General features: G+C 43.7%; 1 protein-coding gene and 1 pseudogene across 1 annotated transcript; both read right to left on the reverse strand.

The window, feature by feature from the left end:
- Window positions 1-2,871: 2,871 nt before the first annotated feature.
- On the reverse strand, window positions 2,872-12,497 carry LOC124966667 (cytochrome P450 2B4-like). The gene is made up of 9 exons (XM_047528202.1): window positions 12,298-12,497; window positions 11,599-11,761; window positions 11,366-11,515; window positions 10,614-10,774; window positions 9,569-9,745; window positions 8,624-8,765; window positions 7,555-7,742; window positions 6,339-6,480; window positions 2,872-3,368 (listed from the first exon to the last, which is right to left on the reverse strand). The coding sequence occupies exons 1-9, from the start codon at window positions 12,466-12,468 to the stop codon at window positions 3,109-3,111; spliced, it is 1,554 nt and encodes a 517-aa protein (XP_047384158.1). The 5' UTR covers window positions 12,469-12,497; the 3' UTR covers window positions 2,872-3,108.
- A 1,463-nt stretch (window positions 12,498-13,960) lies between these two features.
- LOC124966694 (cytochrome P450 2B4-like) lies at window positions 13,961-39,910 on the reverse strand (annotated as a pseudogene).
- Window positions 39,911-60,374: the final 20,464 nt, after the last annotated feature.

Below are 60,374 nucleotides of genomic sequence, written 5' to 3' on the forward strand. Positions count from 1 at the left end.
CCTCACCTCCTCCTCCTTTCTTCTTTTCTTCTTTTCTCTCTCTTCCCTCTTCTCTCTCTTCTCTCTCTCCTTCTCCATATGCCTCTCCTTCCCCTTCTTCTTATCCTTCATCTTCATCTTTTCTCCTCCTCCTCTCTCCTCCTCCTCCTGTCATCCTCCTCCTCCTGTCATCCTCCTCCTGTCCTCCTCCTCCTCCTCTCCTCCTTTCCTCCTTCTCCTCCTACTACTACTCCTCTCCTCCGCCCCTCCTCCTCCTCTCCTCCTCCTTCTTCTCTCCTCCTCCCCTCCTCCTCCTCCTCTCCTCCTACTACTACTCCTCTTCTCCTAGTACTCCTCCTGTCCTCCTCCCCTCCTCCTGTCCTCCTCCCCTCCTCCTCCTCTCTTCTTCCTCCTCCCTTCTTCTTTTCTTTTCTCCCTCTTCCCTCTCCTCCTCTCTCTCTCTCTCTCCTTCTCCATATGCCTTTCCTTCCCCTTCTCCTTCTTCATCTTTTCTCCTCCTCCTCTCTTCTTCCACCTCCCTTCTTCTTTTCTTTTTTCCCTCTTCCCTCTCCTCTCTCTCTCTCTCTCTCTCTCTCTCTCTCTCTCTCTCTCTCTCTCTCTCTCTCTCTTTCTCTCTCTCTCTCTCTCTCCCCCTCGCTGCTTACCTACTTCTTGTAACCCTGACACCAGGTGGATGGGTGCACTATTGCTCTCTCCTCTGCTATCCCAGGCTGGAGGAGAAGTAGTAGAGGTCATCAATCCCCCAGTTAAACATTCCCAGGGGCCCAGGTACTGGCCTGGAGGTAAGAGTCATGGGGCTGTGCCCTACATGGTGTTCCACTCTACTAAGCCTGATACTGAGTGTCAAGTGTAAGGCTTCATCTTAATGCCATCTCCCCCCTAAGCAGATGAACCTGCCTCCACATTGCATTGCTTGGAGATGGGGGAGGGGTGACCCAGGCAGATTTTTCCTTCATGCCTTCTTCAGTTCCTCTTTTCATTATACTAAGGCCAGTCACTATGGTCTCTAACCACCTGGTTTCCTTAGTGCTTGTGAAGTTTGGTTTATGAATAGAGGTTCACATTGGTGTGTCTGGGAAGAGAGGATGGCTAAACGATTTGACTGTGCTGCCATCTTGCTCTGTCACCTCCCTGTCATTGTACCTTAAAATCCAAAATCTAAGACACTTCATATTTTTAAATATTTGGCACACAAAAAGAATGTGGAAAAGAAACAACTTTGTAACAAAACTCTTTCTAAATTATACAATATTTTGTACATGGGGAAAAATGTGATTTGTAAGTAGCCAAGTATTTGGAAACCCATGAGGTAGTAAACCAAGGCATTTGTAAACCAAAAAGTGGTTTTGCAGGTGGCCAAATGTTTTCTCCTGTGACAGTCACTGCAGGAGACTTTAACTATTGTTATGGCCAATTAAAATAGCACTCCCTTCCACCTCACCTCAAATCCTAAAATGACCACCAAGGTCACAGAGAAATCCTGGTTCCCAACAGCCACAGCTGCCTCTGAAAGAGGGGTCATTAAACAAAGGGGACTGACACTGGTCCCTGACTTTACCCACAGAAAGAGTAGAGAAAGTGTGGCTCTCGGGCTGACTCTTGCTTTCTGAGGTGAACTTCCAGAGACTGTGCAGAGCACCAATATTCCCATCTTCCCCCCTCCAGACACCTGTCAAAATTACATCTCCCCTCTCACTATGAAGTCACACAGCTATGTGCTATGGTTTAGATATTGGTTCAGGTGTTTCCCAAAGGCCTAAGTGTGCAAGCCTTGGTCCACAGGCTGGCACTAGAAGGAGGTGGCAAAACCTTTAGGAGATGGAGCCTCAATGTGGAAGATCCTTAGGTCACTGGAGGCCTGCACTTGTAGGGGGCTGTACACCCACCTTCCTTCTGTCATCTCCTTCTCTCTCTCTCTCTTCACCCCCTCTCTCTCTGCTTCCTGGCTCAAGATGTGATCTCATACATTCCTGCAGCAATGTGCCACCATCCTCTATCCTCCCTGGAAGTGAGCCAATGCAGTCTACATGATGTTAAATCTCCAAAGCAGGAGATTTTTAAAACTTTTTATGTTTATAACTGGGTTGCCTGAGAATCTGGGTTGTAGCAGCATGAAACTAATATGGGGTTTGCTTTTGTCAACAGAATATGAATCAAAATGATCATTACCCTTTTAACAGAAATAAACGCATATTAGTAGTAGTTTCAAACAGAGATAAACAAAAGAGAAAAAGGTCAGTGTTGGCCTTAAAATTGCAATAAAAAAAGCCACAAATATTTGTATTCACAGAAAGAAAAGTAAAGAAATAATACAAGATTAATCTTTTTCTCTGTCATTTCTTGGTTTTTCTCTCCTGCTTTGTAAAGTATTTATTATCAAATACCATAAAAACCATTCTGCATTTTGTTCTTATACTTCTAAAATTTTGTTTTTAAATGTGTAGACTTTGAACCCACTTGCACCTAGTTGCATTCATATTGTAAAATGGGGTGGGTTTATTTATTTTTAGAATTTTGTAAATTTTTAAACATATATGGGTCTGTTTTCATATTCTCCATTATTTTCCAGGAACATCTTTCTTTCCTCATGTAATAATAAAATACAATTATTGTGTTTAAAAAAAGAACTGGTGGGGAGGCACATGGAAAATACAAAGAGAGATAAGAATTGAGACTTATTCCCAAGAGATGACAGCTGCCACAGGTTCTTCTTTCTTCTTTCTCTGTCACCTGCAGCAATATTCTATCAGTGAGTTTTTGCCAAGTTATGCTGAAGTAACAAGGAATCCCAGAATCTCCAATGCTTACAACAGCTAATGTGTACTTCTTACTTATACTTATTTTTATAAAAAGTCAGCTCAAGATGGAGTTGCAAGTTTTCTTTATTTGGGGATTCAGACTGAGGAAGCAGATCTATCAAGTACTGAATTAGTTTTGTGGCAGAAGAAAAAGAGGGGCGGTGGCACTAAGCTCTTGAGGGTATTTCTTGATCCTTTTCTCTTGGTCAACTTTCAAGGCTATTTGGAGGTAAATGGAGACCACAGCATGCTGGATGGAGGACAGACTACAGAACTCACTTTCCACAGCAGAGAGGGAACAAAGAGAAGCTCAAGTGGCCTCATTCTTTTCAGGGGTGGGGGCCACATGGAAGGATCCTGAGGAAATTTGCATCTCTTCTTTCTCTCTATGGCGGGGCAGGAAGCAGAGTTGGAACACAGGGGGCGACTTGCCCAGCCCATTCACCTGTGGAGTGAGGTCGATGTCTTCTGGGGCCTTGGGACAGCCCAAGGAGAAGCTCTGCAGCATGGAGGTCAAAAAGAGGAAGAGCTCGGAGCGGGCCAGGCTCTCGCCCAGACAGATGCGTTTTCCTGGGGGCATAAGAGAAGGAAAGCACCCAGTTCCCGCGCCCATTCCTCCTGGACATTTGCATGCTCATTTGTATAGATTTACACGTGAAGCACTTCTGCTCATATTCTTGTCCTCCATGCAAATAATCTGAGTACACGAATCCCTCTCTGTTCCACCTCATTACAACTGCCCTGTACCATCTCCTCTGTATTTCCTGGTCCCTTGTCATTGCCTCTTTCACATTCCCTTTCTCTGTATGTCTCTGATTAAATATATTATCAACTAAGTTTTATGAAGATCATGGAAGAACCTCTCTAATGTATCCTATGCAAAGCAGCAAGAGAGGCATAGGTGAGCTGAGACCTGCAAGGTTCCCTCCTAGGCTGATGTTCATTGGGTTGGCTGCAGATCTGTACTGGCTGTTGGAATACCGAACTACTTCTAAAGGAGTTGATATACAGTTACTGCTCCAAGCTTCGGGTCTGGCTCACCATGGCCCCTCCCCCGGGTCCTAAGGCCCACCCCCAGTCAGCAGCAAACCCAGTAAGCCTCCCAGATCCAGCACACCAGTGGTAACAGTTCTGATTGGCGGACAGCCATGTCATGCTTATTAAGCATCTCAGTTGGCACTTCTGTGCACCCTCGCCCCACCACCCTCACTCTCAGATCCTGCACTCATATCCCAAGGTGGAATTAAACACTGCAGAAGTGTCCTGTGGATGGAGCCCTCATTATCTCCTAGTGTACAACCCAGACTTGGGTCCACGTGGTATACCCACGGGTGAGCAGCAATTGTTTCGCTGTACTGGACACAGGGAGGGAACCTGGAGAGCTGCCTCTCAGAGCACCATAAACTGTATAATCCTTCAGGAATCTGACCATTTCTGTCACGGTGAACTTGCATGGACTTGCTTTGGCCAGTAAAGTGTGGGATAAATTGATGTGTTTTGTGATTTCTTCCTTGCTTCTGCACTCGGCAGGATACAGTCCCCATCGGCCCCAGTCTCTAGGTTATCTTGAGTCCAGGCCCCCTGGTTGGGATGTTGGTACAACAGTAAGCCTGAAATTAACTTTTGGCCTTGAGCTGCGGAGCCATTGGGGTTGTTGATTACAGTAGCTCCTCTGACTGACACAGGCCCTGGCCTCCCAAGGGGCCTTGGACAAGCCCCCGTTCTCCTGAGCCTCTCTGATTCCAGCTTTACAGAGGAACATATGATTCAACTCTAACACATCTATTTTTATAATCGATCAAAGAAAAAATAGTTTGATCATCTTGACAGGAGCTGAGAATAGACTTGAGAATACTCAAGACCAAATCCTCATTCAAAGCTTAAAAAAAGAAAAAAAAAACTTTTGTTAAACTGGAACAGAGGGAGACTTTTCCTTAATTTGATTTAAAACTGAGATAAATATGTGCTAGACTAGCCATAAAATATCTGAAAAAGACCATGGTCAGCAGTAGCTTAATAGAGAAAACTGATTTATTTATTTATTTATTTATTTCTTAAAGTTAGGAATCAGACAAGTGCAAGTCCATGATGTGAGGGAAAAAACAAAATATAGATTTAATGTAAGAAAGGATTAGGTCAAAATATCAGTTGCAGATGCTATCTATGATCAATTATCTGGAAAGTCCAAGAGAACCTATGAAAAACTGTTAGTGATAAACGTATCAGGAAACTGCCTCATTATAGCAGAAATACATAAAAATCAGTGGCTTTCAGATATTATAATTAAAGCATTTTAAAATACCATGAGAAGAGGCTCTATGAACAGTAGCAAAAACCTCCCCTAGAGGTTGAAATGCAGGAATAAATTTAGAAAGAAATGTGAAAAACTCAGATTTAAAACACAGAAAAAGTACAAGTGATATACTAAGTGACATAAGAACTGACTGAATGGGGACTCACACTATTTCATCTAGTATACTTTATAATGTGACGTTTCCAAACTCCAAAGGCTTCCCGATTCATCTACAAATTTATGTTAATTCTAACAAAATCACTATGGGTTTTGGCGGAGTGGGGTGGAGGACCTTGACAAAATAATACCAGACTGTAATTGAAAGAAAAAAAATAAGTTAGAAGAGCCATAGGAGTCTGAAAAATCAGAGTGATGGAGGAGGATTAACTCCTGTGAAATAGTAAAACATATTATAAAGCCTGATGATTGACATGGTATGGACAGATGGTATAGCTAGAAAAGACAGACAGGGCAGTGGATTGGCATGGATATGGACTAACATCCATAAAGCAGAAGTAAACTTAAGGGAATTTAAAGTTTTAGTATATGATAAATTTCAAATCAGTTGCTAAAAGTTAAATTACTAGATAAGTCATTGAAAAGGGACCTTCACATGACTAAACATGAGTACTTCTTAAATTTTGTGGCCTAAATTCCTGGGGCCCTCACTTTGGTTTTGGTGTAGATTTCAACAACTGACTAACAAAAAAAACTTGATATATTTTCTGTCTCTTTACATCTTTTCCACCTCTTTTCTTTTCTTCTCTTTAAATCTTTCTTTCACTTTCCTACCTATTATCTAGCTAGCTAGCTATTAGCTATCCATCAGCTAACTTCGTATGTGTGAATACATATAATTAAAAATTTGGAAGTACACCCTCTGTAATACCAACAAATATGTTTTTGTTGGTGAATCACAGGTGGTCTTCATCTTCAACTTGACTACTTTCTGGAAAAAATAATAGTTAATAATAGTTGTTTTTTGTAACAAAAAAATGAAAATGTCTTTCCCAATTCTTGGCACACAAAAGGTGCTCAATCACAGGTCATTCATTTGTTTGGTTTTCCTGTGCTTATACATGTGCATGTGCCTTGGTTTTTTTACTTTTATCTCCACCACCAACTTAGTCTCAATCTTTCTCTTCCATCTCACTTCAGAATCCTCATCTTTTCCACCCAGTGTTTGATGTGGACAAAGGGAGAAAATCACACAGAACTGTCTCAAAAGTGAGAAGGGAGCAACTCACCCATGGAGAAAGGAATAAAGGCTTCCCGTTTCCTAAAGTTGCCCTTGGCATCCAAAAAGTGTCCAGGATAGAAGGTGTCTGGCTTCTCAAAGTGGCGTGGGTCATGGAGGACAGAGTTCATGACAGGGTACACAGTAGTGTTCTGAGAGGGTATCAAATTCAAGAGACCCAGATGGCCATCAGTAAGGTGTGACTGAATCAATTCCAGTATATCCACAGTTGACAACAAACTTTACCCATGATAAGGCTCTGCAGTTGAAGGCTAAATTACGGAAATAATTCTGCCCTGTTTCATTAATAGTTGTGTCCTGGGCCTTCTGGATACCCCTACCAACCACCCTGATCCCTCTTCCCCTAAGACCCTTTGGACTTCCCTATGATCCATCAACCGCATGTTCCCATCTGGCTCAGCAGAGACCTCCATGCCATCACTAGGGCCAGAATCAATGAGTTGGTGATTAGGGTGGTTTGATATTGTGAACATCATCTCTAAATACATTCAACTTGGGCTGGGGCTGTAGCTCAGTGGCAGAGCACTTGCCTAGCATGTGTGAGGCACTGGGTTTGAGTCTCAGCATTGCATGAAAATAAATAAATACATCCAACTCAGGAATGACTCAGGACACCATGGTAGAATAGAAAGAGTTAGAACCACAGGCACTGATCTAAAGATGTGCAACTATTAAATTATAAAAAGGAAATCACACAGACCCATAAAATATAAAAAACAAGCAAGATGTGTTTGCATGAACATAAGTATAAGCATGAAAGGAGATATACCACACTGTCCACACAGCTGCAAAATAAGATATAGCATGATATGAACTTCATATACATGTCTATCAGGTATATGATTATATGAGCTTAAAGGAAATATGGAAGCAAAAATGTCAAACTGTCAGCACCTTCTCATGAAAAAGGAAGTTGAGGAAGATGAGGAAAGGAAAAGACAGCTCCACCATAGAACAAGTTTAATAAGTATATGCCACTTTCTTCAGCAAAAGTAACTCTAACATCTAATAAAAGTAAAAATAAAGAAAGAAAGAACAGAAAGGGGAGGACTTTTCTATTTCCAAAATCCCCTTCACCCCATAAAAAATAAGAAAATAAAAATCTTCCATATAGCCCAGTGACCAGAGACATGAACTATCATGGTTGCACAAGGATCATAAGCTGGCACCCTCCATCCATGATTCTGTGGCCCTGAAGATCTCACCTTAGGGAGATGATACCCTCGGAAGTTGGTGTCCTGAATGACGGAGTGTGGGATACCAATTGGGACTAGGTCACTGTATCTCTGAATCTCATGGATGACCGCATCCGTGTAAGGCATTTTTGCTCTATCTTCAAGGGCTGGGAGACGCTTGCTGCCAACGACCCTGTCAATCTCTGCCTGGACTTCCTCTGAGATGGAGAGGATGTGGGAGGAGTCACAATAGTGAAAACCTATAACAAGGGGGCTCAACAAAGGCATCTGAAGAGTGGCCTGCAGGCTGGGGGAAGAGGCTTAAGAACTCTTCATTAAGGTATTATCACTCCTTCTCAATGAAAGCATCAGGAAAGAAAGTCAATGCCTTCCTCAGGGAGAAGTCCTGTCTAATTCTTCCATTCTAATTATGAGACATGTTCACTTGGTAAATATGGGTGAGTGGAAATTAATTCAACACTTAAGGTCAAACCCTCCTTTTTTTTCCCTTCTTTTACTGAGAATGAGTTGTGGCTGGAACTAACGCCATGTCCTTTTCTCTCATTGGCTTGCTATGCAATCTTAGATGGGTCACTTTCCCTTTCTGTGGAAGCAGTTTTGATGAGATGAGAGTTTCTCCAAGTTTGCTCTACAGACCATCAGCACAAGCATCAAAAACTTTTAAATCCATCACAAATCAACAATATACTCCAAATTGTTAAGCTGCTTGTGAACCTCAAGTTTTTCTATCAAGAGTCATGTGATTTTGCAGACTGCAAAATGCTTTGTAAAAAGGTAATGCTTTGTGACCTGTGATGCTTTGTAAACCTCATTTACAAATTGAAAACATGCCATAAAGCTCAAAAGTAACTTCTGAACTACATTTGAATGAAAATATTTTGTCAACTGTAAAGTACCTCGTCAAACTCAAATTGCTTTCGGTGGCTACAATTTATTATAATTAGTACATCCGTGCTGGGGTGGATTTTTTCTTTTTCCTGACCCATCAGAACCAAAGTCTGTTTTTACCCATTAACCAACCACCTTCCATCATAGTAAAGCCGCCCCTGCCCCCAACACACATACAGGACCTGCTCACCCAAGACATCCGGGTGCTTCAGCAGCAATAAGAGCGCATATCGGAGGGTGGTGCTGGAGGTCTCTGTTCCAGCAAAGAAGAGTGAAAGCACGGTGTGGACGAGGTTTTTATAGTGGAACTCACTCTCGGGAACAAATCGTTCCTCTGGGTGAAGGTTGACAGTCCTTAACATCTCTCTTTGCAAAAATTTCCAGTTTCAGAGTCTTCTTTTCTACACACCTACCCCCAGATTACCCTATACCAGTTTTTCCACTTCCTTTTTTCCTCTTTCCTCTATTCAAGGTCTACAGAGTAGCAATAGCATAGGTTCTGGAGCCAGAATTCCTGGATTCAAATTCAGGTCCTGCCATTTCCCAACGTTGTGTTATGAGGCAAGAACATAACCTCTCTCTGCCAATGTTGTGTTGTGAGGCAAGCACATAACCTCTCTGTGCCTCAGTTAAATATTAAACAACCTCACATGGGGTTGTTTAATATTATGATTTTAAACACTCAATAAACACTATTGCTTAATTATTGTCCCGGCTTTGTGATCGCCATCTTGGTTCTTGGTTATCTTTGTTTCCTGATTGGCCACTGCAGCTGCGTATTCAGACATGATAAGGAAACTCTTTAACACTTTGTATGGCATTTTCCAGACCAGTCAGAACAGACATAAACCCAGACCAATAAGAACACGGAAGGGGGGCCTCTGATCAATCAGAATGAGGGGAAGTGGGAGGGAGCAGGGTATTGAGCCCAGTGATAACTCTTCAGTTACTGAGTCCTAGAAGGCATTGTTGGTGAGGCTGAGGAAGAGCCAGGTGGAGGCCTGGAGGTTGTGCCAGTGGCTGGATCACCAACAGTAAAAAGTGTCCCGTACTTAACACACCGACTACCAGCTCAGTGTCAGTAGGATGGCCCACACTCTCACTCCCACCCAACCCCAATCCCGGCTGGCCTTGCCTTGTCCATGCGGAGAAGGAAGGAATCAATGAAGTCCCGGGGAGCACTGGGGTCCAAGGTTTCTTGGTGCCTCTCAATGTTCTCAGTGATAAAATCTTTTAGTTCTTGAATGATTCTGCACAGATGAGTATGGGGGCCAGGAAAATGTTTCAGGATTCCCGAGAGGAGTTCAAACACCTAAGGACAAGACAGGAAGATCCCAGAATCTGGTGCTGGGGCCCTGGGCTTGCACTGGCAGCCTTGAAGTTGTGCCCTGCACAACACTGTGACATGTAAAGCCAAGCTGGTAGAGAGGGTGACCGTGCTTCCCAGGTGAGCACATGCGGGCACATCATACACACGTACATGCATGTGGGCAGGCACACAGTGCCACAAGCACGGCTGCTGGCTGTCCAAACCACTGTGTGTGTGTGTGTGTGTGTGTGTGTGTATGTTGGGGGGATTTATACTGGAGGTTGAACCCAGAAGCACTTTACCATTGAGCTACAACCCCAGCTCTTTTTATTTTTTATTTTGAGACAGAGTGTCCCTCAATTACTGAGACTGAGCTCAAACTTATAATCCTCCTGCCTCAGCTTCCCATGTAGTTGGGATCTTCTCTCACCATCCATAATTTTTGCAGGCCTAATTCCTATTCCCAACCTAACTCTTGCCTCACCTGGAGAGTGTAGGAGATGAAGTGTGTGCAGGGCTGGTGTCATGTGTACCTCAAAGTTCAGGAACAGGAGTGTGTGTGAGCAGGTAAAGGGAACCTGCATGTGAACCCATAGCCAGGATTTGGAAAGCCACTAGGGCACAGCTTCCTGGGTTGTGGAATAGGGAATGAACTTAAAGAGTATTTTTCCTAGAGGAAGGGATGCCATTTTCTAATTTTCAATACAAAGTCACCATGGATGCTAACAGGTGCCTTGTGGGCCTGTTACTCAGAAGAAGGGAGAGATTAAAATAAGCTCCTCCCCTTCCAAAATCCAAACCCACCTCACTTTCTTGCTCCTGAGCTCTGGACAGGGAGAACCTGGTCCCATCCTGGAATCTTTGGCCTCACCTGACTGTAGAAGGAGCTGAGGATGGTGAAGGCTTGGTTCAGTAAACTTAGCAGACGTAGGAATTTGGGGTCCTGGTAATTAAAGCGTTCATCAAAGATAATGGAGCAGATGATGTTGGCTGTGACGGAGTGAAAGAGGAGGGTGGGGTCCAGATAGGTCCCTGGAGATGAGAGGTTTATCATGGAGGTCTGGATGTCCCCTGCATTGCACTGTCCTCCTGGGTGACTCTGACCTATCTGGCGCTATATTCACTCTGAGGTTGGTTTCTCTGTCTCCTGGATGGTCCATCTATTCCTTGGCCTTTGAGTCTAAGCTTTTCTTTCTGCACATCTCTCTGTGTCTTTTATTTATTTTATTTATTTATTTATTTATTTTTGGTGTCTCTCTTGATCTGAGTTTCTTTCTACATCTGTGTCTCTCTGTCTTTCTTCTCTCTGATTTGATGTCTGAAACTGTGTCAGTTCTCTTTCTGTCCCTACCTTTCATATCCTTCTCTCCATTGCCCACTAATATTTTATGTCTCTTCCAGCTCTACTTATAGCCTTGACTCCTTCATTTGTAATCTTTTCCTTGAAATTTCTATGACTAGATCTTGGTTTGTATCCTGAACTTTTCTCTCTTGCCGTCTCTCTCCCTTCCTCCTCCGTCTCTTTCTCTGTGTACCTCAATCTCCCACTCTTTCCCTCCCTGAATCTGTCTCTGCATTTCCCTGCCCCTGTCTCTGAGTCTTGTGGAGCCCCCTCGTGCTCACCCTGGGATTTCCACAGCTCCTCCACCAAATTCTGAGCCTCCTCCTTGATTCTCTCCTCAATACTTCGCTTTCCCATCCCAAAGTCCTTCATGGTGGTCAGACAGAACCGCTGGAGGACTTTCCAAGACTTTCCATTGGCAAAACTCACACCTGATTGGTGGGGCACAGAAGTAATGTTAGGAGGACTCATGCATTCCCAGGTCCCTCTAGTCCCCATCATGTCCCCCACTCACCAGTTCCCTGGAAGATGGAGTCAGTGATGGCAATGAGCCCTCGGCCAGAAAAGGTCTCAGCTTGATGCACCAGAGCCTCTCTTATGGCCTCATATCCACACAGGATGATGACTGGTCGGGGTCCCAGGTGCACTGTAAAGACGTCCCCATACTTCTCCCGCAGCTGTGGACACAGGGTCCAGATCTCACTATTGTGCCCAAGAGAAGGGCCTTCTGGTCTGACACCTGGACCACTCCTTCCAATGGAGCCTGAGCCCTGCTTTATGAAAGCCCATCAAGGAAGAAGCCAAACTTGAACTCTGTAGCTTCATTCAAGTCTCACACCATGTCATTCCCCAGGCTGTCCTTCTCCAGCTTTCTCAATAATTTCCCCTGTTCTGAATTTTATGAATCGTAATCTCCACACTAAATCTCCAGGACTTCTCCTGTCTCCACTATAGGACCACAACTCAAAGTCCCAAAACTATCAGAAAGTCCCCCTCCAGTCTATCACCTACATGCATTCTCATAGGAACTCCAGAAGCTTCTCTGCCTGCCTTGTGGGGACAAATCATGACTGAAAGAGAATTCCTAAGCTGGTCTAGAGAATTCCACCCCAAGACTTCCACCCCAAGTTAGACCCTTGACAGTCTTGCTGCCTTGAGCTGTTTCCACTCAACCCATTCCATCCCTTCCTCCTCTTTCCCCCTCCAATCTCACCTCCTTGAAGGTCTTGAGAAAGCCTTTAGAGTCTATTTGCAAAATGTTCCCCAGGAAGGGAAGAGGCCAGGGTCCAGGAGGTAGGCGACCCTTGGAGTTGGGGCGGCCCCAGATCCAGAGAAGAAAGAGGCTAATGAGGACAATGAAGAGTGGGAAGCTGGACAGAACCATAGTCCCCTCTATGCCAGCTGTCTGTTCTTCTGCTCCTCTTGCAAGACAGACTATTTTGTTTGTTTGATTTCTGTGGTTAGGGGAGGAGGTTGTGCCAGGAATCTACTTGGCAGAGCTCCTACTAACTCTGCAGGGAGCCCAAGGGAGGCAGGCACTGTTGGGTCACATGATTAGTTCTCAGTGTTGAGTCCCAGAACCAGCTTCCCATTGGCCACTAGCTGCCCGAGCCATCTCCATGAGGAAAGCCCTGGAATGTGCAACATGTCCCTCAAGGACATACCGACGGGGATGTGTCCAGGCTGGTTTCAAGTGGCTCCCCTGCTAAGTGGCTCTCAGCCGTTTTCATCAGGGGTGGCCTTCCAGCATGAGGGAGGAAGAGGGGGCCTCCCTGTGCACTTTGGGGCAGGAAGGCATTCTGGGTATTAAAAGAAAGTGACCTATGGAGAAGGTGGCATGGGCTGGTGCAAGAGGTCTGGTTCCGTTTGTGGCGGGGGGACTGATTTTGTCTTTGATTAATTTATTCACCCACACCTCACCAAATAGTTTGAACGCCTCTCAGAGGCCTCACACGACTGTAGGTGCTCTCACTGCAGCAGTGAAGGAGAGAGCAGGCTGCCCTTCACAGAGTTGGCAGTCCCTCTGAAAAGGCACCTGGGGACCTGAGAACCAGTAAGCCACAGGCAAAATGGTGGGGTCCCCTCCTGATGCAGGAGGTCGGACTTTGGATGTTGGTTTGATTTCAGAAGATTTTGAAAAAATTTATCTAGAGACCCAAGGTGCCACTGTGGAACCATGATGCTCACAGCACATGGGTGAGGAGGCGCTTCCCTGGAGAGAATCCACAGGGAGAGGTAACAGGGAACAGGAGCAGGGAGGACCACAGCAGGCGTGACCGAGTCTGCAGTGTGGGGACCTCGAGGTGCTGTGTGAAGAAAAGAGTCAGACACACGCAATCAGAATCAGATAATTCCTTAATGTGAGAGGGCCAGACCAGGCAGGTCCATGGAGACAAGGAGGTTGGTGTTTGCAGGGCCTGGGCGAAAGGGACTGAGGAGAGACTGTTCAATGGGTACCGGGGTATTGGGGGCAGTGACATGAACATCAGGAACAAGATGGTAATACTCATACACCTTTGGGAATGAACTAAATTCTACACTCCATAATGGCCAAGTTTGGGTTATGTTGATTTATCTCTCTCTCTCTCTCTCTCTCTCTCTCTCTCTCTCTCTCTCTCTCTCTATATATATATATATATATATATATATATATATATATATATATATAAAGAAACTGTGGGAGAATTTGGGTTCTGTGACCTCAGAGAGGACACTCCCACCCGCCCTCTCTCACTGTTCTGTAAAATGGGTGTGGTGACCTCACCCACCACAGGGTGCTGCTGGGGGAGCAGTCAAGAGCAGTCTTAGGCAAAGCCCTTCAGCACAGATGATGGAGCACATGGAGTGGACAAATGGAGCCATACTTATTCTGAACAAGGGAGAATTTATTCGGCATGAGCTGTGCCTGGGAGGCAGAAGTTCAGAAGGACCTAGAGCCCAATTTCCCCGTTTGCCCCCAGTGTCTATATACACACCTAGGAAGGGGCTTGATTATCTTCAAGCTTGCTTCTGACTTCTGCAATTCTATTAATACAGGAAAGGAGAACGTCTAAGAGCCTTGGAAGAACTACAGCGTGAGGGAAGGAAGTAGGACTACACAGGGGACTTTCCCTCGTTGATGCAAACGAGGACAGGGAGGATGCTGGTTCTCAGGCAGGAAGATGTGGAGGCCAGGGGGGTCGTTCTCTACAGAGGTAGAAACAATGACCCTGGAATCCTTTGGCCCTCTTCCCTCAGTCCATTCAGTGAGGAAGGAAGCGGATCTGGTATGTTGGGGGTACTCTGCCCACACCACTCTCCCTGGGAGTAAGGTCGATGTCCTCGGGAGCCACAGGGCTGGCCACAGAGAAGTTCTGGAGGATGGTGGTGAAGAAGAGGAATAGTTCGTTGCGAGCGATGCCTTCACCAAGACAAATGCGCTTCCCTGTGGGCACAGAGGGTCACCATGTGGGCACGGGGCCAGTGCACGTGCTTGCCCACCACACCCCAAAGCCCAGGCACCTGTGCACTGCAGTGGATTGTCACAGGCTTGACCTTGAACCTGATATTCAGCATGGACTCCCAGGGAGTCCCAAATCTGACACCAGGTGCACACCTTGTTCCATGTTCATTTGTTTGGAAAGAAAATGTAGTTTTTGTTTGATCACCAAAGGTTCAGTGGCTCCATAGGAGATAAGGATGCAGCTGTGCGTGGGTGTGTCAGAGTGTGTAGGTCAAGTGAGCACAAGTTTCTGAACATTTTATAGTGTTTTCGTTTTTCATATGAGAATAGTACCATCATACAGGCTACTATGAGGGTAAAGTTAATCAGTGTAGACACTCTTTAACACTTGGCTCCTGTTCAGAATCCTAGAGTACTAGCTATGGTTTTGTGTTTGCTCCTGAGAACATGGCTCTGTGTGTTTCTGGCACTATGTGTTATGTCTGTCTCTGAGTTGTCTTCTGGTTTCGACCTGAAAACCACCAGCTTTGAGAATCTTCAAAAAAATTATTCATAAAAGTTGTGAGTGGGACCAGGGCCCATGAGCAGGTTTTCTATGCTTCCCCTGGATTCATGGAGGTGTGTGAAAAACCCATGTTGTTTACAGACCACAGGTTTATAGGGGAAGGAGGAGAGAGACTGCCTGAAGTCAGGCAGGGACGCAGCGCTTCCGGGTGCTTCAATGCTTCCTCATCTGCAAACTGACAGTCCCAGGAAGGCCAGTGGAGGGTGGGATTCCAGGCATCCCCTGCACCTTTCCAGCCACTGCAAAGATGTGCCTGCAGGGATGTATCTGGCAAAGGGGTCCATGTCCTCTTGGCATTTCCTGATGGCAGGAGACGGGACCACAGAGGTACTCAGGGCAGGTGTCTTGGCTGGTTCTTCTGGAACTGGTTCTGTGACCCACATTTTTCCAGGACTGGCTAATGCTTTTTATCTTCCTCTCACACACCCTCCCCATTCCTAGGACTCTCCTTCTCTTTGGGCACCTTCTGACATCTCCTTGACTCTCACATTCTCTTGGCTCATTTCCTCTTTCTGTCCAGGCAAAGTCTATCCTGTGCATTAAACATACAGAACAGGCACTGTTTCATGTTCATTTTTATATTTTCTTCTCTTTTTACTTTCTTCCATCTAAATTCCTTCTCTATTCTACCTCTCTCTCATCTATTTATACCTCTATGACCCTATCATATTTTTCATCTCCCTCTGAAGAACTCTAACCTCCTTCTCCTCCTCCTCCTCCTCCTCCTGCTCCTCCTCCTCCTCCTTCTTCTTCTTCTTCTTCTTCTTCTTCTCTCTCTCTCTCTCTCTCTCTCTCTCTCTCTCTCTCACACACACACACACACACACACACACACACACACACACCCCTCTTCTCTGCTCTGCTCTTTTCTTTTCTCTCCCCCTCACTCTCCCTCTCCCTTCCTCTGTGGTCTCAGGTTCACCCTCTGTCTCTCACAGACTGTCTCCTCTGTGCCATGATCTCCTTGTGTCTATGGGTGACTCTGTCCCCTCTCTCTGTCTCATCCCCATAATGTCTCTGTTGCTTAGCTGTTTCAGTCCTTACTTCCCTACAACTCTCTCATTAAACCTAGGACAGGACTATTGGGCGGGGAGCTGACTTTCACCCAATACCCCAGGTGTTCCCAGCTCTCACTGAAGACAGAATGAAGACACTGCAGTTCACATCCACAAAGCTGGGCACCACTGGAGTCACTGATGAGATTTATATTTGGGAACTTGTTCCTGGGGCCATCCTACCTCCCCCCCAAAAATGAGGAGCCTGGACCTTGTGGTTTCCTCGAGTGACCTTCAAGTTAAATTTGGCCAAAACTCCAAGGAGTAACCTGCACCCTATGTAAATATTTAAAAAAATGGCAACCGAATCTGAGCAGATTCCTAGAAAAGAAAACCGAGGCTCAGTCACTCCCAGCCCTTTACTTCAGCCAATCCCAGCCCTGCATTTCAACCAATCCCAGCCCTGCATTTCAACCAATCCCAGCACTGTGCTTCAGCCAATCCATGCCTTGCACTTCAGCCAATCCCAGCACTGTGCTTCAACCAATCCCAGTCCTGCACTTCAGCCAATCCCAGCACTGTGCTTCAGCCAATTGCACGCTACACTCTGCTCAGATCTGTCCAAAGGCAGCCACGTGGAACTGGACCAACCCAGCTGTTTCTGCTTGTAGGTTCCTTTCTGTCTGTAACACCATGTGCCCTGCTACTGGGTGGAACTCTTTCAAACTTCTCGCTTCAGGATATGAGGTCCAGCCAGCTGAGCTCCTGGCCCTCAGCCACTTTCTAATCCACACCTGAGTTTCCTACACTTACTCTAATGGACCACCTGGCTCTTCCCTGCTGTTGCCTCCACCTGGAACCTTCTTTCCTGGAGCTGATCAACACTCGCCCACCAGGCCTCTGCTTGGAAACCAGTTTCTCAGCTGAGCTGTTTCTCACCTACCCACCAATATTACTCAGTATATCCTTTTTGGTGCTCCCAATGCTTGATTAATGATAATACATAGCCCTGTTGGTGTGTCCTTTGTGCCAGGCACTGGTTAGCTCAGGACAGGCATTAACTCTTTTAATTGGATTATTATTTGGGACACTTTGATGAATGTCTATCTCATCTGCAGGACTATAAATTTCCTGGGGCAGGATCTGTGTCTTTATGTGATTTGTCGGATGCATTCTCTTTAGTCCCCTGGACTCAGTGCTGCATTAATTTTTACTTGTTGTTTTTCCCCTCTGCTTTTTTTTTTTTTCCCCTGTGCTCGGAATTGAATACATGGCCTTGTTTTTGACAGGCTGCACTCTGAACTGAGCTTTATCTCCAGCTCTGCACCAGTTTTTAGTTATTGCTTTTTTAATGGTTACTTTGCTCAGGTCTAGAGATTTTCCACCACTTGTCCAATGTCCTGTTATCAAGATGTGCCTTAGGTCATCATCTCACTTCTCAAGTAGCCTCGTGGGGTTGTAGTGAAGACTGAATGGGACAGTGCAGGTAAACCAACTGGAATGTGCTAAGGGCTGGACAAACAAACACCTATCGTTGTCTGCAGGAGAGGATAGGACCTACCCCTGGGGTCTGTGAAGGGATCCCAGGTCCAGCTTACCCATGGAGAAGGGAATAAAAGCTTCATTCTTCTTCAGTGCCCCATTGGCATCCAGAAAGTGGTCGGGGTTGAAGGTGTCTGGTTTTTCAAAGTAACAGGGGTCATGGAGAGCAGAGCTCAGGATGGGGTATACTTCAGTGTTCTGAGGAAAGATTGAAACATCAGAGGACATTGCCATTTCATCAAGAACACAAGTAATAATAAGTGCTGGCCTGCATGTGTGGGGGAAGTATACTCATACAATGTGGTGGGACTGAAAATTACTGCAACCATTTTGGAAAGCAATATGGAGATTCCTCAAAAGACTGGGAATGGAATCACCATGTGACCAAGTAATTCCACTCTCTGTTATTTATCCAACAGAACTAAAATCAGCATACTATAGCAATGCAGGCACATCTGTGCTTAGAGCTGAGCAGTTCACAATAGCCATACTATGGAACCAACCCAGATACCCATCAACAGATGAACAGATGAACAAAATGTGGTATATATACACAATGGAGTTTTACTGAGATATAAAGAAGAATGAAATAGTGTAATTTGATAATAAATGAATGGGACTGCAGAACATCATACTAAGTAAAATAAGACAGACACAGAGTCAAGGGTTGAATGTCCTCTTATATGCAGAAACTAGAGCAGAGTAAGGAAAATAAGTGGCGGGGGGCAGGTCCAATGAAAACAGAGAGGACATCAGTGGAGTGGAGGAAGGAGATTGAGGGGGAGGGAGGAGGAACTGGAAAAGGGAGGAACGCAGAATCAAATTGACAAAATTATGCTCTGCACATATGTGAATATACCAAACTATTTGCACCTTTATGTGTATTTATAAAGCACCAATTAAAAAAAAACAAATAAATTAAAGCAAGACCACTAGAATATAGGAATGGAAACTGGGGAGGAAGGAGAAGAGGGTAAGGGGAAGCACAGGGGACTGGAATGGAGCAATTATTACTCAGTGCGTGAGTGATTATCTCATCCTGAATCCCTCTGTTATCTACAGCTCTAATGCACTAATAAAAATATTTTTTTAATGTTGTCATTCCCTGGGTCTCACATACAAACAATAAACAAATAGGTAAAACAAACTAAAAGTTAGAACACGGAGACCCTATGGAAAAGCCCACAAGAGGTTGAGATGGTGTGCTGGGAGGACAGAGGGCGCCCACACAGAGATGGGCAGCCTGCAGGACTCACCTTGGGGATGATGAACCCTCAGAAATAAGTGTCCTTGGTGACCACATGAGGCACACCAATGGGGAGGAGGTCAGCGAATCTCTGAATCTCGTGGATGACCGCCTCTGTGTATGGCATCCTGGAGTGGTCATCTAGGGCTGGTGGGCGGTGTGAGCCAATCACCTGCTCAATCTCCTTTTGGACCCTTTCTGCACCAAAAAGGGGAACTGTGAGCCTCGTTTCCCATAGATTTCCCCAGAGTCACTGTTTTCAGGAGTCAGTGAGCTGGGAAAATCCTATGGGAAAAGCTGAGACCATTGATATACTTTAGAGCAGACAGCTGGGGTGATGTGAGGAGAGAGAGCAAGAGCATTAGATTTCCAACCCTTTCACATTCAAGTAATTTAATGAATTGTCTCCTACCTGTACAGAAACCCTTCAGGAATTGTGTGCACAAACACACACACACACACACACACACACACACACACTCAGATCTCCACATCCACCACAACCCTACAAGGAATTTTTTATTAAAAACTCCAAAATAAGAACTTGTCAAAATTTCACCCTCAAGGATGAATAGAAAATGATCCAGTGTGTGTGTGTGTGTTCATTACAGGAAAACACTGTGCCAAGTTCTCACAAATATCACAGTGGACTAAGTCAATGGATTAATCCAAGAGCAACTGGATGAAGACATGAATGCGTAATAAACCAACAGATCAATTCCTGAGTGAAAAAACTGACAATTAATGAATTGAACAAACCAATGAGTGAATGTGTTTGTTCAGCTTATCAATCAATAGATGGATCAAATAAGCAATCAATTAAGAAACAATTCCTTGATAAATAAAACAATGAACCCAATGAATCAATAATCAGATGCAAGTTTCATTTATGGGCACTGTGTGAATGGATCAATTCGTGAATGAGTAAACAAAGGAATAAATGCATTGGTGGGTAGAGGGATAAATGAGGGATGAATAAATGAAGGAATCATTAAGTGGTTAAATGTGGGAATGGATGGATGGATACATGTAGGAAGAATTAGAAGATGGTTGATTGAAGGATTAAGGAAAAAAACCCAGTTCATTAAAAAAATGGCTGGAGGCCTGCACGAAGGAAAGAATGAGCCAAGTCATCAGTGACCAATAGAGCACTCAACTATCCTTGTACATAGCATCAACTCATGAATGAAATTATATGTCCATGGATGCATTGCAGATGAAGCAATCAGTGAAAGTACAAGTGGATTAATCAATAAAAGATGGACAGATGGATGGTGGATGGGAGAAAGCACTGGGAGAACAGGTTGACAGACTTGTCATTCACCCATCACCAACAGGACCAGCTTAGCGGGAGACCATCCAGAGCCTGCAGAGCTCCTGAAAAGGAGGTCAGGTTGCCTCTCATCCATGAAGGACCCCAGCCCCCGCTCTGCAGCCCTAGAGGAGATCCCAGGACCCTCCCCACACGCCCGTCCCTGGCCCACCTGCAATGTGGGGGTACTTGAGCATGAGCAGGAAGCCATAGCGCAGAGTGGTGCTGGTGGTCTCAGTGCCAGCGAAGAAGAGGGACAGCAAGGTCAAGGTGAGATTCTTGTGGTGGAACTCGCTGTGCACGTTAGACTTCTCCTGGGTCCAGAAGTGGAGAGGGAGGGGCAGGTCAGGGCCAGAGCCCACTGAGGACTCATCCCGCCTGCCAGGCCTCCCTCTGTCTCTGGGTCTCGCCCCTGGGGCCCCTCCTTCTCAGCATGGACTCTGTCTCCCTCAGCCTCCTCACTCTGTCTGGCCTGGTGTCTCTCTCCATCTCCTTGGTTTGTGTCTTGGTTTTCATCCCCCAGTCTCCTCTGCCTCTGAGGGTCTTTTCCCCTCTTTCTTGTTGTCCCTTGCCCTGTATTTCTCCATCCACCTGCGCCCTGTCCCCTCTCCCTCTCATTTCAGTTCCTCCTTCCTTTCCCTTCATCTTCCCTTCGCTCCCCGCTCCCTCCCCAGGCCTCACTTTGTCCATGCGGAGCAGGTAGGTGTCGATGAAGTCTCTGGGGTTGCTGGGGTCCAGGGTTGCGCGGTGCTTCTCCACACTGTGGCCGATGAAGGTGATGACTTCCTGCAGGTTTTTGTAGACTTGCCTGTGTGTGCCAGGAAAGTGCTTCAGGACGTCAGAGAATAATTCAAACACCTGCAAGAAGGAAGGGGTGGTGAGGGCGCCCAGGGGCTGAGCCAGCAGGTCACGGGAGGGGGAGCCATCCAGGGCCCCAACTCCACTGTGGGGAATCCCCATCTCTCTCTGCCTTCTTTCTCTCTTCCTCTCTCCTTCTCGCCCTCCCTCCTTCCCTCCTCCACTCCTCATCAGAATCAACCTCTCTCCCCTGTCTCTCTGTCCTCTCTTCCTTTATTCTTTCTCCCAAGTTCTTGTTCGCTTTTTTCTTTTCTTTTTGTTTGATTTTTTTTTAAACATTTTTGGTGCCTTGAATTCATGCCTACCCTGTGCTTCCCTATGCCATTTTCAAACATGCACAAACCGTGATTGGATCAATTTCATTCCCAGTACCCTCCCTTTCCTTCACCCTCCCTCCACACCCACTACCTCTACTCTACCCTTCCCCTTTCTATTGGTGCTACCATTATCTTAATCAGTACATGATATAAATTAGTGTGTATTTGTACACAGACATAGTAGAATTTGGTAGATTTCACCTCCAGTACTCCCCACATCCTCCCCTTCTCTGTCTTTCTCAATCCCTTTACTCTACAGGTCTTTCCTTTTGTTTTTTGTCCTTGGGAATTGAACCCAGGAGCACTTAACCACAGATCCCCATCCTCAGCCCTATATTTTATTTTATTTAGAGACAGGATCTCACTGACTTGCTAAGTATCTCACTAAGTTGCTAAGGTTGGTTTTGAACTTGCAATCCTCCTGCCTCAGCCTCTGGAGCCAATAAGATTACAGGTGTGCACCACCTGTAGTCCAGTTCTTCCTTCTGTTTTTGACAGACACCCCATGTTTAATATCTATTCTCCCCCGCCCTTTGGTTTCTACATACTAGGGAAAAAGAATTCAACCCTTAACTTTCTGAATCTGCCTTATTTCACTTAACATGATGTTCTCCAATTCCATTCATTTACTTGCAAATGATATGCTTACATTCTCTTTCGTGACTGAGTAGAACTCCATTGTGTATAGATACCTCATTTTCTTCATCTTAGCCTGTTGATTAGCATCTAGGTTAGTTTCATAGTATAACTATTGTGAATTGTACTTCTACAAACGTTAAAGTTCATGTATCACTATAGTATGCCGATTTTATATCTTTTGGATAAATGCCAAAGACTGGGATATCTGGGTCATGTGATGCTTCCATTTCTAATCTTTTGAGGAATTTCTATGATACTTTCCAAAGTGGTCCTTCTAATTTGCCTTGCCACTAAAATTACATGAGTTGACTTTTTCCCCACATCTTCACCAGCACTTTCCATTATTTGTATTCTTGATGTCTGCCATTCTGAAAAGAGTGAGAGGAAATCTCAGTGCAGTTTTCATTTTCATTTCCTGATTACTACAGAAGTTAAACATTTTTTCATGTGTTTGTTGCCGATTTTTATTTGTCCTCATGAGAGATGTTTATTTAGCTCTTTTGCTCATTTATCAATTGGGTTATTTTATGTTGTTGCTTTTTGAAGACTTTTCTTATTGTGGGTATTAATGTCCTCTCAGAGGAGTAACTGGCAAGGATTTCAACCCATTCTGCAGGGTCTCTCTCTCATGCTCTTAATAGTTTTCTTTGCTGTGCAGAAAAGTGGATCCCACTTTTTCCTTTTCTATATCTTGAGTTTTAGAACTCTTGTTAAGGAAGGCGATGCCTGAGTCAGTGTTGGATTCTGTCCCTACATTTTCTTCTAGCACTTGCAAAGTTTCTGCTCTAATTCCTATAAGTCTTTGATCCATGTTGAGTTGATTTTTCTGTGGGGTGAGAAATAAGAATCTAGTTTGAATGTTCTGCAAACAGACACCCAGTTTTCTCAGTACCATTTTTTAGATGTCTCCAACCTACATTTTTGTCACCTTTGTGAAGTGTCAGGGGACTGAGTTTCTGTAGAGTTGTCTCCTGTCTTTCATTCCTTTCCACAGGTCTTGGTGAGTGTTCTAACGCCAACACCATGCTGCTCCTTACTGTCACTCTGCAGTGTGATTCGACACCAGGTATCCTAAAGCCTCCACTGCTGCTCTTCTAACTCATTATTGCTTTGGATATTCTGGGTCTTTTATCTTCCAAATGAATTTGAGAATTGTTTTCCCTAGTTGAGTAAAAATACCACCTGCCATGTTGGTGGGGATTGCACTGGCTCTGTAGAGAGCAATGACCATTTGGACCCTATCAATTCTGCCTATCCTGGAACAGCCAAGCCCTCCTTTTCTGAGATTTTCTGACCCCGTGTTTCAGCCTACCCTTCTCTCCCATTTCTCTCTCTCCATCTCCCTTTTCCCTCCCCCAGCTCTCCCTCCAGGTCTCAAATTCCCTCTCTCCATGTGCTCCTATTGCATTTCTGTGCCCATAGAGCAGACCATCCTTTCACACCTCCCCGCTCCTCCTCCTTGCCTCCTGCCACTCACCTGGCTGGAGAAGGAGCTGATCAGTGCAAATGACTGATAGATCATGTCCAGCAACCACAAGAACTCTTGATCTTTGTAGTCGAAGCATTCTCCAAAGACAATGGAGCAGATGATATTGGCGGTAATGAACTGGAAGAGGAAGGTGGGGTCCTGGAGGGCTCCTAGGAGGACAAGGCAGCAGGTCCCAGGTCAGAGACTCCAGAGCCTGGGGACATTCTATGTGGTGCCCCGTCTTCTATTGCTCTGAAGTAGAACAATCCTAACAGCTCACACTGGCACAGAATCTGTGTCAGGCCCTATGCTTTCATTCAGTTTGCACAAAACGTTGTAAGGGAGATGCTCTTCTATGACTACCTCCACTTTACAGGTGGACAGAAGATTGAGTAATGGAAGGTTGCACAGCTTCTCATTACCAAGGGCAGGAGTCACACCCAAGCATCCAGAGACAGAGCCAGCGCTGCAGGGCCCTAACTGCCTCTCCTCTGGGCCCATCTCTGACTGTGTGAGCTCAGAGAGTAAAGGCCTCCGGGCAGGGTGCAGGGCCTTGTTCACTCCATGCCTTGTGCAGATTTAAAGCCCCATGGTTGCATCCCTCCCTCTCACACCCATGTCCTCCCTTCTCTCCACCCCAGGGGCTCTCTGACCCTGCATGAATCATTCTTCACTTCCCATATCTCAATCAAGCCTCACTCTGATGCCTGTACTTGGCAGGCACAGTCCTGGTTTCTGAGGCTGAGAGGGAGGGGGCTGGGAACCCAGGAACCTCGGGTGGGTGTGACCCTCTTTCTGGGTCTCACCTCTCATTCCTCTGTGAACCTTTCTCTGAGCCTTGTCTGTCTGTCCCTCTAATTGTCTGTCTCAGATTCTCTTCCTCTGTTTCTTTTGATCTCTCTCATTCTCTTCCTCCCTCTCTTCTTTGTCTTTCTTTTCTTCCCTCCATCCCTCTCCTTTCCTGTCTCTCTGTCACTCTGTCCTCTGTCCTTATCAATCTCTGTCCCTTTCACTCCCTCCAGTTTCTACATGGATGTCTCAGAGTCTCCTGAGAAGTGTTGATAAGAGATGATGAAGACCTGGTGCAAATGAGATGGACAGCTGACAATGGACCTGCCAACTATGCACCCTTTTATGAAGAATCTAGAATCCCCAGCAGTGCCCTTGGGCTTCCCTGAGCAGAGCACAGCTCCTGACTCCTTGCTCATCAGCACTTCACCCAAGGGAACGGAAACACAGTTCATAACTTGGAAATGTCTGTACTTGCTCTTTGCTTTCTTTCATATAGGTCCTATTTTTGACTTTGACACATATGAGCAATCCAAAAATTGATTTCTCTGCATGGAAGGTAATAGCATACTAATCATTCATCTGTCTTGGACACTAAAAGCCTCACATCTCTTCCCCTAACTCTCTTGGTTTCCCACATCCCTTCTCTATTCATCTCTATTCCCATCTCTCGCTGCTTCTCCATCTCTGTCTCTGTCCTTCTTTTCTGCCCATGCGTACCTCTCTGTGTTTCCATTGCTGTGCACCCCACATCCCTCTCGGTTCCATGTCTTCTTTTCTGTTCATCCCTGGGCCTCACCCTTGGATTTCCGCAGCTCCTCCACCAGACACTGAGCCTCCTCCTGAATCCGTCCCTCAATGCTCCGCTTTCCCATCCCAAAGTCCCTCATGGTGGCCAGAGAGAATCTCCAAAGGGTTTTCCAGCATTCTCCATTGGCAAAGACCACACCTGGGGATGTAAGTGAGGCAGAGTTTGCAGAGGAAGTTAAAGGAGACTGGGTCAGGCCCCACCCCTTGTCCTCCCTTCTCATACCCCCCTTTCCCACGTCCCATCGACCATCCCTCCCCATCCTACTGACTTCAAGGTCCTCACCATATCCCTGGACGATAGGCTCAATGATGGCCAGTGTTCCCCGGCCAGAGAAATCCTCAGCTTGGTCCACCAGGGCCTCCCGTATGGCCTCTGTCCCACACAGCATGACCACAGGCCTTGGTCCCAGGTACACCGTGAACACATCCCCGTATTTCTCTCGAAGCTGCCAAGCACATCCACACCAGGGTTGACATTAGTCACCAGACACCTCAGTTGTTACACCATGAGGTGCTGAGATGCAGATTGGTACGTAGGTGTCTCCCACAAGACCCTCCTCCCTCAGCTGCCATCGCCCTTCCCAGGACCCAGCCACTCAAGGGTCAGTGCACAGTCTAGCCAGGTCTGCTCTGATTGGTTGGATTCCTAAGCATACGAATGCTTAAATATCTCTAGTATCATCCTGCCTGTACCCTTGAATTTGGTGAGATTGGGCCTCTCAATCGAAGAATTCCTCCTGTGACCCAACGTCAATCTGCTTTCTGCCTCCTGACCATGTCCTGAGTTGACAACTCTGACCCACCCACTTGGTGGATGTGAAGGGACAGTGATGGTCCTATAGCTGTGCTCACAAAATGGTAAAAGCCATCATATCAGCCATTGGAAACTTCTGGGCAGTAGAGTCACCCCTTGGCAGCTCCAGGAATCTGGTCCCAAGATGCCCCTGGAAACCCAAAAACCCTCAAATGCTAATCTAAAGGACTTAAAATGGCGTAGTGTTTGCATATAATGAATGTGCATCCTTGTGTGAACTTTACGTTATCTCTAGATTACTGATAAACCTGATGGAATGTAATGCTGTGTAAATATTTGTTGTACTGTATTATATAGAGAATGTTGTCAAGAAAGAAAGTTATTATATGTTCAATAATTTTTTCTACACAAATCAATCCACAACTGGTTGAATTCGCAGATGTAGAATCATCAACCATGGAGGCCAACTGTCCTTGTTGAAGCCAAATATGCACATTCTCAGCAACTTCTCCCCCAAATACCTGCCCCCAAACATGTGTACATGTTCACCAGAAAGTCTCTCTGAACATTCATAGGAGTCTTCTCATTGTAAATACACAGTGAGAGATGCCAGCAATGGAATATTATGCAGTCCAGAGAACGAACAATCTAAAACTATAACCAATGACTTCTGTGAAAATCACAGAAAGGATGCTCAGTGGCAGCCATTAGACACAAAAGCACACTTGGTTTACATTCACTTCTATTTACATGGAGTTCATACACAGAACACCAGGCCACCATGGTCTCTGGAGAGTGGGGGAATATTTATAATAAGGGGACCAGAGGGGTGTCCTGGGGGACAAAAAGCCTGATGCTATTTGATCTGCATGTCAGTGACATGAGTGCATTCAGCTGATGAAAACTCATTAAACTGTGCACATCCTGTCTGGGGCAGAGGTATTGGGGATGGAACCCAGGACCCACACGTGCTAGGCGAGCACTCAACCATTGAGCTATATCCCCAGGCCCTTTTTATTTTTCATTTTGTGACAAGTCTCACTGCATTGCCAAAGTGGGCCTAGAGCTTTCAATCCTCCTGCCTCAGCCTCCTGAAGTGTTGGGATTAGAGGTGTGCACCTCTGCACCCAGCAGGCTGTGCACATGTTACGGTGATGTTCAACTGCAATAAAAACTTGAGTCATAAATCACGGAAATGGCTGAGACCTGTCTTGCACTGGGGTCTGCAATGTGTCCTCACTGGCTTGCCTGCATCCACTCTTATACTCCTGAAAATGGATTCACATCTCTCCAGATCAGAGCAAGTGCACCAAAGGTAAGTTGGTTAATACCCCTGACCCTCCTCAAGCCCTCCAATGTCCTCATGTCACTGAGAATGACACCACTGTCTCCATCCAGGTCCACACAGCCACAAACCACGTGGTCCCTCACTTCTCTGGCTTCTTTCTGTCGCCCCTTATGCCTTGGCCACGCTGATCAACCTCCATGCTGTTCCCTGAGCTCCTTCCTGTTCAGGCTCTTCCAACAACACCTGCTGCACCTGCTGCCACACATCTGCTCCCTTCAGGGTCTGTCCAGAAATATAGCAAGACCATGGGCTGGGGCTCAGGGGAAAAGGGCTTGCCTAGCATGTGTGAGGCCCTAGGTTCAATCCTCAGCACCACATAAAAATAAACAAATAAAATAAAGGCATCTGTAGAACCACAAAAAATTTTTTAAGGAAATAAAGTGAGACCATGTCAATCCCTGGCCATGCAATCTGACATATCTCCCAATACTTTCTAAAATATCATTCCATTTTATTCTAATCATAGCTGCTTCCTATCTAATATGGCTTTGTTTTTTTTGTTGTTGTTGTTGTTTTGTTGTTTTGTTTAGTTTTTCTTTTTCTTTTATATCAAGAATGGCTGAGACTAGATAATTTATAAAAACAGAGAGAACAGAGAGAGCTGTACTTTTGGGAGGGTGGGTACTAGGGTTTAAACCCAGGAGCGTGTAAACACTGAGTGACATTCACAGCCTTTTTAAACTTTTATTTTGAGACAGGGTCTTGCCAAGTTGCTTAGGGCCTTGCTAAATTGCTGAGGCTGGCTTTGAACTTGCAGTCCTCCTGCCTCAGCTTTCTGAGCTGCTGGGTTACAGAAGTGCACCACTGTGACTGGCAAGATGTACCTCTTACAGTTCTTGAGTCTAGGAAGTTTAAGACCAAGGGGATGTCTGTATACAGCAGGGATTAATTCTTGCCTCATCCCTTGTAATACATGCAAAACAACTAGAATGAAATAATATGAACTCAAAGCCCCTTCCTACGTGAAAAAACTCAGGACAGCCCTGGGTCTGTTTCCCCCAGGAATACCTGAGAACATAAAGCCAGGGCCACATCTGGGGATCAGGAAGATCTTCCCAGGGTAAATCTTGCTTGACTGGAAATATAAGAATCCCCAAATATGAGGCAGGAAGTCTATTCCTGTATCAACCATAGCCAAAGGATAATCCACACAGAATCCTGAAAAGATCTCATATGATATTACCCAAGTTCTTCCTGCAAGAAAACTGAAAAGTTTGCTACAATGAAGAATGGGGATCAGACAAGTCTCTTGGAAGCTGTGTGTGAATGATGGATTTTGTTTGAGCCATTAAGGCAGGGAGGCTACTTTTCTAGGAACTCCTCTGTGAAATTCCCTGGCATGAAAGCCCAGATCATGCTGCCACCCTGCCTTAGCTCACAGCCATCAAACACAGCCAACAGGAGATGGGCATAAACTGCCAAGCCCTAAACACCTGTTTTCCCCACATTTATCCTCTTTCTCCTGAAGGAGCTATTTACTGATCCCTTTGGTCTGTGCTGCTATAAATAAAGCAAGCGTGGGCTTTACTCTTTGTTAGGGTCAGACCCATCTGGTCTGTTCCACCCATCATGCCCCTGCTTTGAAAATATATATAACTCTCACCGCTTGTCTTTATTTTATTAATATTACTCCTAGCTTTCATTGTGGCTGACCCACACCTCCAATGGTTACCCACTCCCTCCACAAGCAGGATGTGGGCAGAACACATCCAAATCCCGCAACCCTGAACACACAGGAAGGAAGACATGAGAGAATGGAGGGAACGGATTGGACTCAAGAAAAGCAAAAGAAGGGGGGAGGCATAAGGGCAAGTCAATCAAGATTCAGACTTAAAATAGCTTCTTTCATCATCAAAAGGAGACTACATGAGACCACTTTACTGATAACTGATCTGTGTCAAAAATTGTTTTTTGTTTTCTATTTGTTCCTCAATGCCAGGTATGGTGACCCATGCCTGTTAATCCGAGCAACTCAGGTGGTTGTGGAAAGAGGATTGCAAATTCAAGACCAACATCAGCACATTAACACAGGCCTAAACAACTTAGCACAACCTAGTCTTGAAATAAATAAATACATAAATAAATGAAGGAACACATAAATTTTTAAAAGGGCTGAGGATGTGGCTCAGTGGTAGAGCACCCCTAGGTGCAATCCACTATAGCAAACAAAGGGCATCATTTGACAATACTGAAATAATCCCCAAAGGAACAGCATATGTTATGGTTTAGATATGAAATGTCCCTCAATATCTCCTGGTAATGCAGGAATATTCAGAGGTGAAATGATTCAGTTATGAAAGCTGTAACCTATTCACTGATCCTGGCTTGAATGGACTCACTGGCTGGTAACTGTAGGTAGGTGGGCTGTGGTTAGAGCAGATGGGTCACTAGGGGCATGTCCTGGAAAGGTGCATCAGACCTGCAGTCCCTTCCCCCTGTCCTCTTCCCTCTCCTCTACATCCTGACCCCACCACGTCCTGGGCAGGTTTGCTCCTCCAGACCCTTCCACCATGATCAGCTGCCCCACGTTGTGCCCACAGCAATGGAGTCAGTCATCTGTGGACTGAGACCTCTGGAACTGTGAGCCACAAATACACTTTTCCTCCTCTAAGTTGTTCTCATCAGATGTTTTGGTCACCACCACACAAAATCTAACTGGACAAATTCACACATAACCTTGCTAATCATAGTAGAAATATTGAAGCATCATTATGAAATTGAAACCGAAAGCTAGAAAGTGGATAGTAAAAGGAAAATGGCAACACTCGTTGGAGACTGCAGTGTGTCTTAGTGCCTCTCCCTCTGACCAGCTGAATTTTATTGTCCTTAGGATGTTGATCTTGGTAACACTCCCATGCAGAGAAAGCCCACACAACCATCTTCCACACACCAGTTACCTTGGGGACCAGCCATGGGCTTCCCGAGCCACAAACAGAAGGATCGGAAGACTATTCCAAGGGCGTGTCAACAAGCCCCAGTCTCAGCAGGGTGGTGAGCCAGGCACTCTGGAATTGCACCGCTCCAAGCTCATAGGCTGTGGACGTCTGTGTTCCAATCGGGTCACAGACACACACACAGTGTGCCTAGGACACCTGGGCTGCTTGTTTCTCGGGATCACCAGGAGCTCACCAGCATTTGGCATTCAGAGCTTTCCATCTGGGGCAGTTCCCTCTGGCTTCTTACCTATTTCCTGTGCCATGGATCATGAGTTCGATACCCAGTAGAGCAGGGTAAAGTGGAGGCAGGGCCTGAAGAGGTGCAGCTTTGGGGGAGGAAATTAGGTCATGGTGGCACCCTCAGAGAAGGAGCTAGTTCCTGAGATAGCAGTGAGGCCACTCTTCCGGATTGGCCTCTTCTGGATGTGGCTACTTCCATTTCTTCATTTCCACCATGTGGTCACAGAGTGCAGGCTTCCCTCACCAGAGGCTGAACAGAACTTGCCTGATCCTGGACTGTCGCCTTTCAAAACTGTGAGCCACTCTATACAGTAGCCAGCTTCAGGTATGTTGTTCTAGCATGAGGGAAGCGACTAAGACAACAAGGGACCATCTTGCCTGGCCAGCTGGACCACTCTTTCTCTTACTGCTGCTCCTAGCTTCAGACAAGCCAATTGCTCCCTGGGCTGCCATCATTCCACACCTGAGTCCTCTCTACTTCACGCCCTCATTCACCTGGGCCTATTCCTTCTCCCCTTCCTTCCAACACCCTCAGAAAGGGTGTTTCCTCCCCACTGATCTTAACTCCATGCAGTCATTACACTCTGTCCAATTCTGAAAGAATAAACCTGTTCTGGACCCTGAATGATCTTAAGACTCCTACTTGTTTGCTTGTGTTCAGTGCCACCCGGATGAACCCTTAATGTTACCTAACTAATTTTTGCAGTTATTTTATATCTGCAGCCAGACTGTCGACTCCTCAAGGGCAGGTCCTGCCACTTATCTCCGTGGACATGTCACGGTTCCAGATATTCAGGGGCACTGGGTTGACTCATTCGGTCATCACAGTAGTTACAGGTGGAACAACGCAACCTCCTGAGAGCAGCTGCTGGCAGTAGGTTCCAGGTCACTCCACACTGTCCCACCAGTGCTGACTTCCTTTACTCACCATCTCCAGACATGGCCACTGCAGGGACCAGGTGTAACACCCTTGGATCACTGGGACGGAACCTTAACTCTCCGACTCTGAGAACCCCATGTTAAAGCATTGGCGGATACTCTAGACTGTCTCCATAAACACACAGGGCACCCAGAGTCCTGGAACCTTGCAGTGAACAGGGGCGTCAGACATCAGCCAGCACCCACCCTTCCCCAGAGGATGTGAAAAACTCCTCCAAGGCCCTTCCCAACACATTCCACTTTTCCACTATCTTACAAAGCCACCAAGACTTTGTAAAACCTCCTTTTAGACACATAAGAACTTCCTGGTCAGCTTCACTTCCTTCAGAATGTGTAAAGAATCGTGACTACTGATCATATCAACAACTCTCATGGAGACAGGAGGCGGTGAGACACAGAAAGCTGGAGTGTGGGCAGTTAGTGTGGCCACAGTTGGTGCCCAAGACTGCAGGGCAAGGAAACCACCTTCGAGAGGGTCATACAGCGAGGTGCAGTGGTACTCACCTGTAACCCCACCAGCTTGGGAATAAAGCAGGAAGATTGCAAGTTCAAAACCAGGTTCAGCAATTAGAAAGGCCCTAAATAACTTTAGTGAAACTCTCTCTAAATTAAAAAATACAAAGGGCTGAGGATGCAGAGACATGTTTAAGCAGCTCCAAGATGGCGACTGGCATTGAGCCAAGAGGTGGCGCATAATTAGTGTTAATACGGCGCGATCTTTTATGATCTTTTGCCTAATTAGTTAATGTCTCCTCTGCGCTAGTGGTCAACAGATGTTCCTCATTCTTTCTTGATTGGTACCATGGGGCATGCTTCAATTGTGTTAATCCTAAGCTGATTGGCTGCCTTAGGTACATAAGACATCTCTTCACTTGGGCAGCAGTCGCATGTCACAGGTTGCTGGACACAGGCTGCACGCCGTACACCACACCCTGCACCTCCAAGAAGCGACTCACCTCTAAGAAGCAGACCTCTGAAAGCACAGCCTCTCTGAAAGCGTAGCACCTCCAAAATTAAGCAAAACCTCTCTTCCTCTAAGCAAAACCTCTCTTCCTCTAAGCAAAGTCTCTCTTCTTCTAAGCAAAGCCTCTCTTCCTCTAAGCAAAGCCTCTCTTCCTCTCAAAGCCTCTCTTCCTCTAAGAAAAACTTCTCTTCCTCTAAGCAAAGTCTCTCTTCTTCTAATCAAAGCCTCTCTTCCTCTAAACAAAGCCTCTCTTCCTCTCAAAGCCTCTCTTCCTCTAAGCAAAGCCTCTCTTCCTCTATAAACTAACAAACAAGCAAGCAAGGAAGGAAGTAGCCCAGATAAAGATAATAAAAGTAGTTCATTCCCAGTCCACCTCCAATAAATTCTCGCGGAATTGTTGCTGCAGGCAGCAACAGATGTGGCTCAGTGGTTAAGCACTACTGGATTCAATCCCAGGTACTAAAAAAAAAAGTTAAAATTTAAAAAAATTTTAAAATGGGCCCATGCTTCAGGAGTGTGGACTCCACGTCAGGGAAAAAGGACAGAGGAGCTGGGACTTACTGGCACGGTTCCAGCTCTCCCACTGGAAAGTGGGATCATGGATGCTGATTAATTATTAATAAGGAAGTAAACAGGAAGATCCAAGATGGTGGACTAGAGGGAGGCTGTTTTCTCTGTTGCTCCATAACTCCAGTTTCAAGGAGAGGATATCTGTTTCTTGGCACCTATCATCCGCCATTTGCCTGCCTCTGACCTGTCCATCGCCTGCCTTACACCTATCCATCACCCAACGCACGAGGTTCACCTCCTGATAGTCTGAAAACAGTCAGCAAACTGATCGCCGACCGCCAGTGGAGCACCAGCCGCTTGTTGTTGCCTGGAAGTTCACTGCTACAGTACCTGCAGTATCCCACAGCCTGAATGATCACTCCCTGCCTCTGGGGCCCTCACATTGACTGACTGCTCCATGCTGCCAGGACCCCCAGACCAACTGACTGCGCCCTATCACCAAGACCCCAGACCGACTGATTGCAACCAACCTCCAGGATCCCAAAACCACACCAAACACTCCCGACCTCCAGGACCCCTGCTGACCAACCGCATCCTGCCTCCAGGACCTCCTGCTGACATGTCCACACCCTGAGCTGCAGCTACCCATTTGCCAACACATTTTGAAGCATGAAAGTCCATCATGGATAATCCTGGAAGCCCCGATCTTTACGTGGGGCAGAACCCATCTTGAGACACCTGCTGGAGGTTTGAAGCTCATTATCAGGTACCTCTCCTGCATCAGGCTACTGAACAACTGGAGTTTTCATTACTATATGAATGTTATACTTTAGATTTTATTTTTTCTCCTTATTGAAAATTTTTAAGTTTTTATTTCTTTACTTTTCTTGCTCTCTTTTCCTTTTGTTTACCTGTTTCCTCAGAGTCTCTCTCCTTTCTTGCATGCTAACATCCAATTTCTTTTTATTACACTCTCACCCTTTCTATTATCTAGAACTTCTGTATATTCTTTTGTTATCCCATTAACAGCCACATTCTACATCCCTCTGCATCCTCTTTGTCCTCCATTTGAAACTGCAGACCTTATTGCAAATCTGTTTGCTTTACTGAAGATAATATTTGAACTCATTCTGTTTATTATGACAATTTTGTTATTGTCCTCATAGGGGCTATTTGGTCTAGGATTGCATAGTGTCTGAATTGGGCACTGCTAATATTGATCTTCCCTTAAAGAAAGGGGCCCCTGTAAGCCTATAGGGGGAAATCTGCAATACCCCAGATCTGCACTGCTAGAGGGGAAGATACATGAACAACATGAAAAAACAAGGGAAGAAAATGATCCAAACAAATCTAGATTCTATATTAATAGAATCCAATGACAGTATGTTAGAAGAAATGTCAGAAAAGGACTTCAGTTTATATATGACTAAGATGATTCATGAAGCAAAGGATGAGATAAGAGAGCAAATGCAGGCAATGAATGATAATACCAATAAGCTGAAAGAGCACCTGCAGGAAGCAAAACATCATTTCAACAAAGAGATAGAGATACTCAAAAAAAAAAACCAAATGGAAATCCTGGAAATGAAAGAAACAACAAACCTAATAAAAAACTCAATGGAAAGCATCACCAACAGACAAGACCATTTGGAAGACAGAACCTCACAATGAAGACAATATATTTAATCTTGAACATAAAGTTGCCCAAACAGAGAAGATGGTAAGAAATCATGAACAGAATCTCCAAGAACTATGGGACATCATGAAAAGACCAAATTTAAGAATTATTGGGATTGAGGAAGACACAGAGATACAAACCAAAGGAATGAGCAACCTATTCAATGAAAGAATAGCAGAAATTTCCCAAACATGAAGAATGAAATGGAAAATCAAATGCAAGAGGCTTACAGAACACCAAATGCACAAAATCACAACAAGTCCACACCAAGGCACATTATAATGAAAATGCGTAACATTCAAAATAAAGATAGGATTTTGAAGGCCGCAAGAGAAAAGCATCAGATTACATATAGAGGGGAGACCAATACGGATAGCAGCCGACTTCTCAACCCAGACTCTAAAAGCTAGAAGGGCCAGGAACAACGTATTTCAAGCTCTGAAAGAACATGGTTGCTAACCAAGAATCCTATACCCAGCAAAACTAACCTTCAAATTTGAAGATGAAATAAAATCCTTCCATGATAAACAAAAGTTAAAAGAATTTACAAATAGAAAGCCTGCACTACAGAATGTTCTCAAAAAAAATATTCCATGAGGAGGAAATGAAAAAAAACAATGGAGGTCAGCAAAGGGAGGAACTACCTTAGAGAAAAACCGCTCAAAGGAGAAACCAAGCCAACTTCAAAACCAAAAATAAGCCAAATGACTGGGAATACAAATCATATCTCAATAATAACCCTTAACGTTAATGGCCTAAGCTCATCAATCAAAAGACATAGACTGGCAGAATGGAATTAAAAAGAAAGACCCAACAATATGCTGCCTGCAAGAGACTCATCTCATAGAAAAAGACATCCACAGGCTAAAGGTGAAAGGATGGGAAAAAACCTACCACACACATGGACTCAGTAAAAAAGTTGGGGTTTCCATCCTTATATCAGATAAACTGAACTTCAAGCCAAAGTTAGTCAGAAGGGATAAAGAATGACATTTCATACTGCTTAAGGGAAATATAAATCAGGAAGACATAACGATAGTAAATATTTATGCCCCAAACAATGGAGCATCCCTGTACATCAAACAAATCCTTCTCAATTTCAGGAATCACATAGACCACAACACAATAATTCTGGGTGACTTTAATGCACCACTGTCACCACTAGATAGATCTTCCAAACAAAAACCAACCAAAGAACACATAGAACTCAATAACACAATCAATTCTAGATATAATAGATATATAGAATATTACATCCATCAATGAGCGGATTCACTTTCTTCTCAGCAGCACATGGAACCTTCTCAAAAATAGACCATATGTTATGCCACAAAGCAGCCCTAAGGAAATGCAAAAAAATAGAGATACTGCCTTGTATTCTATCAGATCATAATGGACTGAGAGTAGAAATCAATGACAAAATAAAAAACAGAAATTACTCCAACACCTGGATACTAAATAATATGCTATTGAATGAAACATGGATAACAAAAAACATCAGGGAGAAATTAAAAAAAAATTCTTAGAGGTCAATGAGAATGATGATACAACATATCAAAATCTCTGGAACACTATGTAAGTGGTACTAAGAGGAAAATTCATTGCATGGAGCACATTGCAGAAAAGAATGAAAAGTCAACAACTAAATGACCTAACATTACAGCTCAAAGACCTAGAAAAAGAAGAACAGAATAACAACAAAAGTAGTAGAAGACAGGAAATCATTAAAATCAGAGCTGAAATCAATGAAATTGAAACAAAAGAAACAATCAAAAAATTGACAAAACAAAAACTTGGTTCTTTGAAAAAGTAAACAAAATAGATAAACCCTTAGCCACACTAACAAAGAGAAGGAGAGAGAAAACTCAAATTATTAAAATTTGTGATGAAAAACGAAATATCACGACAGACACCACTGAGAATCAAAACATAATGAGAAGCTACTTTGAAAATCTGTATTCCAACAAAATGGAAACTACTGAAGACAATGACAAATTTCTAGAGACATATGCTCCTCCCAAACTGAACCAGGAGGACATACAGCAATTTAAACAGATCAATATCAAGCAATGAAATAGAAGAAGCCATTAAAAATCTACCATTCAAGCAAAGCCCAGGACCAGACGGATTCTCAGCCAAGTTCTACAAGATCTTCAAAGAAGAACTTATTCCAATACTTCTCAAAGTATTCCAGGAAATAGAAAAGGAGGGTACCCTACCAAACTCATTCTACGAAGCTAATGTCACTCTCATACCCAAACCAGGCAAAGACACATCAAGGAAAGAAAATTTTAGACTGATATCCTTGATGAATATAGATGCAAAGATCCTTAACAAAATATTGGCAAAACGTATCCAAAAATATATTAAGAAAATTGTGCACCACGATCAAGTGGGGTTCATCCCTCAATGCAAGGATGGTTTAACATCCGTAAATCAATAAACATAATCCATCATGTCAATAGAATTCAGGATAAGAATTATATGGTTGTTTCAATTGATGCAGAAAAAGCGTTTGACAAAATACATCACCCCTTCATACTCAAAACACTAGAAAAAATAGGGACAGTAGGAATATGCCTGAACATTGTAAAGGTTATTTATGCTAAGCCCATGGCCAACATCATTCTTAATGGAAAAAAACTGAAACCATTCCCCTTAAAATTGGGAACAAGACAGGGATGTCCTCTTTCACCACTTCTATTCAACATTGTCCTCGAAACTCTAGCCAGAACAATCAAGCAGACTAAAGAAATTAAAGGGATACGAATAGGAAAAGAGGAACTTAAGCTGTCACTATTTGCTGATGACATGATTCTATATTTAGAGGATCGAAAAACCTCCTCCAGAAAACTTCTAGACTTCATCAATGAATTCAGCAAAATAGCAGGCTATAAAATCAACATGCATAAATCTAAAACTATTTTATACGCAAGCGACAAAACAGCTGAAAGGGAAATGAGGAAATCAACTCCATTTGCAATAGCCTCAAAAAAAAAATAAAATAAAATACATCAGAATCAATCTAACCAAAGAGGTAAAAGATCCCTACAATGAAAACTAAAAAACATTGAAGAAAGAAATTGAGGAAGACCTTAGAAGATGGAAATATCTCCCATGTTCTTGGATAGGCAGAATTAATATTGTCTAAATGGCCATACTACCAAAAGTGCTACACAGATTCAATGCAATTCCAATTAAAATCCCAATGATGTACCTTACAGAAATAGAGCAAGCAGTCATGAAATTTATCTGGAAGAATAAGAAACCCAGAATAGCTAAAACAATCCTTAGCAGGAGGAATGAAACAGGGGGTATTGCAATACCAGAACTTCAACTACACTACAAAGCAATAGTAACAAAAGCAGCATGGTATTGGCACCAAAATAGACAGGTAGATCAATGGTACACAATAGAGGACACGGACACAAAACCAAATAAATACAATTTTCTCATAGTAGACAAAGGTGCCAAAAATATGCAATGGAGAAAAGATAGCCTCTTCAACAAATGGTGCTGGGAAAACTGGAAATCCATGTGCAACAGAATGAAACTAAACCCCCTATCTCTCACCCTGCAAAACTCGACTCACAATGGATCAAGGACCTTGGAATCAGATCAGAGATCCTGCATCTTATAGAAGAAAAAGTAGGTCCAAATCTTCAACTTGTTGGCTTAGGATCAGACTTCCTTAACAGGACTCCCATAGCACAAGAAATAAAAGCAAGAATCAATAACTGGGATAGATTCAAACTAAATAGCTTTCTCTCAGCAAAGGAAACTATCAGCAATGCGAAGAGAGTGCCTACAGAGTGGGAGAATATCTTTGCCACTCATACTTCAGATAGAGCACTAATTTCCAGAATATATAAAGAACTCAAAAAACTCTACACCAAGAATACAAATAACCCAATCAATAAATGGGCTAAGGATATGAACAGACGCTTCACAGAAGATCTACAAGCAATCAACAAACATATGAAAAAATGTTCAACTACTCTAGTAATAAGAGAAATGCAAATCAAAACTACACTATGATTCCATCTCAGCCCAATTAGAAAGGTGATTATCAAGAATACAAGCAACAATAGGCATTGGAGAGGATGTGGGGGAAAAGGTACACTCATACATTGCTGGTGTGGATGCAAATTAGTGCAGCCACTCTGGAAAGCAGTATGGAGATTCCTTAGAAAACTTGGAAAGGACCCAATATTTCACCCAGCTATCGCAGTCCTCGGCCTATACCCAAAGGACTTAAAATCAGCATACTTCAGAGATACAGCCACATCAATGTTCATAGCTGCTCAATTCACAATAGCCAGACTGTGGAACCAAAATAGACATCCTTCAATGGATGAATGAATAAAGAAACTGTGGTATATATATACAATGCAATATTACTCAGCTATAAAGAATAATAAAATGATGGCATTTGCAGGTAAATGGATGAAATTAGAGTACATCATGCTAAGTGAGATAAGCTAATCTCAAAAATCCAAAAGACGAATGATCTCACTGATAAGCGGATGATGACACATAATGGGGCATGGGACGGGATGCAAGAATGGAGGAAGGAGGGACTGTATAGTGGGCCAAGAGAGGTGGGAGGGGTGGGGGGAAGGAAAAAATAACAGAATGATTCAAACATCATTACCCTATGTAAATGTATGATTACACAAATGGTATGCTGTTACTCCATGTACAAACAGAAACAACATGTATCCCATTTGTTTACAATAAAAATAAATTTTAAAAAAAGTAAGTAAACAATTACACATGAAAGCTTACATTGGAGCAGTGACAGAGAGCCTGGTACACAGGCAGAGTGTCCCCTAGTATGGTGCATCACTCTCACTATCAATAAGCACCTCTGACCCACCCCTTGCCTCTCCTCCGTCCCAGCACTGAGTCAGGCCAGCCTTCGCTCTCTCTTCTTGGCAGAAATCATATCTACATGACGGTGCTGCTGCCCTTCACCTCTGTTCCAGGGACAGGCAGGCAACAGGGACACAGCAGAGGGTGGCAGAGGAGTGGGAAGCTCCGCACCAAGGCTCACACCCCACACCTCTACACATCCACCTGCCTCTCAAGGACAGTGCCCCTCACACACTTCCATCTGAGCAGGATGCAACTGACCATCTGACCACTCTCCATCAAGGTTCAGGCTCAGGCCCTTCACACACCAGGTGTCCCCCACCCACCAACCCTTGAGCTGGAAGCAGGCCTTGCTCCTTCTGCTGAGGGATCCCCAAACACAGAGGCAGAAACGAGCCCACCACGGGACCCGTCCATCTGTGTCTCACCCGCAGGAAGGAACTGAGCAAGCCTCCTCTCTGTAGCTGCAGAAGGTTCCCCAAGAAGGGCAGAGGCTGGGACCCTGGTGGGAGGTGGCCGCAGGCCTTTGGGCAAACCCTGGCCAGCAGAAGAAAGAGGCCTGTGAGCAGAGCAAGGGAGAGGAGGACACTGAACTCCATGGTCCAGGTCTGTCCGCTGTCCACCAGCAGCAGCCTCAGCTGGACCTTTTATGCTGAGCCTCCTCTCCATTCAGTTATGCAACTCCATCTGCTCCCGCCTCCCTCTCCTCATCGTCCAGGAGAGTGAAGGTAGCAGAGGTGCTGGATGCACAAACTTCCTCCTTGGTTGGCCCAGTGACCTGCCACCTCCCTTCCCCTCTACCCCCTCCCTACATGTTGGCAGGGATTCTGTGAAAGAGATACACAGTGCATGTGAGGGTGAAGGTGCATGTGTTGTTGGATCTTTTCTTCTGTGGGTGTGGGTGTGTTTGGTGTGCAGCTGTCCATGAGATTTGTCTGCTCACTGATACTGGCATTCATCTGTCCACGCCTGCTTGCTACCACGTGTGCTTGTGTGCTTTTGACCTGTGAGGGGATATTTTCTATGCAAAGGTACTGGTGGGCATTTCTGTGCATGTGATGACCCTCCCACTGATCACCAGCTCATCAGTAGCTGAGGTTACGTCACAATTTCTATGTCCTTCACCTCACCTCTTCCCATCCCCTGCGTGCTGCACCACCTCACATCGCAGGAAGGGTGAGCACAGTAAGATGAGATATTCTGAGAGAAAGACCATACTCATAACTTTTATTACAGTCTATTTTCATAATGGTTATATTTTTCTATGAGCTCCTTTGATTAATCTCTTACTGAGCCGAAATTATCAATAAGATTTTATCATATGGATATTCACACGGCAAAAAAACAAAGTGTCTGTAGAGTTGAGAACTATCCAAAGACTCAGGTTTCCCCTAGTTTCTCATGGATGTGTTCTTTATGATGCTACTCTGTATAGCTTTGAAAGCTCTGATCTCTTAAGACTGTCATGGTGGCAATAAATATCAGCATGAACTTTGGCAGGGACACTCAAATCATCAGATGGCTCCACATTTCGATGGTCACTCTGCTCCAGTCTGTGTTCTTTGCTCTGAGCCTTCACCCACACAGCTTCTGTGGTGGTCATTCCATATTTGCCAAATGTGAGAATGAAACTTTCCATCCCCAGCTCTTTGGCCTGGGCCTGGTTCTCCACCTCTCTGTTGTAAGGACATCTCCCAGGCTAGGGACATGGCTCAGAAGTGCAGCACTTGCCCAGCATGGGAGAGGTCCTGGAACGGACTCCTGACTCTGAAAACATAAAATAAAGTAAAGGCACCTGCTTCTCTTTAAAGTGGATGAAGGATGAGTCAGAAGAGACAAGGGAATATCGTTCTTTTTAAAAACCTTATATTTTGGTTCATATTAATCATACAGAACAGTGGGCTTCAGGCAACTCATTCATACACTCTTGTAAAATAACCTGGTCTTTAAGACTTCCCAAATTTCTCCTTACCCTCTCTTCCTCCCTCCTGGTCCCCTTCCTATAGCCTAATGGTTTCCCTTCAATCTTCACCCCTCTTTTTGTTCCTCTCTAATTTCCACAGGAGAGAAAACCTACCACTCATGTCCTTATGAGTCTCGCTTATCTCACTCAACATAGTGTTCTCAAGTTTTACCCCTTTTCCTGCAAATGATGGAATTTAGTTCTTCTCTGTGGCTCAGCAAAACTTCACTGTGCATAGAGACCACCATTTTTTATGCATTTACCTGTTGACAGACGCCCAGGCTGGTTCCATAACTCAGCTCTTGTGAATTGTGCTGTGATGGGCCTGGTATGTGTACGTCACTCTGACTGCTGACTCTGATGCTTCTGGATAAATGCTGAGGAGTGGAAGAGCGGGGTCCTGTGGTGGTTCCATCCCTAGTCTTTGAAGAACCTCAGCATTGAGTTCCATGGTGCTTGTACTAAGTTACACTCCTACCACCAGTTATCAGTGGGTCTTTTCTCCACACTCTGCCATCATGTATTATTTGTATTCTTGATGACGGCCATTCACCTGGAGTGAGTGAAATCTCAGTGTACTTTGGATTTGTATTTCCCTGACAGCTAAAGAGGTTGGACATTTTCTCATATGATTGTTGACCATTTGTGTGTGTTCATTTGAGAAGTGTCTGTTCAGCCCATCCACTCATTTATAGAATGGGATTTCTCTGGGGTTTAGGATTTTTTTCTTTAATTTTGGGGATATTATTGCAGGGGCAGTTTTCACAGGACAAGGGGTGGTGCTCTGGAGATTAAAACCAAAGGCACATTACTGCTGAGCTACATCCCCATCCATTGCTGGTTTTTATTTTGACACAGGGACTTGCCACGAAGGTCGAAGCCTCTCAAAGTTGCTGAGACTAGCCTTGAACATGAGGTTCTACTACATCAGCCTGTACTACATCAGTGTGTGTGTGTGTGTTTGTGTGCATGTGTGTGTGTGCACATGTGCATTCTGGTCTCTGCCTTCGTGTGTGCCTGCAGGTGCTCAGTGTCTTTCTCTCCTTCGCTTCTCCTCTGGGGCAGCCATAGAACCAGAGATGATGAGAGGATGGGAAAGTCATAGTAGGGGAGACCCAGGCAGGGATATCAGGACACACTGTGGAGAGCTCTGTCCCTCTTGGACCCCTGTGTCTCTCTAAGCTGGACATTTGTCTCCCTCTCTGTTTCCCCCTGTGTTTCTCACTAGCCGAATACTTTCATGCACCTCTGGTGGCCCTCTCTGCCCTTCCACACCCTGCTCACTCGGAATCTGTTCTCTTCTGGGCTCTGAACTCTAGGAGCCAGAGATGGGTCCAGTGTGTGCTGTCCAACGTGCTTGGTTCTGTCTACATCATCGCTGTGCCTCTGCACCCTCCCTGCCCCAGCAGGAGGTCAGGTCCTCACTAACCAACATGGGAATGAATGTGTCCGCATCTGCCTGTCTCTTTCTCTCTAAATCCTTTGTTACATCGTGATTCCAAAGCAAAGCAAACCACTCGCCCCCACCAGGAGCCTGACAGAGGAGATGCAATGGCTGAGGCTGAGGTGGAGGTACTGCTCTTATGTGAGTCTGAAGTCCAAGCTGCTGGGCCCAGCCTTGCCCCAGACTCCTCTGACCCAGGAAGAAGGGAGCAGCAGGATGCACCCTGTTCATTCCTGACCTTGGAGAGGTGCCACCATGGACCTTAGTGACCTCAGGATCTTGCTCCTGCTGTGCTGGGTCATGTAGCACTGAGTTCCATGGGTCCTCATTCCAGACTCAGGAAGCACTGATTGGGAAGCAAAAAGTTCTTTCCACTGAGTTCTCGCCCCTTAGGAATGGGTTGAGGTACGGTTGTGTTCCCCATTTTAGGAGATGGAGGCAACACAAATCAATAGTCTTATCCAAGATCACACAGAAGCTTAGAGCTACACTGTCCAATTGGGTAGCCCCTTGCCACACATGCCATTAAACCCAAAATGTTGTGTGGACCAACCAATTCACACTTAATTTTATTTTAATAGCAGAATTTAACATGCAATTCAACTGTTGTGAAACTTACAAGTATGTGGGTACAATTGACATATGCCAATCAGTTATTTCCACTGTAAAACTAATAGAAGCTGAAAATAAATGAAGGATTCTTTTGAAGAAAATTGAGGGTTCTGACTAAGGACATTAGATTTCAAAGATACAGTATTAAAAAGAGAGAGCGAGGATCAGTGGCAGAGACAGGAAGAGGAGGAAACTCAGAGACAGAGATAAAGAGGAAAAGAAAGATTGAAAAGTATATAATGTAAAGACCCAGCCAGAGAATGAGAAGGACCAAGATTCACAGAGAGAGAGGAGAAGAGCCAGATGGAGGAGGAGACTGACAGACACAGGAACAGAGGGATCTAGCTGCCTCCTGTCCCTGCAGCTCAGGGACCCATGAGGGCCTGTGTCCACCAGACCTTCCCCCACCGGCCCTCTTGCGCTGCTGAAGCCTTTAAAGCCTGTCAGGTGGGGCTGGCACCTGCAAAACTGCTTCTTTTCATATCTGAAAGGATGCTGGAATTATTCTCTAAAATTTTACAGATTTACTGTGTAATAAATGGTGTGCAATACATCACACGCATTCAAAACCTACAATTAGGCCAGATTTGAGATATCGTACGTCCATGCAACCTTGACCACGTTCATGATGGTGAGCACACCCTGCTCTAAGTCATCCTCATTCCCTTCTGCACCTCCTCCCTCCTCCTGTTCCAACCCCTCCACGGCATCCACTCTTCTGCTGTGGTCACCTTGTTATGCGTCCTTGCATTTTTATAAATGGGATCATACAGTACAGTATCCTTTTACTCTCCTTCTCCTTCCATATCACTCTTCTGAGGTTCCCAGTAGGTGGAAGAAGGAACACCCACGTATGTGCACATCCTCATACCTGGAGCCTAGGATTGTTCCTTTATTGGCCAGAGGGGCTTTGCAGATGTGGTTAAATTAAGGACCAGGAGATAAAGAAATGACCCTGGGGATCCAGGTCAGCAAGGGTTGTCATTATGAGGATCTTCCTAAGAGGGAGGCAAGAAGGTCAAGTGAACCATGGGAGATGTGGGCAGGGGAAGCAGGAAGTTGCAGAAATGCCGAGAAGGTGCCACCAGTCAGGAAGAGCGGGCAACCTGGAGAAGCTGGAAGACACAAGAACACTCTCCACGCTGGGCTCACACAAAGAATCCCCCCCACAAACACCTTGACTTTAGTACAATGAGCTTCGTCTGAGACTAGTGAACTCCAGAACTGTGAAAGATTGAAACCGGGTTGATTTTAGTCACTGAGTTTGTAGATTTCTTACAATAGCCCTAAGTAGCTAGTTGAAGGATCACTTGTTGCAAATATCAGCAGCTCGTACCTCTCTACTGCTGAGCGTTTAACATGGTATGGAGACACCCCAGGGGGATCACTCCCTACTCAGTGGACATGAGGGAGATTTTTCTGCCTGGGACTCATAGAATTGAAGCTGCTTTCAAAGGTTTGCCAGCTGGATTGGTAAGCACATTGCATTCCTTTATCTTCAGTGAATGCCACATTGTAGGAAGGTGGGGTTATGTGATAGGTCTAAGAACTGCATGAGAATCTACTAAGCCTTGACACAAACAAAGTAAATCTCTAATTTCACCTTCCCACCAGCAACTGTGAGGGTTCCAATAACTTCGCCTCTCCAAAATGTATTTCTTCATTTCAGCCAGTGTAATTATTGTGTGGGGAAAACTTGTTACAGTTTTTATCTTTATTTATAAATAGTAATAATGCTGAACACCTTTTATAATGCTTACTTTTCCTACATATGTCACCTTTAATGAAGTGCCTGTCAGTAACTTTCCTTTTAAAGCAAAAGTGGTGCTGAAGGAAACAAGGCTGACAATAAAGACTACTCCATGTTTCCAATTACATAAAATTCTCAACATGCAAAATGATTTAAAATGACAGAAAGAGACCAGTGGTTACCTAGTGATGGGGGCGGGGAAGGGAAAAGGATGGATTACACAGAGACACAAGGAATATGTGAGCAGAAGGTGATGGGTTTCTTCCTTATCTGAATTGCAGTGAGGTTTTCATGGTATATAAATATATAAAAACTGAAAGGAGGAAAAAAAGGAACTTCAATGTGGGGCATGGTGGCACATTCTGTAATCCCAGTGGCTTAGGAGACTGAGGAAGGAAGATTGCAGATTTGAGGCCAACCTCAACTGGCCTTGACGAGGCCCAAAGCAACTTAGCAAGACTCTGTTTCAAAATAGAAAATAAAGGGGGCAGGGGATGTGGCTCAGTGGTTAAGCAGCTCTGGGTTCAATCCCTGTCACCAAAAACAACAACAACAAAACACAACTTTGTTTTTGTCTATTTTAATTTGGATTATTTGTTTTCTTCCTGAGTTTTGAAAATTGTTTATTAATTCTGAATATAAACCTTTTGTCACATATATGATCTGTAAATTTTTTTCCATGTCTGTGTCTTCTTTATTTTCTTAACTGTGTCAATTTTTTTATACTAGGAATTGAACACAGGGGCACTTTACCACTGAGTCACCTTTTTTTATGTTTATAATTTGAGATAGTTTCTCACTAAGTTGCTGAGGCTAGCCTCAAACTTGCAATCCTCCATCCTCAGCCTCCCCAGCAGCTGGGATTACAGGCATGCACCACTGCTTAACAGTGTCTTTTAAGGAGCTCAGGATTTTAATTATGCCGAAGTTCAACTTATCATTCCTTCCGTGGATTTTGCTTTCAAAGTCATACCTGAACATCCTAGCCCAATTCAAGTGCACAAAGGTTTGGTTCTCTGTCTTCCAGAAATGATATTTGAGGTTTCTTTCTGCTCTATGATACATTGTGAGTCATTTCTTGCATGAGGTGTGGATGTGGATGAAAGTTTCTCCCTTGGCATGTAGATGTCAAAGTTTCTAGAAATATTTGTTTTAAAATGTACTTACTCCACTGAATTGGCTTTGCATCTTTGTGAAAATCAGCTCAGCCTATGTACACCTCAATTTCTTTTTTTTGAGACGTGCTTGGGATCAAACCCAGGATCTATTTGGAGGGTGGTGCAGCATGGCAGGAGCTGAAGGCAGAGCAGAACAACTCACCTCGTGGCCAACAGTCAAAAGAGAAAGGGAAGGGGCAGGGGTCCCAGCTCCCAATCTAGGGAACACCCTGATAACTCAAAGACTTCCCACTGGGTCCCACCTCTTAGAGTTTCCATCTCCCCCAATAGCACTGGGGACCAACCCTAACACGTGGACCTTTGGGGAACATTCCAGACACACACCATGGCAAGCATTAAGTTTGGCATTACTTGCAGGTTTTCTATAGGCACCTTGCATGAGGTTGAGGAATTTCCTTTATTCCTGGTTTGCTGAATAACTTATCATGAATTTCTATTTAAGGGTGGTTCTTATAGGCTGTGTATTAGGTATTACATTCATTTCTCCAATAATGTGTTTGATTTGGATGTTTATATAATTTGCATTATATATGATTATATATGTTTGGTATAATTTGTATGCAAATTATTGATCCCATCTGCTATTTATTCCCTATTTTCTCTGTTTCTTGCTTCCTTTACATTAAATATGTTTCATGGTTCCACTTTGTCCCCTGTCTTACTAGCTACCTTGTGATTGTTGTGACTGTTTTAGGAACTTAGTAACCTGGACTCCCCTGGGTTCCTCCTTCCTGCACTGCAGCCGGGAGGCCCTGCAGAGGCCACAACCTGAGATGGTAGTAGGGTCCACTCTTCTGTTTCCCATCCCTCCAGGATCACTGAGCTTATTGCCTGATACCCTGTGCCTTGAAAACTTTTTCCATACATGATCTCCATTTTCTGAAGGTTGGTCTGATCCCATGACTTCACCTGGACCACAAGATGCCCTGTGTTTGTATCTGCCTGGTGGTGTGGTGCATGCTCCTGTGTGTGTCTGCTTGTGTTGGTCCAGTCTATACGTGTGTGTGTGTGTGTGTGTGTGTGTGTGTGTGTGTGTGTGTGTCCTGCTTTCTGCTATTTTGTTTCCTGCAGGTGCTCAGTGTCTTTCTCCTTCACTTCTCCTCTTCTGGGACAGCCATAGACACAGAGAGGATGAGACGATGGGAAAGACGTAGAAGGGGAGACCCAGAGACAGGGGTGGAAGAGGTGGAGAAAGGCAGTGAGGCTGTGACTGGGGACATCAGGACACTGCTGTTAGCTGGACACTCTCTCCCTGTCTTTTCCTGTGTCTCTCACTGTCTGAGTACTTTTATCTGCCCTCTTGGGGGTCGTTCACTCTCTCCCGCCCCCCCCCCCCATGTCTCACTGTTTCTGTATGAGTCCTTTTCTAGTCTCTGAGCTCTCAGAGCACAGACTTGCCTCCAATGTGATTGATGTTCTCCTGAGAAGAAATTGAATTGGGATGTTTTGGGATAAAATATTCTATAGATGTCTGTTCAATCCACCTAAGGTATAATATGCTTTAGTTCTAATTTTATGCCTGCATGGTCTATCTATTGGTCATTGTGTCGAAATCACCCAGTGTTATAGTATTGGGGTCTGGTTCTTTGTGCTGAGACTGTGTTTATTTTATGTAATTAGTTGTACCAACATTTGAGGCATAAATATTTGCTATCACAGCTTCTTGTTGGGATGTTCTTTTTACCACTATGGTCTGACTTTCTTCCTCTCTTCTTCTTAATTTTACCTCAACATCTTTTTTATTGGATATGAGAATAGCTTTTTATTGGATATGAATTTGGGGAACTCCATCTGCATGGATTACCACCTTTCATCCTTTCACACTCAGCCTGTGCTTGTCTTTGTTGGTAAGTCTAGTCACTTACAGACAACATAGATTTGGGTCTGGTTTTTTAATTCATTCTACAAGTCTGGCTTTTCATTGGATGTTGAGCCCATTTAGATTCAGTATTATCAAAGAAAGATGTTTATAAAGTCCTAACATTTTGGTTAATTTCTGTTTAAATTAGTCCTGCTTATCAGTTTCTTTGCTACTCTTATAAAGACATTTGTCTATTCCCAACCACTGCAGTTTGTTTTTAATTGCTATATTTGTAGTATTTCCTTAGGTACTTTCTGGAGTGCTGGCTTAGTAGTAACATATTCTTTTATGCCCGTCTTAGAAGGTTTTGTTTCTTCTTTCATTCTAAAGGATAGCATCGCTGAATATAGAAATACAGGTTGGCAATTATTTTTTTCAGGGCTGGAGACCTCAATCTCAATAGTTCTTCAAGCTCTAACACTATACACATTGCCTTAAAGGACACCAATCATCAGCAGAAAAAACTACTAGGGAATGTATATTACAAACACACATGAAAGTACATGCAACAATTAAAATCAATCTTATATCTTATCTCTTATATCACTAAGAGAAACCTGTGTCATAAAAAACCAATACCTACTGGATTTTCGTTTCTATTGAGAAAATAAGTGATTCTGATTGACATACCTTTATGCATGATCTGATATTTTTCTTTGGAGGCCATTCAATTATTTTCTTCCTCTGTATGTCAGGCACATTAATCATAAAGCATCGTGGAGAGGTTCTTTCTACTCTTCTGTCCTATATCTGAATGTACTTCTCATTACCAAGATTTGATTTTCTTTTTCAGCTTTTATTTCACTAACAATGTTACCCTGGCCTTTTTCCTGTATCGTGGATTCCTCTTTAATTCTAATGATTCTTCAATTTGGTCACTTCATCTTGTCCCATAATTCTTGTATATCTGATCATGGTTATTTTATCTCTCTTCTTTAATGCCATGTGAATATACCAAGAAGGCCATTTTCTTTTCCAGCTTGGAAATTATGACTTCTATTTGATCAACATTATTGAAGATACTTTCAATTGAATTTTATCATGCCATGTTGCTTATTCAATATTCTGGTTGGGTTCTTTTTCATTCTCTTTCTCTCCCTTTTGAATTTTTCATTCATGTCTTCTTCTGACTTTCTTAATTTGCCTGGGTATTTTTCTATGTTCTCTTGGAATTCATTCATCATTTTTATATTCATTATTTTGAATTATTTATCTAGCCCTTTATCTACTTTTATGTCTTTGGAGTCAGGTGCTGATAAATAATGAAAACTAGGAGGGGTCATGTTACCTTGATTTATAGTATTTCTTGTATTCCTATGTGGATATCTACTGAAATTGAGTTTCACTTCCATGGGAGGATATTTTTAGGACACAGCAATCTCTTAGTGAAGGGTTCTGGGATATTGGATTGTTCTGGATTGTAAAACATATTTGCATATGGGTTTGTAGCATAGTTTCTCTTGTAGTTTTACTTTGTTTTGTATTGTGTGTGCATGGGCATATGTGTGTGTGTGTGTGTGTGTAGTGATTAGTGTGCTTTGATACAGTGTGTATTGTCTTTCTGTTATTTCTCTTTTCTGTTACTGTAGGGGTGTATGTCCATGAATAGGAAGAAAGGCCTCTTCCTAGAAATTCTGAAACAAGAATTGTTCATTGCTTTGGGGTTTACATCCCTACTATGTGATGTGTTAAATATTGTTGATGTTTGAGCAGGGTTAGCTTGTGTATGGAAAAAAGTTCACTGACTCTTACCTGGACTGGGAAAGTAGCTCAGCTGAAAAAGAACTACCCAATGAACTTCTAGTATCACAGTGGATTCCCAACACCTCACAGAAAGAGTGGAGATTAATAATTGCAACAATGGCAGTCACAATATACAGCAGTAAAGTAAATACAAGGTGCATACTATGGCATCTATGACTCTTAATAACCAGAAAAATAGAACAGTTGGGTCATAAATTAACAAAGCAACAACAAACAGTTGTGAACTAGATGTAGCATTAAAGTAAACCCCAGGTATCTGCCATGACATCTACAATACTGACAAACATAAAAACATGTTTGGTGAGGTAAGAAATATATCAACTAGTTTTTTAAATGGTTAAAATATAAAACATTAAAAAAAGAAAGTGTAGTAGGATGAGTCAGGATCGCTGTCTCTTAGCTAATTTAGGGGAGTAGCTCAAGTGCGAAACATCTACCCCATGAACTTGCAGTGTCACACCAGAATCTCAAAGTCTCCCAGAAAGGGTGTGTGTTCAAGCATGCACACACACAACCAATCAGCAAATACTGCAAGAAAATTTTCTTAATGAAAAATGAAGTCTCCACTCAAGTGGCCAAAATTGTGGACAAGGATATTCATTGCCTATGCCAGAGGGTCATTTTCTTTTCTTCTTCAAATATGCCTTCCTTACAGCAAGGGATGGGGGTTATGAAACCCTCTCCAAGCTGTTGGCTGAAGTGGCCTGGAGGTGAGAATGGCTGAAATGACTTTCAGTTTCCCTGTTCAACAGTATAAAGTATAACACAATGGAAGGTACCATCTGTTAGAGTTTTATCCACACAAGATTACATCAATGCTCCCTCAGGGTGGGATGAGGCAGAGATTAAATGGGACGTTCCAGTGGTTGGAGTCCAGCTCTGATCACAATCTTCTAACTTTGTCTGGTGGGATGTACTCTGGAGAAACTACATCAACACTCTCCTAAGGTAGGCAGATGCCTGTCTCTGCTGGAGGTCTGGATTGCCCCCACTCCTGCCACCACTCCCTCTATACATCTACTCACAAACAAGGTAGTCAAACATCCTGAATGGAGGGGATCAGCAGGCCTCAGATACTCCGTCACCCATGAATATGACCTTCCAAGTCTTAGTCTCCAATATAATCATGCCCACCTTTTTGATTTCCCAGCCTCTTCAGCCAATCTTGCCAGCCACCAGACTCAAAGGAAAGTGAGTTGTACTCCCTTCCCTATCTCTGACCTGAGTCCCCTTAGATACTTCTCTGTGACTATTTCAGTTGCATTCTGCCAGGTGTACCATAGGCCACAAAAGCACTGGCTGGGACAGTTTGGAAGTATATCTATGATCCCCCACTTTCCCACAACGGCAAGCTTAGGCATGATGTCCACCCAATGGTTTCCCCTCAGCTCTGTTCCCAAGTTGAGACACAAAGCATACTTTTCAAACACCACCATGTTGTGCAGCCTCTGATTCACCTCAGACCACCTTTTTATCCTACCAGAGTTCCTATGTCAACTTCTCTGGTATGTTTCTCTTTCCTTTTGTGTTGCTCCTCCACCCTGGTGACCCAGCATTTCTACCACAAGCAGCTTGGCTCTGCTGGACTCCTTCTTGTCTCTCTTTAAAACACAAGGATTTCTGGATTCTCTAAGGGTCTGACTCTCCCAATGCATTTCAGTGAATTCCCTCAGGCATCTGCCTCACTGAGAAGCAGTGTTCCCAGAGTTTGAATCACTAGCCACGGAGGAAGCTGAAAGTACAGGCTATGTCCACAACATACTTCTTTCCCCTTATGTAATAGTGAGAGAAACATATGCACAAGTAAGTCATTCTAAAATGATAATTCATCACAAAAGGTAAGTTAGAAATAATTTTATGTCATAAGGAATATTGTTTTTTTAAAACATGATATTCAAGGGCAAGCACAAGAGGTGGAATCACTTTAGCCAATCTCACTAATAAGGTTAGTGTCCTCACTGTAAACAACTTAAAGAATCAGTGAGAGAAATTCTGAACGTAAAGCACATACATGCATGATGACATAAATCACTGAGTCATAAAAGTGCAAATTCAAAGTATAAACAAACAGAAAACATATCGTTCTCAGTAGTCAAAATTGAAACCACGCTGTGTCAACTTTTAAACTCATGGAGTTTTCAAGAGAGGCCAAATCTGTCTCATGAGGAAGCAGAACCACAAACTGTGATACAGGAGTGCCGACAACCCGACATCAAAGTACCAAGAACCCCGACTGCTAGAGAGCCCTGCACACACTCTGCAGTTAAAATCCCAAGACCTTCTGAACAATCCCAAGAAGAACCAAATTCAGTTGATGGGTGATCCATTCCAGCTCCCAAAGGGAAACACTTCCATCATATCTGAGATCTGCCAAACCATCAGCAGCCCACCAAAGAAAAACAAAGTTCAATTGTTCCAAGTTCCAAGTTCCATGGTAAAAATCATCAAATTATCTGTGATGTTTCTTCCTACCTCTATCTTATTTCCATTATATCAATGTGGTTTTTGCCTTTCTTAGAGCAAATGCATACATGTTTCTAATGTCCTGACCATAAGGTCATGTGAGGCTCAGTGATATTTCACTATGAATTTACAAAATACAGTTGTTCCTCTGTGTGTGGAAGGAGTGTGAGGCTTTATTCATGTGTTTGTATGTGTTCCTGTCACAGATGTGGACATGCACCACCAGAATATTGAAGAAAAACTTGCCATTCGGCTGCAAGAGAACAGTGAGGTACAGCGCCCATTCACAGTACCATCAGGATCCACTCAGCTTGGAGCAAAGTCCTTGTTCTTCAAAGGAAGCCCTGAAAGAACTCAGGACAGCCTCTGAAGACATAGAGATGGTGGGAAAGGTGAAGGCAAGAAAATGATAAAGCCTCTCCCTCTGGGTATTACCAGTGGTAAATGACCACTATTAGTCCAGAAGAAATGATAATTACTAAGAGAGAAGTATCAAAATCCATTTCAAATGTTTGTATTGTTCTAAGTGGAGACACATACTTAAGTTCCTAATTTCCTAGCTGCTTTTAACACCACATATTATTACTTTTTTATATTAAAATGATAAGCAAAGAGAAAGATTAGACTCTATTTTGGGTCCATATCAGAACTCACACAGAGGTGTAACCTAAACACATGGAAAACTTAAACATGGTATTGATTTCCTACTAGCTATAAAAGACATGCAGATGTGCACTTTCAGTTGTATCTCCCAGCTGTGATCCAATCCTGGTAGTGTCTTCTCTTAGCGTAGTTGTGAGAATTTGGGGGAGATGAGGTGAGTTTGCCTGGATGCTCCAGTAGAGCTACTTTACCATATTTGGTTAGAAAAAGGTGCTTGGTGTGTGTTATGTTTTGAATGTGAGATTCACCCAAAAGCTCACATGTGAGACAATACAGAAAGGCTCAGAAGAGAAATGATTGGGTGGTAAGAGTATTAACCCATCAGTGAATTAATCCCAGATGTAATTAATTGAAGTGGTAGGGTGTGGCTGGAGGAGGTGGGAATTGGGGAGTGGTCCTGGGGTGTATATTTTGTATCTGGAGAATGGAGTCTCTCACTCTTTCTGCTTCCTGATGATGTGAGCAGCTTCCCACTGCCATACTCTTGGACCATGATGTTCTGCCTCACTTGGAGCCCCAAGGAAAGGAGCCGACCTTCTATGGACTAAGAACTCTAAAACTTTGAGCACTAAAATAAACCTTTCCTCCTCTATAACTGTTCAGGTCAGATCATTTAGTTACAGCAGCAGAATAAGTGACTAAAACAGTGGGCAATAAAACAGAATTCGAAGTTCTGGGAGATATTCCCTACACCCAATTCTCTGGTGGAGGAATCCATAAGAAAAAGTGCTGGAGGAAGCAGGTGACAGAATTGCCTGTGGGACAGGGACTCCTCCAGGTGAATGCACTTTCCTGCAGGCAGAGATGAGGATGGAAAGACTGGTCACACCCATAATGTACTGAGGGCCTGGAGATTATCTGGCTTGACCACCCCACTGAGCCTCAGCTGCCTCATCAGCATCTTAAAGGTCAAGACTTTATGGGGACATTAGTAAGACTCATTGGGCTCCAAGCGTTCAAGCTTAGCTAGGACCTGCCTCTTAGAAAGGCTCAACACTGGCAGCTACTTCTTTGATGCCTCAGATTCCATCCATTCCAAGATGAAAGGGTTCTGAAGATCCATGAATTTTACATTTCTCTTCATTTCACTTCCTCAAAGGATTTTTAAAAGTCTACTAGGTGCTAGTCACTAGTAAAAGAAAAACACTGAAGAATCACACTTGAATAATATGTATTCTTCCTTGGACTCAATTCCAATTGTCTGAAGTGAGGAATGCCCATTTCCTAGATGAGGATCTACAGTAACTCACCAGAGTCCCTCCACTGGTAAGTGCTGCAGTGGGGTGGAATTTCTCATTCCACTGGGTCTGGTTCTCTTATGTAATAGTGAACCTGTCTCTTGAAAATGACAGTAACTCACACATCCCCAGACACCATATACCCTTCCTGGCACTCACACACTTGAGATCCACTAAAAGTTGGTGATCCCTATACAATCAGGTCTCTTTCTTTCATGCCAATTTTTAACATGGAACCTGACATGAAAGACTGTGAATCATTCCTCATCCCCTCCTATTCCATAGTGGCCATTCCCTAAGGGTTTCCTTCTGATACTGACTTCACTACAACCTGTCAGTCCCCTTGTGGCCCTCCACATGGTGGGTTCTATACCATGATTCCTTCAATAGAAGACCAGGCTCCTTCTAGATCCACTCATGAATGTTCCACTTTCCCATCACAAAGTCCCAAAGAACTCTCAGGGAGAGACAAGGGAGATGGAAGAATCCTCCATCAGTCCCCAGTAGCCATGGTTACTCCTCCCAAAATGTCTTTGTCAGGCTCCCGCCTCCCCTCCTTCTTGTGCCCAACTCAGTGCTGGACCACCAGAGGGTCAGGATATGGATGTCTATACTGTGCTATCCCAGAATCTTCTCTAATCTGCCAGGTTAAATGGGAAGGATAAGGAATCTAAGCACTACTGGGATTCCCTAGATATATGCACATGCAGGCATATACAACCTCACACCTGGACACAAACTCAATGATGCCAAAAGTCTCACTATGCAGTAAGTGTATAAATATATATTTCTTTATTGTTGTGAGCCCAGGACTTACCTCTCCCTATTATAGCTTCCCACCTGAGCTTCTCAGCCGCTAAAGTCTTTGCTTGTCTGTATGTGTCCCTCCAATCACACCCTCTCCTATGTCTTCCTTCACTCCCAGCAACTGGGAAGTTTCAGTTTGCTCAAGGCATCTCCTCTCTGCCCCTGAAGTCATCTGCTTGTCCTGCCAGATTTCCTTCATTTCAAGCCCACATACACTGGCTACTGCCTGGGAACCAGTGTACACAGTGAGCACAGAGTTGTACTTCTCCAAGTGCTGGGAGTGAAGGGAGACACAGAAGAATCTGATTGGAAGGACATGCAGAGACAAAGGAAGGATTTTAGAGGTTTAGAGTGCAGGGGGGACACAAATATAGGAATAACAGGTAGACTGTAAACCCTGGGCTTGGAAGGGTTATTGGGGAAAGGTATAGACACCTAGACTCCTGTGACCCTGGAAGAACAATCCTGCCCCAAAAAGCCTTAGTGTCCTCAGTTTAAAAATGACAGGCTTGCATTAGAATCCAAGACTCATTCTTCTCTCACTTCTCAATTCCTACAATGGTGAGACTTTGATATTCACACTCACAGTTCTAAGACTACCAGAGTCCAGTGGTTCTTGTGCATATGTTTTCAGGCATAATGACTCTAACGTCCTGAGGTTATCAGGGTTAAATTCCAGTGTTCTAGGACTAGGTGTTCTGAAGAGTTACACATTCTGGGATTTTATAATTCTGTAGTTTTGTGACTTTGTTTTTCCAACGGTCTGTGTTAAAAGTCACGCGTGTCTCTGTCTGGCTACAGGATTAGTGGGATCCACCTATAGCCCGAGGTGGACAAACTGACTTCATGATAGACCGAAAGGCAGGTCTCATGGCAGACCTGTGGCAGGTTTCCCAAGAACAGTCTGGCTGTGGGACCTGGGGCAGTTTTCCCCTGTTGTCAGCTCGCTTCCAGGCAATGAGATGAGTATCACAAACAAGGAGACTGCCAGAAACATGGCGTGGATGCCTTGTAGGCCCAGGATGCCAGTTGGATGCAATGCGTCAAGGACATCTGATCCTTCTGGAATAGTTCCTGGGAAATCAGACACGTAATCTGTGATTCTTGAGATTTAACTACTTGGTATAAATGACAGTGAACAGATTGCTTTATCTGTGTGTGTGTGTGCGTGTGTGTGTGTGCACTGTGCACACACATGAACACACACGTGTCTTCTGAGTTAATTTCCTCCTCTGTAATGAAAGGTTGAGTTCAGTCCATGAAACTCACTGTTACCATTCTCCTTCATTCCTATACCCAGTCCCTACCCATTATTTTCTCTCAAGATTAAAAAAAGGTCAATGATTTCACAGTTTTCTTCTTTTCTAATATATGCATTCAATGATATTGATTTCCCCTTATGGATTATGGTGGCTGTATCCTTCAAACTTTACCTTATGATTTCACTTTTATTCAGTGCAAATTATTAGTAATTTGTCTTAAGTTTTCTTCACTGACTATCTTATTTCCTTTGAGTTGTTTAATCTCTGAATATTTTGGGATCTACTAGTCATCTTTACCTTACTGATTCCTTCTTTAATTCCATTGTGTTTTGAGAGCATACTTTGTATGATATCTTTTCCTTGAAATTCCTTGAGTGGCATTTGAAAATCCAGAAGCAATATGTTCTCCCCCAGGAGTGGTGCAAGGAGGCTGAGGAAGAATGTGTGCTCTGCTGTGGCCACAGGGCAGGGGTAATGTCAACGGGTCTATTCGATTGATGGTGCTGTGGAGTTCAACTATATCTTCCTGATTTTCTGCGGAATCTGTCTATTGAGTCTGTCAAGAAAAATTGAAAGAAGATATTTACACATAAATGTAAAAGACATAATTTTACTTAAAATACTGAAATGTTTATCCAGTTCCTATAAATCATTGTAACACTACTCATTTCTCCAATTGTTGAGATTGATGTATTTTTTCTTTGCTTTTTTATTAATTTTTAATTTTACAGACTGCACTTTGATTCATTGTACGCAGATAGGGTACACACCATTCATGTAATCATACATACACGTGAGGTAATGATGTCTGTCTCAGTCTACTAAGCTATGGAACCAACCGAGAAGCCCTTCAATAGATAAATGGGTAAAGAAAATGTGGTATACATACACAATGCAATATTACTCAGTCATAAAGACCAATAAAATTATAACATTTGCTGGTAAATGGATGGAACTGGATGCTATCATGCTAAGTGAAATAAGCCAATCTCCAAAATTCCAAGGCGAAATGTTCTCTGATATGCGAATGCTGACTCACAATAGGCAGCAGGGAGGGAGGAGTGTAGGTTCACCAGATTGGGATAGGAGGAGTGCGGAAAAGGAGTTGGGTGGGAATGAGATAGTAGAATAAATCAGACATAACTTTCCTATGTTCATATATGAATACATGACCAGTGAAACTACGCATCATGTACAAGCACAGGAATTGGAAGTTATACTCCATGTATATACAATATGTCAAAACACATTCTACTGTCATGTATAACTAAAAAGAACAATTTTTTTAAAGTTCAAAAGTAAAAAAACAAAGAACCTGGTAGGAAAAATTCTTTCTAAATGATAAAGTACTTTGTACAAGGCAAAAAACGTGATTTGTAAACTGCAAAGTATATTGTAACCCATTAGGTAATTTGGAAACCAAGGAATTTTTTAGTTTTACAGGTGGAAAAGTGGGGTTTTTCCCATATTTTTTATTGGTGCATGGTGGTTGTACAGAATGGCAGGATTTGTTGTTATGTATTTGTGCGTGCACACAATATCACAATATCATTGGCCAATATCATTTCCCAGAATTCCCCCTTTCCTCTCCTCCTCTTTCCCCTGGTCCCTTTCCTCTATTCCATGAGATGTCTCCACCACCACCACTTTTTCTTTCCTTCTTCCTCACTAGCCTCCACATATAAGAGAAAACATACAATCCCTGACTTTCAGAGTTTGACTTATTTCACTTCACATGATATTCTCAATATGCACCTATGTCTCTGCAAATGATATAATGTCATTCTTTTTCATGGCTGAATAAAACTTCATTGTGTCTCCATACCACATTTTCTTTAGCCATTCATCCACTGATGGACACCAAGACTGCTTCCATAGTTTGGTTATTGTTAATTGTGCTGCTATAAACATGGTTCCACTATAGTATAATGACTTTAATTCTTTAGGATAAATATCAAGGAGTAGTATAGCTGGGTTATATGGTGGCTCCATGCCTAATTGTTTCAGGAACCTCCATACCAATCTCCATAGCAGTTGTAATGATTTATAGTCCCACCTACATTCCTTTTCCTCCACATCCTCCCTGCATTTAGTATTGTTTGTGTTCTTCACAACTGTCATTCTGACTCATGAGAGATGAAATCTCAGTCCAGTTTTGATGTGCATTTCCCTTCTTACTAATGACATTGAACATTTTTCAAGTATTTGTTGACCACTTGTATTTCTTCTTTTGAGAAACTTTGGTTTAGTTCATTTGCCCATTTATTACTTGGGTTATTTTTATTCTTAGGGTCCTAATTTTTGGAGTTCTTTTCATATATTCTGCATATTGATATATTGTCAGGAGAGTAGTTAGCAAAGATTTTCTCCATTCTGTAGATTCTCTCTTCAAATTCCTGATTGATTCCTTTGCTGTGTGGAAGGCTTTTCTTTGATGCCATCCCACTTATTAACTCACCAGTATTATTTCCTGAGCTTTAGGGTCCTATTGAGAAAGTTGTTTTCTGTGCCTGTATGTTGAAGTGTTGGCCCTACATTTTCTCCTAGGAGTTGCATGATTTCTGGTCTAACTCGTGGTTCTTCGATCAATTTTGAGTTGACTTTTGTTCTGGCTGAGAGATAAGGGTCTATTCTCATTCTTCTACATATGGATAACCAGGTTTCCCCTGCACCATTTTTTAAAAAGGGCTCCTTTTCTCTAGTGTATGTTTTTGGCATCTTTGATAAGGAGCAGATGACTATCTGTGTGGGTTTTTTTTTTCTGTTTTTATTCTGTACCACTGGTCAATATATCTCTTTTTATGCCTATACCATGTAGATTTTATTACTACATCTCTGTAGTGTAAATTGAAGTCAGTTATTGTGATGCCTCCAACATTATTTTTTTAATTAGAATTGCTTTGGCTGTTCTGGGTCTTTTATTGCTTTTGGTAGTATGGCCATTTTAACAAGATTATTTCTGCCTATCCTTGAATATGGGAGGTCTCTCCATCTCCTGAGGTCTTTTTCAATTTCTTTCTCCTGTGAGCTATATAATTTTCATTGTAGAGGTTCTCAGTTCCTTGGTTAGATTCATGCCTAAATGTTTGCTTGTTTATTTTTTTGAGGCTATTGTGGATGGGATTGTCTTGCCGATTTCTCTCTCAGATGATTCATTATTGGTGCATAGTAAAGCTATTGGTTTTTGTATGATGATCTTGTGACCTGCTACTTTACTGAATTTGTTTGTTAGCTGAAAGAGTTATTTGGTAGAGCCTTTTGGATCTCCTAAGTATAGGATCATTTCATTGACAAATGATGATAATTTGACCAAGTGTTTAATAATAGACCACTCACAACAGGAGACCTTACTATTATGTTATGGTTAATTAGAATAGCATTCCCTTCCAATCCCACCTCAAGTCCTAAAATGAACACCTTAGACACAGAGAAATCCTGATTCTCAACAGCTCCACCCACCCGTGAAAGAGGTGTCACAGAAAGCAGAGTAATATTGTACTCTCTTTAACCACAGAAAGAGTGGGCAAATGTGGTTCTCTCACTATGAAGATAGAAAGCAATGTGGTCTGGATAATGATTTGGAACTCCCCATGAAAGCCCAAGTGTCTAAAACTTGGTCTCCAGGGTGGTGAGACCTTGGGAGGTGATGGAACATATTGTGGGAGTTGGGACCATATGGGAGGTTCTTAGGCCACTGGGGGCCTGCACTTAAAGGGTATATGAAGGAGAAGAAATAGAAATAGACGTAGGGGAGACATCAAATATTAGGAAGGTATGGATGAAGGGAGGCAGAAAGACAGACAGGAGCAGAGAAGGGAATGCACACAGTCTCAGAGGCATGACAAGAGTGTGTCAGTCCAAGACAGACACACAAAACACAAGAGACACAGAGGAGGAGACATGAAGAAAGAAAAACGTAGATGCAAAGACCCAGTGAGAGACAGAAAATCCAACCACACAAGTGAAGATGGCACCAGCCAGGTCAGAGTCACACTGGAGGATGATGCAGGGGACACGCAGTGCCACATACATAGCTGCAGGCTGTCAGTCACCCTTAC

Source organism: Sciurus carolinensis, chromosome 16, assembly GCF_902686445.1.
Source record: "Sciurus carolinensis chromosome 16, mSciCar1.2, whole genome shotgun sequence".
NCBI classification, from domain to species: Eukaryota; Metazoa; Chordata; class Mammalia; order Rodentia; family Sciuridae; genus Sciurus; species Sciurus carolinensis.

What these genes read in the sequence shown, in the direction of transcription:
- LOC124966667 (XM_047528202.1), bottom strand. Translation starts at nt 12,468, where the DNA reads ATGGTTCTGTCCAGCTTCCCACTCTTCATTGTCCTCATTAGCCTCTTT. An exon ending in GAGGGTATCATCTCCCTAAG is followed by an intron (nt 6,481 to 7,554) that starts GTGAGATCTTCA and finishes ATACCCTCTCAG; the next exon opens with AACACTACTGTGTACCCTGT. An exon ending in CTTTATTCCTTTCTCCATGG is followed by an intron (nt 3,369 to 6,338) that starts GTGAGTTGCTCC and finishes TTATGCCCCCAG; the next exon opens with GAAAACGCATCTGTCTGGGC.